Source organism: Dermochelys coriacea, chromosome 1 (assembly GCF_009764565.3).
Source record: "Dermochelys coriacea isolate rDerCor1 chromosome 1, rDerCor1.pri.v4, whole genome shotgun sequence".
In the NCBI taxonomy this organism is placed as follows: domain Eukaryota; kingdom Metazoa; phylum Chordata; order Testudines; family Dermochelyidae; genus Dermochelys; species Dermochelys coriacea.
Window position 1 is genome coordinate 125,205,031 of NC_050068.2, and position 66,963 is coordinate 125,271,993.

A 66,963-nucleotide genomic window follows, 5' to 3' on the forward strand; every position below is an offset into this window, starting at 1 on the left:
GTGCTTTTGAAGTTGTTTTTAAGAGCTGATGTCTTTTTGCTGAGTAATTAATAGCTTGAGTAACTAGTGCTAAGTAGATTTCAGTTTGATAAGTCTGACATGCAGTTGTAAGCTTTAACAGCAACTTCCTTTGCCCATTTTATGGGGCTGATTCTCATTTACACTGAGACCTCTTTACATCACTCTAGCAGTGTAAGGGAGCCATTCACTGGACATAAATGTAATAAAATGGGGATCTGAATGTCTCCCTTTATGTTTAACTTTGTAGAGAATTTGTCCATAATAATGTATAATTCTCGTCTTTTGGTGTGGGGGGGGGCGTATTTAAGCTCCACCCTGGAGACACTGCATTCTGCAGAAATAGCAACAAGTCCCAAGTGATGGACATAATGAGCCTGATCATTGTAGGGAGTTCAAAATTGCACTTCCCTGAGCTCTGGGGATTGTTGCACTCAAAGGGGATTCACTCCCAGAGGAGGACAGGCAGCATTTCCGTCACATCCTCAGGGATTTATGCCAGGGGATGCTGGCTTTAAAATTTCCCATTGGTTACAGAGGAGCCCGGGGCTTTCTGCCCAAGCAGAACAACACCCTTTTTTTAAGACTGAGCTGCCTTCTGCCTCTGCAATCTTAATTTGGTCCATTTGTGCATCTGTATTATGATAAGTCTTTAATGACCTAATCAGATCATATTTATCTCATTCATGGCACAGGATGAACATGCTTTGGGCATGAATCAGGGCTGTGTAGTAATGGAGACTGTTGCAGAAGCTGGAAGCTCTGTGCTATTTGTAGGACTGGGACAGGTGCATCTAGGCCTGCATTAGACTAAAGCGTCCCCCCAACCCTGCCCTCAGGTAAGGGGAAGGAACCACTAAGCCCAGGCCACAGTTGAGTATGTGGGACAATGAAGGAGAAAAGAGGAATGGGAGAGAGGTCAAAGGTTAAAAATGAGGGACCCAGAAAGGGACACTGAGCAGAAAACCTGGACAACTCCCCTGCTCCTAAAAGACAGTGGACACTGCTCAGAGGAACTCTGACTGGAAGCATGATTGGATAAGGGATGAGAAATAGGCTCCACAGCCAGAGAGTTATCCCCACCTCCAGCTTCCTCCTCCTGGAGTGATGGATGGCCATCTTTGCTGGTGGCAGGAGGAGGTCCCGTCTCTTTGTGGGGCTCTTTGTGGGGATGTGCATAGATCAGGAGGCAGGTGGAAAAATGCAGCCAGAACCTCAGTAAGAGGTTCTGGAAGAACTGGAAGAGACATTGCAACCTGGTGCACATCTATGTAGGGTGAAACAGGGCTTTCCTCTCATTGCAGAAGGAACAAGTGTTGGTGGAGTTTGTGAACCACACCAGATACACACCTGTGCTCATGGCTCCATGGAGGAGCTTCCAACTAATATCCCCAGTGGGTTATAGAACAAGAGTAGAGTACAGACAGTCTCACTGGGGTTCCTCAGGCTCCTCAGGTGGCAACCGGTCCCGCCACATGATGTCAGAGTGGGACATGAGGCCATGGAAGTGGATGTGATGTTCTCTGATCCTGGTTCAGAGGTGGACTGGCTGGATGTCATGCAGCTGGTTCAGGTGGCATGTCGGGTAGCCAGGGAGGTTTGTGGGGTAGAGGCCTGATGACGGGGCCAGAGTGAGGGATGGGCAGGGGGCACCCTCCTGCAGGACCTGCTCAAGAAAAGTGAGAGAAGCAGGAGGCAAGGCTGCCTTCATCTCCTCGAGCACGACAGGGAACACACAGGGTGGGCAGCCCCATGAGCTAGCTGAGCATTGCAGGGTCCACCCAATCATTCCAATCGCAGTCCAGGAGATCTCTGGTTCTTGTGGTACCAGCCAGGACCATCCTCCAGTGTACCAAGAGGAACTCTACCACCTGCACACAAAGGTATGAGTTATGTATGAGGGTTCTGTGAGGAGAGCCTCCCCAGCGGGGGCCACTACAGACCTGTTTACTGAAACTAGCTTCCGGGTTTTGAATAGGTCCTGGTAAAAGACCAGCAGCGTAGAGAGGGTCTCATGAGAAACCTCTTTGATGCAGATAAGAGCTGCTTGTTGTATGAGACCAGAGGAAGGCATTTGCCAGCATGCTCCATAGCAGACTACCTACAATGTAAAGGAGTCTGTGCAGGGCTTGAAGGTGGAAGGCAGGTGGAAGTCCCTGCCTATGCCTGCTGCTGCAGCAGTGGGGGCACTGCTGGTGCCAGAAGTGGGGGAGGGGGGCGGGAGAAAACTGAGGTGGGGCAACAAAGGTTCCTCGGTCTGCCACTTTCCATCCATGGATGAAGCCGCCAGAGCAGAAGGCTTGTGTGTGGCCAAGTGGGGCTCTGCCATCGAGGGCAGGTGATGGGACAGATACCAGAGCGGAGGCTAGAAATGATAAAGGGAAAGGTAGGGGTAGGAAAGATGGAGGTCGACTCCTCCTACCCATTAGCCTACATGTGTGGGGGACAGAGTGTAATCAGAAAATGAGGGGTGGGAGGGGGTGAATTAAACAAACAAAGAAGGTTGGGGTCATAGCAGGCAGTTTTGGGACTACTAGCTGCTCTGGGAGAGAGGGGCAGATATAGGTGTGAGAGGGTGCAGTGGAGTGGGGGGGAATCATAAGTGCTGGGAATGTGCAGGTGAATGGGCAGTGGAGGCAGGGAACAAACAATAATGGGCAGAGGCCTAGATAGGAAACAAACAGGGAAGCGGGAGACCTGGGCTGGTCAAGGAAGGAGAGTACCAAACAGTGTGTGCAGGGGGGTAGGGCAGGGTGGTGAAGCTATCGAACAGCAAAGTGAGGGGGAGCTCTGATGGGCTGGGAGTAGCAAACTGCAAGGGGAAGGGTGACCATGCATATGGAGAGGGGAGTGGGCGAGGGGGAGTGGGCGAGGAGGAGGAGGCTCACCAGCCCAATGCAAACTGAGTGGTGTGGAAGAGTCCAAGGGAGCACATGCTCTCATGTGCACTTGTGGTAAGGTGTCTCTGCAGCAGTAATCCAAGGACCGGTGGGTGGAGGCAGTCCAGCTAACAGATGGTCAGTAGAGGAATGGATGGGGGGGGCAAGAGTGTTCCACATGGCTGCCCCTATTCCCACCCGCAGCCCCACCCCCAGCAAGATCAATAGCAAGCTCTACCCTCAGAGTGTCAGTGTGTAGGAAGGAATGGTGCAGGGGATTGCAAGAAGGGAAAGGGAGTTTCATAGGTAGGGCCCTACTGAATTCACAACCGTGAAAAACCCATTTTAGACTGTGAAATCTGGTCTCTACTATGAAATCTGATCTTTTGTGTACTTTTGCCCTATACAGTAAAAGTTCCTATACTATCGGGTAAAAGTATACAAAAGTACACAGTGTTTCTCAAACTGAGGGTTCCTGACCCAAAAGGGGGTTGCAAGGCTATTGTAGGGGGTTTACAGTATTGCCACCCTTACTTATGTCTTGTTGCTGGCAGCAGCGCTACCTTCAGAGTCGGGCACCCTGCCAGCAGCCACTGCCCACCAGCCACCCAGCTCTGAAGGCAGCGCAGAAGTAAGGGTGGCAATACCATGACCCCCCTTTCAGGTTGGGACCCCCAGTTTGAGAAACGTTGAGTCTTAAGGGCTTTACATGTTTATATTTTGCCATTTTTAAATATATATTCATGTTTGTTACAAAGCTGTGAAATTTAATATTTAAATATCTGAAACCATGAAATTCAAGATTTTAAAAATTCTATGACTGTGAAATTTACAAAAATGGACTGTGAATTTGGTAGGGCCCTATTCAGAGGTAAGGCAGTTGAATGCTGCTCTGGGGAATTGGATTCCATCCCTGCCTCGGCCACAGAGTCCCTGTGAGATTCCGGGCAAGTCACTTAAACCAAACTTTTCACAGATGGCCACTAATCATATTCCTCATTTTCTTGAGACACCTGGGATCTGATTTGCTGAATGTCTGAGTGCTCACAGCTGCAAATGAAGTCAATGTGAAGTGCTATCTAATGTGAAGTACAGCTGGTTAACATTTTTCCAATGAAAGTTTTCTATTGGAAAATGACGATTTGAGGGAGTTGAAATATTTCATGGGAATGTGTCAATTCTGTCAGAATGTTCAATGAAAACCAGGCAGGCTCCCCAGGCTCAATGTCTTGTGACTCAGACTGGCTGCCTGGTCTCTGACAAGCAGCTGAGCTCACAAAGGTCGTGGTGTTTGGATCCACAGCTTTCGCACTTTCATGTCATACCCACTCCCGGTGTATCTGACCACAGCCACTCAATTGTACGCAACCCTAGCTATTTTTAAATCTGTGATGCTCTTTGCTGTAGTATCTGAGCACTTCTGATCATCCACAGACTGCTCAAACATTGTGACTTCAGGGCATTGCTTGGGTGTCAGATATTATAAATTTTTTTTTAAAAGGTTTCCCCCCCCCTTTTTCAATAAATGACCTACTTGTTTCTTACTACTCATTTATTGAGAAAGTGTATCAGGAAGGAAGTACCCACCCAGTCTCATGCTATCTTGCACCATCTCTTAAAGGTGTTATTATCACAAATTAGACTGCAAATGGTTTTGTAAAAAAAAAATGAAATGTGCAGTATCTTAGTACACATTTTAGCACATATGTACAATAACGCTTTTGATTTTAGCACATACGTACAATAACGCTTTTGATTTTTTTCAAAGTGCTGTAAAATACATTTACAGATTAACCTTCTCAAAACCCTTCAAAGGTACCGAAAATGTATTATCCTCATTTTACTGATGGGGAAATGGAGACAGAGAGGTTAGGTGATTTGCCTGATAATGTCAATGCACTTGGATTAGAACCCTCGCTCCCAGTTGCATGCTCTAAACACTAGGCAACAGTTCCTTTTGTTATAACTATTCCCTGAGATCATAAAGTAACAACTGGATTTGATGTCAAAGGGGCCTCAAACTGTGGCTGAATTCTGCTCTTGGTTATGCTGGTGTAAAATTAGAATAATACCTTTGAAGTCTGTGGAATTATTCCATATTTACTGCAATGTAAATGAGAGCAACACTTGGCTCTCGGTCTCCAAATGTTTATGGATCTATAAGTTTGCGTGCACAAGTGTACATGCAAAATTCTAAATTTGTACTTACCAATCAGATAGTTACATGTCTAATCAGTGAGACCCTAGTTCATATGCCGCTTCCAAGTCGATGGCCTGTGGAATGTAATACTGCAGGAAGCAGGCTAGGAATGAGCATAAGAGCTGAGGGGAACAGAAAGGCTTCTGCAGAGGACACTGGGTCAGGGAAAAGACACAACTGATATGTTGAGCATGTGTTAAACAGCTTTATTTTTGAAGAAATAAAACCAAAGCCCAGGAGAAAAAGGACCAAAATCCTGTGAATGGAAAGTATTCTTTGGTCCACGGGACAGTGCATTAGCCCACAGGGTTACACTGCTGCATAGTTTCCTTTTTGTACAATTTATATGGACAGCCAGCAAGCCTGATGGAATAGTTTGGGGGGAGGGGGCAGAAAACAAGTGAGGAAATAAAATAAAATATATGGAGAAGTGGTAGGAGCAGGAGGCACTCAGCCTTTCAGGGCAGAGATGCTGCATAGGAGGAGCTCAGGAACTCTGCATGACAGGTGCCTTCCTCAGCTGCAGAGCTTCTAAGGAGAGAAGTCTCACTTGCAAATCTGCTTCCTTTGAATTTTAACAGCACTTCAGCTGCAGATCACTGCTCAGAACTCCCCTGAGACAAGCTCTGCCTGACAAGAGACCTTCCCCACCCTGACCCTGAGCTGCTCTTGTTGCTGCTGCATAACATCAAGGGAAGGGGAATTTAGGATATGTCTACACTGCAATTAAAAATCCACAGCTGGCCTGTTACTCAGGCTATGGGGTAGTTTAATTGTAGTGGTGATGTTCAGGTTCAGGCTGTAGCCCGCGCTCTGGGACCATCTAACCTCGCAGAGTCCTGGAGTCTGGGCTGCAACCTGAGCCGGAATGTCTATACCACAATTAAATAGCCCCTTAGCCTGAGCCCAGCAAACCTGAATCAGCTGGCATCGGCCAGTCACAGGGGTCTAACTGCAGTGTAGACATATCCTTACAGCCAATCCATGACAGCAGCATGGGTATGGGTTTGGGTTTGGGTTAGGTTATACAAGACCAGTCTCTGAAACCAGAAAGGTTTGTAGCAGTAGGCTGCTGGGGGTGGGTTCTCTTCTTTGCTGGGTCTCGCCACATAAGTGAGGTATAATACATTGCATAGTAAAATGTCTATAAATGGCCTGTCAAAGCAGTGTCAGTGAAAAAGGAGCATAAGCTTTATGCTTTAAGACTGAATATGCCAGTCAAGTAAATACTGATAAAGAGGAAATAAAATTTGCATGACCAGATTAATCCTTGTATTCATGTCTTTTGGCTTTTCCCCTATTACAGATGCTAATCACCAGTCTTTGCTTACTCCTAAGTCAAGGGATGTGCATCATTTTAGGTTCAGCTATTCCTCTGCCCCTCACAAACGTGGTGTTTATTTTATTGCTGTCAATTATTTACTTTAGAAATGCTGAACTGGGAAACAGGTTTTAGAAAATGTTCCAGAAACACATTCCAAGGGAGTGCAGGTACCTGGCACTGACACATTTCTTGTGTTCCTAATTTATAGTAGTTTACGTCCCATAATGCATTGTTCTGAGCAAGCTAAGAGAGATGCCTTTTTTCATGCATGTTGAGCCTTCCTGAGTGCCTGGTTTGTTTCCAGAATAAGTTGTGGCAATATATTGCCTGGTGTACTTTTCTGTATCTCTTGACATTCTGTGTTCTAAAATAGAACAATTTCTAAACTCTCTGGATGATGATTCGGTGCAATGACTAATATAATCTGTTCCAGAACAAATACATTTTTTAATTATGTGGCGCATGTTCTCTGGATGTTATTGGCACATCTTGTTCTGAAAAGATGGTGACAGTTTCACTGAATATATCAGGCATGCATCTGCAGAGTTTCTTCTGTATCTTTCGTCGAAACTCTTTGGAACCAAAAAAATAAACAAATGGATCGAAGCAACAATTAAGGCTATTCAAAGCCAGAGACAGCTTATATTCCACATAAGCAGTCTTATTTTGGGTACTATAGATGAAATGGATGATTGATATCACAATATTGGGCATGTAACACACTATAAAGACTGTAAGCAACACTATTATCAGATAAATTGTCTGCTTCTTAATTTCCCTTAGTTGTGTGGGAGGGGAGTTAAGAAGAGTTCGAATAACTAAGGTGTAGCAGAATGCCATTATTAGCAAAGGTAGGAAAAAGCACAGAAGAACTTGAGAGCCAAAATAAGCAATGAAATGATTTCTTGAAGGAAACATAGCTTTGGGCAATATATCAAAACAAGTGGTTATCTGCAGCTCCTCTACCTGGAAGGTTAGCTCTGTCTTCATGAGTGGGAAGTGCAGCAGTAAAACAAATATCCAAACGATGATGCAGGTCAGCAGAGCTGTTCTAATGGGTCTCATGGCCCTGTGCTTCAGCGGGTGAACAATTCCCAGGTAGCGCTCTATGCTGATGCTCGTCATGGTTAAAACGGAACAGTGCATGTTTGCATAGAATAGCACAGTTACGATGCGGCACAGAACCTGTCCAAAGGGCCAGTCATTTCCCCGTAAGTGGTAGACAACTTGAAAAGGGAGGAGTATGCTGTATAGCAAGTCCGTGATTGTCAGGTTAATGGAAAACATGATGGTGGGAGTCCAAGGCCTTGAATGGCGGCAAAGGAACCATAAGGAGATAGAATTGAGGGGAATGCTGAGGATGAAGATGAACAAGTAGAGGGCAGGCAAAGTGGTCTGCAGCATTTGGTTCTTAAGCATCTCTATGGTGCCATTTGGCAGTTTTCCCATGATAGTGAGATAGATTCAGTGATCTTTCCTGGATTGGGACAAATGGAAAAGCTTCAGGCACCTTTTCCCACAAAAGAAGACTCTCGAGATGGTAGAGATTAGACCTGGTTAAAAAATGTATTTCTGGTGAATTTTTTTTAAAGAACAAGTTAATCTAACACATGATAAAACTCTTAGTTTGTTCATTCCCTCCACATTAAATCATATTCACTCTGCCCTTTGGACCAAAAAATAGTTTTAGCTATTTTCTAAAGTGCTTAATGAGTTTTGTTTCTAGTTGCAATAGCAAGATGCAAGATCCAGCCACCTGAGCATACATCACCAAGAATGGCTGCTATATCTTAAATAGGCTTAAAGCTTTTTCCTCCAAAGATGTTTTACCAGGCCCATTCTTGATCCATTTATTATCTTCTCCACCTCCTCCTCCACTCCACATTCCCACCCCACCCTCCTTTATGCAGGCCCTTTCAATTGGTTTTAATAGTTAACATTTTTAGAGGGAGGTGTGACACTGGCAGACAAGGTGCTAGCTCATGCCAAGGCCCAGAGCCTCACTGAACGCAGACAGATGAAAGCTGGAAATCAGTCTGGCTCACCTGTGGGTTAGTTAAAATAGATATTAGTATTATAAGAATGTGTTTAGTGTTTAGAGTCATGGAATGCTTCTAGGATGCTGCATGTATTAATCCTACTTATAATATCTGTGTCCCATGGTACAAAGTAATATTGAGTGTTTGCGTTGTAAACTTCTGTCACCAAACAGGAAAAGAAGCATTAATTAAGATAAAGTTTCAGAGTAGCAGCCGTGTTAGGCTGTATCCTCAAAAAGAACGGGAGTACTTGTGGCACCTTAGAGACAAATAAATTTATTTGAGCATAAGCTTTTGTGAGCTACATCTCACTTCATCGGATGCATAGAATGGAACATATAGTAAGAAGATATTTATATATACAAAGAACATGAAAAGGTGGAAGTACCCATACCAACTGTAAGAGGCTAATTAATTAAGAGGAGCTATTATCAGCAGGGGGGAAAAAATTTTTGAAGTGATAATCAAGATGGCCTATTTCGGACAGTTGACAAGAAGGTGTGAGGATATCTTGGTATATATAAATATCTTCTGACTATATGTTCCATTCTATGCGTCCGATGAAGTGAGCTGTAGCTCACGAAAGCTTATGCTCAAATAAATTTGTTTGTCTCTAAGGTGCCACAAGTACTCCTTTTCTTTTTAAGGTAAAGTGTTTGTCCTATGGGCCACTGAAGGCAAAGGAGGCACTGTGCAGCAGCAAAAGACAGAGATTTCATCCATTACTCCCTCCAGGAAGGGGAGGTCTGTACATGATCTCATCACATCAACTTGGATTTGGGGTGAAGGGAATAAAAATCCCGGACAAGGAGGAACTGGGTCTCTGTATGCTGTCTGGACTCTGAGAGGCAAAGATTCCTAAACATAAGCAAGAGATCCCCATGCTGCTTGGCATGGGTCAGCCCTAAAGGACATACACCGCTGCTTTTAATAGAAGCTTGTATTACCTTTTTAAATCTAGGTCTGTAATTCATTTGTGTGTATGCTTATTTGTTGTAATCTTGTAAATAACTCCCATTTCTTTTCTTAACTCTTTAGTTAGTTTATTACAGAATTGACTACAGGTGTTGTCTTTGGTTTGAGATCTGAGTACAATTGTCAGGTAAGTGACTGGTCCTTTGGCACTAGGAGTAACCTGAATATTGTTAGAGACTAACAAATTTATTTGAGCATAAGCTTTCATGAGCTACAGTCCACTTCATCGGATGCATAGAATGGAACATATAGTCAGAAGATATTTATATATACCAAGATATCCTCACACCTTCATGTCAACTGTCTGAAATAGGCCACCTTGATTATCACTTCAAAAGTTTTTTTCCCCCTGCTGATAATAGCTCCTCTTAATTAATTAGCCTCTTACAGTTGGTATGGGTACTTCCACCTTTTCATGTTCTTTGTATATATAAATATCTTCTTACTATATGTTCCATTCTATGCATCCGATGAAGTGGGCTGTAGCCCATGAAAGCTTATGCTCAGATAAATTTGTTAGTCTCTAAGGTGCCACAAGTACTCCTATTCTTTTTGCTGATACAGACTAACACAGCTGCTATTCTGAAACCTGGATATTGTTGTGATGTTTGGTGTCAAGTGACCATCTATCACAAAGTCCAGCTTGCCTGGGTGGCAAGATAGACTGGAATGCCCAAAGGGACTGTCTGTGACTCCATAGTAAGTCTGTTGTTGTGCTTTAGGGGGTCATGCTTGTTACCAGGTTGGTGAAATCTAATGATAGGACATACAACCAGTTTGGGTTGTCTGCCCTGCCTTTTGACAGTCTGCCTTTAGGTCGGCACTCACGGTTCTGAGCCACTCCAGACATTGTGACAGGTGGTTTCTTACCTTACTGTATTGATGAGTATTTTACGTTATTTTTCATATTATGGGGTGTTTGATAAGGGGTGCTTTATACATTTTGGGGGATTAACTTCAACAAACTTGTGCTCAAAGTTAAGTATTTGCTTAAGTGCCATCTTGAACATTGGATACTATTCTGAACTGGGGTCTAAATCTGTGGTGATTCAAACGCAAAAGGTTGACTCCCAAGGGGCTAAGTACTTGTAACTCCCATGTTGGTGTCCTCATTGACTGTATGCAATGTAGTAACTAGAGCTGTGTGCATAACGGATATTCTTTGGTTTGCTGGCAATTCTGAAAAATTGAAAAACAATTGTTTTGGGTTGAACCAAAATGATTTTTAAATATTTTTTTCAGTGAATCAAAAAGTCAAAAAGAGTTTGTTTAAGGGCAAGCTCATTGTTTTGTTTTGACAAAACTGAAATATTTCATTTTGATTTTGACCATTTAAAAACTTTTTCATTGTTTTAAAAATAAAATTAAAGGTAATTTTGAAATGCAGTTCACTTCAAACCAAAAAATCAAAACATTTTGTTTTGAAAATATCAGAGCAAAATGTTTTGAAATTTGTTGGAATTTTTTTGGGGTGGGGGAGATTATTTTCAACCAAAACAATTGGTTGAAACCAACATGAATTTAGCAAATGTTTTAGTGTCACCAGATATGCATTTTTTCACCAAAAGTATTTCTGCCGAAAAATTTTGCCCTGTTCTTGTAGAAACATGAATGAGGGCATGATCCTGAGAGGTGGTATGTATCCTCAACTCATATTGAAGTCAATGGATTTGAAAGTGCTCAGCACCTTACAGAGTCAGGCCCCTCTGTTGCCCCTCTGCCTAGTGGTAAAAGATTCTAGAGAAGAGGTGGGCAAACATTTTTGGCACGAGAGCCATCATCGGGGTGTGAAACGATATGGAGGGCTGGGTAGGGAAGGCTGTACCCCCCAAACAGCCTGGCCCCCACCCCCTATTCGCCCCTTCCACTTCCCACCCCCGACTGTCCCCTTCAGAACTCCTGACCCATCCAATCCCCCCTGCTCCTTGTCCCTTGACCACCCCCGCTGGGATCCCACCCCCATCCAACCCCCCTCCGCTCCCTACCCCCCGACTGCCCGCCGGGACCCCTGCACCACCCCGCGCAAGTGCTCCACCATCGCCGCCCCCCCTTTCCATGCTGCTCAGAGCAGCAGGAGCTCGCAGCCCCACTGCCTGCACTGAATCATGGCTATGGGGGAGGGGAGATAACAGGGGAGGGGCCAGGGGCTAGCCTCCCAGGCCAGGAGCTCAGGGGCCGGGCAGGATGGTCCCATGGGCCGGATGTGGCCCGCAGGCCATAGTCTGCCCACCTCTGTTCTACAGTCTTGTAGGTCAACTTCCTGTTGGAAAACAAGTCAGTGACATAGAGGCTGGGTATATTCTTAGTGCAGCTTTATTTATTTAACACTAGCTACACCTGTCTTGGAATAGAGGTGGATAAACAGCATGCAGGTAATCCCCTCTTTTAGGAATCTCAGGACAAAAACCAATTCCTTGTTTCCAGGAAGCAACTGTGCCTCAAGAATTGACCTTGATTAGCGAGATTAAGGAAGAAAGAAAATTTGCCTGCCATTCACCTCAGATCCCGCGTGAAAAAACTACATCACTAAGTAACACAATAAAAACATTTCTTCCAAGGCTGAACCATGCTCCAATGTTATATAAAATAATTTGTGAGGTTGTGTAACAGCACCACCTGCTGATTTCTGCAATAACAACATTAAACTGGGTCTCAGATATCTTTTTAGTAAATATAGAGTTTTGAGAAATTAACATCTTCTTAAAGGCTGTTGCAATTGTCATGTGACTCCTATACAATTATATATTCATAGATTCATAGATACTAAGGTCAGAAGGGACCATTCTGATCATCTAGTCCGACCTCCTGCACAGCGCAGGCCACAGAATCTCACCCACCCACTCCTATGAAAAACCTCACCCATGTCTGAGCTATTGAAGTCCTTAAATCATGGTTCAAAGACTTCAAGGAGCAGAGAAGCCTCCCTCAAGTCAACCATGCCCCATGCTACAGAGGAAGGCAAAAAACCTCCAGGGCCTCTCCAATCTGCCCTGGAGGAAAATTCCTTCCCAACCCCAAATATGGCAATCAGCTAAACCCTGAGCATATGGGCAAGATTCACCAGCCAGATACCCAGGAAAGAATTTTCTATAGTAACTCAGATCCCATCCATCTAATATCCCATCTCAGGGGATTTGGCCTATTTACCCTGAATATTTAAAGATCAATTACTTACCAAAATCCCATTATCCCATCATACCATCTCCTCCATAAACTTATCGAGTAGAATCTTAAAACCAGATAGATCTTTTGCCCCCACTGCTTCCCTTGGAAGGCTATTCCAAAACTTCACTCCTCTGATGGTTAAAAACCTTCGTCTGATTTCAAGTCTAAACTTCCTGGTGGCCAGTTTATACCCATTTGTTCTTGTGTCCACATTGGTGCAGAGCTTAAATAATTCCTCTCCCTCTCCTATATTTATCCCTCTGATATATTTATAGAGAGCAATCATATCTCCCCTCAACCTTCTTTTAGTTAGGCTAAACAAGCCAAGCTCCTTAAGTCTCCTTTCATAAGACCAGTTTTCCATTCCTCGGATCATCCTAGTAGCCCTTCTCTGTACCTGCTCCAGTTTGAATTCATCCTTTTTAAACATGGGAGACCAGAACTGCACACAATATTCCAGGTGAGGTCTCACCAGTGCCTTGTATAACGGTACTAAAACCTCCTTATCCCTACTGGAAATGCCTCTCCTGATGCATCCCAAAACCGCATTAGCTTTTTTCACAGCCATATCACATTGGCAGCTCATAGTCATCCTATGATCAACCAATACTCCAAGGTTCTTCTCCTCTTCATTTACTTCTAATTGATGCGTCCCCAACTTATAGCTAAAATTCTTGTTATTAATCCCTAAATGCATAACCTTACACTTCTCACTATTAAATTTCATCCTATTACTATTACTCCAGTTTAAAAGGTAATCCAGATCCTCCTGTATAATATCCCGATCCTTCTCTGAATTGGCAATACCTCCCAGCTTTGTATCATCTGCAAACTTTATTAGCACACTCCCACTTTTTGTGCCAAGGTCAGTAATAAAAAAGATTAAATAAGTTTGGTCCCAAAACCGATCCCTGAGGAACTCCACTGGTAACCTCCCTCCAACCTGACAGTTCGCCTTTCAGTAGGACCCGTTGTAGTCTCCCCTTTAACCAATTTCTTATCCACCTTTTGATGTTCATATTGATCCCCATCTTCTCCAATTTAACTAATAATTCCCCATGTGGCACGGTATCAAATGCCTTACTGAAATCTAGGTAAATTAGATCCACTGCATTTCCTTTATCTAAAAAATCTGTTACCTTTTCAAAAAAGGAGATTAGGTTGGTTTGGCACGATCTACCTTTTGTAAAACCATGTTGTATTTTGTCCCATTTACCATTAACTTCAATGTCCTTAACTAATTTCTCCTTCAAAATTTTTTCTAGGACCTTGCATTCTACAGATGTCAAACTAACTGGCCTGTAGTTACCCGGATCACTTTTTTTTCCTTTCTTAAAAATAGGAACTATATTAGCAATTCTCCAATCATTCGGTACTATTCCTGAGTTTACAGATTCATTAAAAATTCTTGTAATGGGCTTGCAATTTCAGGTGCCAATTCCTTTAATATTCTTGGATGAAGATCATCTGGGCCCCCCGATTTAGTCCCATTAAGCTGTTTCAGTTTCGCTTCTACCTCTGATATGGTAATATCTACCTCTATATCCTCCTTCCCATTTGTCATGCTACCATTATCCCCAAGATCCTCTTTAGCCTTATTAAAGACTGAGGCAAAGTATTTGTTTAGATATTGGGCCACGCCTAGATTATCTTTAACCTCCATTCCATCCTCAGTGTTAAGCGGCCCCACTTCTTCCTTCTTAGTTTTCTTCTTATTTATATGGCTATAGAACCTTTTACTATTGGTTTTAATTCCCTTTGCAAGGTCCAACTCTACTCGACTTTTAGCCTCTCTCACTTTATCCCTACATCTTCTGACCTCAATTAGGTAGCTTTCCTTGCTGATCCCTCCCATCTTCCACTCCCTGTATGCTTTCTGCTTCTTCTTAATCACCTCTCTAAGATGCTTGCTCATCCAACTTGGTCTACAACTCCTTCCTATGAATTTTTTCCCCTTTCTTGGGATACAGGCTTCCGATAGCTTCTGCAGTTTTGATTTAAAGTAATCCCAGGCCTCCTCTACCTTTAGATCCACAAGTTCTTCAGTCCCATCCACTTCCCTAACTAATTTCCTTAATTTTTGAAAGTCAGCCCTTTTGAAATCAAAAACCCTAGTTGCAGATTTATTTTTGTTAATCCTTCCATTTAGTTTGAACTGAATTAGCTCATGATCACTTGAGCCAAGATTGTCCCCTACAACCATTTCTTCTATGAGGTCCTCGCTACTCACCAAAATTAAATCTAAAATGGCATCCCCTCTAGTCGGTTCAGCAACTACTTGATGAAGGAATCCATCAGCTATCGCATCTAGGAAAATCTGAGCCCTATTATTATTACTAGCACTGGTCCTCCAATCTATATCTGGGAAGTTAAAGTCTCCCATGATCGCAGTTTCCATTAGTATTTACTTTATTAAAGACATTAAAAAGGGCTCTATCCATATCCAAATTAGATCCCGGAGGTCTATAGCACACCCCAAGCACTATCGCAGGAGAGGCTTTACTAGTTTTCTTCCCCAATGTAATTTTTGCCCAGACGGATTCTGTCTTATCCATTGCATCGCTTCTTATTTCTTTACATTCTACCTCATCATTGATATACAATGCTACTCCACCCCCTTTACCTTTGTTTCTGTCTTTCCTAAAGAGCACATACCCTTCAATACCTGTAGTCCAGTCATGACTACTATTCCATCATGTTTCTGTTATCCCTATAATATCTGGTTTCACTTCCTGCACCAGTAGCTCTAGTTCCTCCATTTTGTTACCTAGACTCCTCGCATTGGTGTACAAACATCTTAATTTTTGCTGTTTGGACTCTCTCACATTTTGTACCCTATTAGGCACAGTCATTCTACAGCCAGTATAACCTATTAGACTAGTATCCACACTGCCCTCGCTCCTTGTATACATTCTCCTACCCACGGCTGTATCCTTTCTTACTTCATCTTTTTCCCTCTCAATGCTAAAATCTGGCATGGAGATTTTCTGGACATCTCCCATCCATCTCCCCCCAATTCCTAGTTTAAAGCTCTCTTTATCAGTTGTGCCAGCCTCGATCCTAGAAGTCTATTTCCTTCCCTACATTATCCTCAAATGTTGTAGCCCAGGCTTCATCGTTCAAATGACAATATGATTAATGACTAATTCTGCTCCTCCTAAAGTCAGTGGAAGCAGGAACAGGTCTTGTATATAGAACTCTTGATATTTTGGAATCTGGGAATAGACTGACTGAAAATTATAGTGCTTAATATATCCTTAGTAAAATGCATGAATGAGTGAGCACATGAATGTCAAAGGATTTGGGAAAAGATCCTCCGCTAGTATATATTATTATAGTTCAGGTGAAGTCATTGAAGCTTTGACAGTTTACATCAGATGAGGATTTTCCCCTTGGTTCTTTTTGGGTCCTGTTCTTCTTCCAAATGGCATGGAATGAATTAGAACAGAACAGAGCACATTGATGGAGGAACAACAAGGCTCAATACTACAAATCTGTTTTGTTGATTGACACCAACCAAATTACGTGCAGTGCATCACATGCAGAGTCTTGGTGCTTATTGAATATAAGTGACTCAGATAATATTGAATGAAAGTGGGATGGAATGAAAAAATACTGGGAGCCAAATATTATTAATAATAATGAATAATAAATGGATTTCTTCACAGGGCCCCAAGTCAAGAGAGGATTCTGCACTTTTGATTTAGTCTAGGAAGTGCTGCTTCCTAAATTGATGCCACTGAAGTCAGTCTATCAGTGTTTCAGTTAACCACTCTGTCGTTACCAGGGGTAACTTTGGAATAGTATTTCTAAAAGTGATAACCTCGGCAATCATGATGTTCATACGCTTGTATGTAGGTGGGGAGGCTCCTGAATTTCCTCATATTCTTAAGCATTTTACACCTCACCTGGAGTATTTTTCTAAGTACACCCACATCAAATGTATTTCATATTTTCCCTTGTTATGTTTACCCCATTGCTGAAATGTCTCCTGAATTAACCACAGTGTTGTATAGCATTGTATCTTTCTCAATGCTACCCTGGTTAGGCAGCCTTCAATTCTGTCTTCTTTCCTAATATTAACTACTACCGTTGTTTGAAGAAGCCCAAACCAGTGAGGGCCACAAGCCCTCAGGAGACAGTGAAATTAAAAGGTGGGAAATTGTGAACCAATGCAAGGAATCCTTTTTCACACAAGATTCCAAAAGGGTTTGGTCATTTATATAATATACCAATATTCAGAGTTATCACACTTACTGTCAACACAAATTTTGAAAGGGGTATTAAACCTTTTGCTTTAGGGCTTAAACTAGTCAATAACTATTAGATACCAGCATAAGACCTACGTGGGGAGCAGATTACTCCACATCTGTCTTCTGTGGGGTTCCCACACCTTCCTCTGAGGCATCTAGTAGTAACCACTGTCTGCGACAGGTTGCTGGACTAGATGGACCTTAGGTCTGATCCAGTTTGGAAGTTCCTGTGTTCTCTGAATAGTTGTATTACCCCGGAACAGACCAGAGACCATATTATGACTCAGAGATGAATAAGCTGGTTCATGGTTTCCCCTCTTCCAGGATGGGGAATCATTTGCACCAGCCCTGTACCTGGCACAGATTACTTTCCCCTTCATGCCAGCTCTCTGTGCTGGCCAGAACATTGGGAGGGCAGAATTCCTGCCTGTCTGCCCATTCCCCATGCACCAGCACAGGAGTGGGTGTTGTGGATAGCTGTGATATAGGTAGCACTCATAGGGTTGCCACCTTTCTAATTGCTGGTAACTAGACCCCCCGAAGCCCTGCCCCCTGCCTTGCTTCTTCCCTCCAAGGCCCCATCCCTGCTCCACCTCTTCCCTCGAGGCCCCACCCCTTTTCTGGCTCTTCCCACAGGTCTTGCCCCCTTTTCTGCCTCTTTCCCCAAGGCCCCACCCCTGCTCTGTTTTTCCCCCTCAAAGGCTCTGTCCCTGTTGCTCGCTGCTTTCCATCCCACCCCCGTTACTTGCTGGTGTCTCAAGGAGCCTGCCTGAAGGTAGGAGGCGGCCCCGGCTGAGCAGAGGCTGGTGTGGGTTAATGACCTGACGCCTCCCCCAGCCCCACGGTAACCAGACTTTTGGTTTGGGTGCCATTTAGGATTGCCAGGTCCCCTTTTTGCCCAGACTTTCCAGTTGAAAAATGGACACCTGGCAGAGAAGCCAAAAACTGGACTGCCAGGGTAAAACCCAGACAGGTGGTAACCCTAAGCCCACACAGGATGTGGAGGGGATGTGACACTTATTATAATGCAACAAGCTGGGCAGGAACTTCTGACTTTAGAAAAATAAATCAAAAGTTAAAAACTACAGCACATACAATCTTACCATTTCCATTTCCTTCCAAAGTGGGATTAATTAAAAAGTCAGCTTTTAACTCACTGTACTGGTTTCTACTAAATTAAATAGATAGCATATGAATCAATATACAGATACAATGACATACAAAAATCACATTTGTTTAAGATATATCATTTTTTTTCGAAACCAGCAATTTCCCCATCCCACTAATAACAAAAAGTTAGAACCTCACTACCTGGCATTAAGGGTTTGTGAACAAGCATTTTAACAAACATGAATTTTAAAAAATGAAGGCTAGTACATCACTGAATGTACCTTGTTCACTTATGTGGTGCCCCTTGCCCCTGTTTGCCAGAAGCTGGGAATGAGTGACAGGAAATGGATCACTTGATGATTACATGTTCTGTTGTTTCCCTCTGGGGAACCTGGCACTGGCCACTGTCAGAAGACAGGACACTGGGCTAGATGCACAGGTGCCAACTTCTCTTGGCTCCAGTGGGTGCTCGACCCCACCTGACTCCATCCCTGCCCTACCCCCATTCCAGCCGCTTCCCCAAAAGTCCCTGCCCCAACTCTGCCCTCTCCCTGCCCCTATTGGACTCCTTCCCCAAATCCCCGCTCCGGTCCCACCTCTTCCCCACCTCCTCCCCTGAGCGTGCTGCATTCCCGCTCTTCTCCCCTCCTTCCCACAGCTTGTTATGCTGCAAAACAGCTGTTTTGTGGTGGCAAGCACTGGGAGGAGTAGCGGGGATGCGGTGCACTCAGGGGAGGAGGCGGAAGTGAGCTGGGGCGGAGGGGCAGGGCCGGGAGCTTGGCTGCCAGTGGGTGCAGAGCACCCACCAATTTTTCCCCCTGGAGCACCCACAGAGACAGCGCCTATGGCTAGATGGACCTTTGGTCTGACCCAGTATGGCTGTTCTTATGTTGACAAATGTAATTCAGTTTTAATTCTTCATAATATATTAGCAAAGGTTCTGTGGGATAGGTGTGCAAGTAAGGAAGATTTAATAATATGCCGCCTCCTTGTAGTACTATTCTCTTCATTATTTGCTGAGAAATAAAGTGAGACCACTGGATGTTTCTAGATTAGCAGAGCGAGAATTGCCACATTTCCAGTATACTGACGGTAAATACATAGTAGTGCTATCTAGTTACTTGTGTGGTTCCAATACCCACAGTGTCTGAGCACCTCACAAACATTAATTGGTTGGATCCTCAGGTCTGCTTAGTTCACTTTGTGTTGCATTCTCTGCTGGCATAAATTTATGCCTGGCAGAATTTTATTCTTAAAATAATTTTGATGGATAATACCAGGCATAAATTTAAAACTAGGTATATCAAACAAGTTTATTTTTAAGCATTTTTTTCTGTTTTTATTGATTTAAATTTTCACAGTTGCATGAAATTATGGAGGGAAGGGGTGTCAGACAATTATTGAATGGCAGTAGACTTTCAGATTCAAAATGTTAAAGCTGTATAAATCATTAAAACACAAATTGTTTACCTGTGTCAAAATATACAAAAAATATACCTCAATCAACAAATCATACCTGTTTTACTATTCATTTGCTAGTTCATTTGTGACCAGCCTAATTCAGAAGTCTAAATCACTGGAGTTTGACTCTATTAAGTTCTCACATGACATTTTTCTTACTCTGTCTATCTGTAAATGTTAATTATTATTGAAGGAAATATTTTTCTGTGGTTTGTGTGTGTACAGTGAAATTGATGTTCACCGACATTTACCAATACAAATCTAATCCTTCCAAGCCTGCATAAATTAAAGCTTCCCCCCTGCAGCTTTTCTTTAGAGCAAAATCAGTAAGCTGACTCAGGGAACTGCAACTGGCATTCCCTCCCCTCACCCCCGCACTGCTCTCAAGCTCTGTACAATGACTAATGCAGCCCTAACAAATAGAGCCTCATAACACTGCTGTGATATTATCTCATTCTACAGATGAGAAAATGATGCACATAGAGGTTAAGAGTGGCAAGACTGTGTCTTGGACTAAACGCTCATGTCGGGAGTGAGAGAGACTGTTCCTTAAGCCCCTACCTCGCCTACCTGGACTTTGAGTAAATGCGGTTACCCACCTGAACAAGGGGATGGGGACGTGTGATAATGGGCAGAATCTTGTCTCCACACACATGCTTCTCCTCCACCATTGGCCAGAGTCTAGGTATATCAAAGCGGCAGATTTACTCTGCTCAGTGGGACAAGGGGGAATTTTACTTGGAAGTGTTCAGAGGTGTTCCGAGGGCTTGTCTTCACTGCAGCACTTATCTCAAGGGATCTGCACTCAGGATTACCCCACGTCAGTTTGCCAAGCTCAAATGAGAGTGGTCACACGGAGAAACAGCGTTTGAGCTACACGGTGCACATGTTAGAGCAGATTTAAAATATGGGCCTGAAGTACTGTTGCCTGTAGCAGCTTGTATTTCAGGAAGACTAGGGCATGGGGGCAATAAGATGGTGACAAGGTAGAACCATTCTGCAGCATTTTTATGAGCACGGTTAGCTGAAGATAGCATTGCCAACCTCAAACACTCAGAAATTCTGAGATAGATGTAAAAACCATAAGATTAGCTTAAAAGTCATGAGATTTTTTTAAATAATACATGTTGCGTTTTTACTTGCCTTATGGGTTTTCACCCATTAGGGTTCATAGTTTCAACTATTCCTCCACAACTATGGGAGCTAGAAACTAAAAAATGAGAGCTGGAATTCTCTGAAAAATCATTTGATCTTTAAGAAGAACACCAAATATCACTAAACTTGCCATAAATGAATCATGAACATAAGCAATACTTTCTCTTTATGCGGTTCTGTTGGGCTTAAATCCATGGAGAAAAGCACTGGGATATTAAACCAATTCTATTTATCATGGAGGAGAAACTTTACTCAGCAGAATCAGACATTAAAAATATAATACGTAATAAGATGGCAGATCCTCAAACAATTACACTGGCTGCAGAGTGAGTGCACTGAGGTGGTGCATGTTTTATATGAAACCTTCCTGGGAGAATGTCACTCTACAGAGGTAGCACAGAATTGTGGGCCACCAACTAACTTGTTTAAAATGAGCAGGAAGAGAAAAGAAAGAGGTCAGGAGTCCATTATATATAAAATTACATTAAAAATTGTGCTAAAACATTAAGTTTGCAAAATCAAACACTCAAATTTAGGAAATGCCATCATGCAAAAATTAAAACAACCAAATTAGTGTTTGGTGATTTTTCCATTCTTATCAATGGGTAGCTGCAATGCTGCATTTCGAATACCAGGTGGTGCTATAAATGTAAATATAGTATACCTGGCAAATACTACTAGCTTCTCCTGGTTGCAAAGAAAACCCATAACAAGCCAAAACCTCTCCTGATATAAGCCTTTTTCTGTTCTTTTTGTAGTAAAGGCAGAAGAAAGGAGGAAACCAGCTTTGCAGGGTGCATCCTCCAGTTTCTCTTTTGCTGTGTTTCCCTTTGGAGCATTGTACTAGTTTTTAAGAAGGGCTTTGGATATCATTAATGTGTCTTTCTGTGTTTACACTTTCATAGCTTTAAAATCCCTTGAATAGCTCTCGCACTTGCTCTCTTGCTCTCAGTGCTGAGATGGAAGTATTGTTTGCACTCCAAGTATTGTTTGTACTGAATGGGTTACACCTATTGGAACAGTGGGTGGATGTGTTTTGGCAATGAAAGGATTACAAGGTTTGCTTGAGGATGAGGGGGATAGTTGCATGTTGGACAGAAAAGTTTACACCAGCTGGGTCATGAATGGGAAGGAGAGGGAGATGGGGCATGAACTCTGCCATTTGATAATATCCCTGTACCTCCACTACTAGTTTCCTTTTTGGGCCATGATTAATTGAAAAGAAGCTCATCTCTGTTCCTTTTCCTTCCAGTCTTTTCCCCCTCTCCGGTCACTCTACCAGTTTATCCTGAGCACTCAGCACTTTCACTCTTGCTCACCTTTCCCAAGATGTCTGATGCACAATGCCTCTCCGCCCTGAGCAGTTATAGCCCATCTGCATTTCTGTCCAGATGAGGGGTGTGTTTATGAGAAGCTGCCAGTGGCTAGGGAACCCAGCAGCTCTTGGGAGCAGGATAAAGGTAAGCAGCGGAATGTTGGGGAGGATTCTCAACACCTAGGCATCTTTTTTGGGGGGGGGGGGGGCGGGAAATATTTGTGAGGTACTTTCTGTCCTAGTGATGACTTTCAAGGATATCTGGGAAATGAAAAGGGCTAAATCGGCCGTTCTCAAACTGTGGGTCGAGACTCCAAAGTGGATCGTGACCCCATTTGAATGGGTTCACCAGGGCCGAAGTCCGAACCCCACAGCCTGGGGCTGAAGCAGAAGGCTGAGTGCTTCAGCCCTAAGTGGCAGGGCTCAGGTTACAGGCCCCCTGCCTGGGGCTGAAGCCCTTGGGCTTTGGCCTCCTGCTTGGGGTGCAGGGGCTCGGGTGGGCTTAGGCTTCGGTCCTCCATCTTGGGGTTGTAATTTTTGTTGTCAGAAGGGAGTCACGGTGCAATGAAGTTTGCAAAGCCCTGGGCTAAATGAAATCTTAAAACCTCCAAAGTATGTAAGCTCTGCTGGGACCTGATAAAGTTTTCAAAGTTCAATGTTTTCATATTGAATAGCCCTAAAATTAACATCAACCAACCTTCTTACAAATACTCAAAAAGCCTTAATTCTCCTCAAGGACAATGGAAATGAAACAAATGTTGAGTTTCCAGACCAAGCCATTTTTGAAATGTTATGTTAAAAACCTCAGACTGAGTAACTTTTAGATCTTCCAAAACAACTTGTGTACCTAATGTCTGGTTAGAGGGAGATTAAACAGAAAACAAGGTTTGGTTTTTAGAAGATGGGTGGATCAAGGGTAGGAAGTGCCTATGATGAGGTGTATGTACCCTGCCTCTAGAAAGATCAATTAAGGATTACTGGGTTTCCTTATATGTGAGCTAAAAAACCTACCCTGCAATGCAGGAAGTGTACAATCTATCAGGCCTACAGGTTGGTGCTGACAATTCAGTCTCCTGTAGAAAGAGACCTTTAAAAGGAAGTGTTTGGGGATACAGGATCCAGGGAAAAACACATCAGCGTGAATTGAGAAGATTTCTGCCCAGGGCTAGTAGTGTCATGAATGGGAGACGATGCTGAATCTGCTTTGGACTCAGGGGACTAATGGAGTGGTGCCTGCTGGAAATCTCTAGGCATTTGTTTTCAGTTAACTTCTGCAGGGGCTGGGAAGGGAATCCTGTTTAGTGGTTATGCCTTTGCTGTGTGAACTGTGCCAACAGTGGGGAACCTGCTGGGTGCAATACTCTGGTCAAAATTGCGCTTTTAGTAGAAAAAAAGTCATAACCCTACCCATGGGTTTACTAAAATGGGTAAATAACAAAGCACTAGAAAATACACTGTAAGGAATAGCCATGGAATAACCCTAGGAAACGGGCTAGAAGGGATCCACACGTGATGGGGCTTTTGGTATTTAATGTCCATGATTTTATGCTGATCCTATGTTCAAACCTTAACTCACTGCCTCAGTTTCCTACCAAGCCTATCAGGTGCTCAGGACTGCAGTGGGGAGAGGCGCCTCTCCCCCTGTGCCAGCCAGGTCCAGAGCTGCTGCGGTGTGGAGAGATGCCTCTCCCCCATCCCGACCCAGAGTTACTGCAGCAGGGAAAGGCACCTCCACGCCACCCCCAGCCCAGGTGCTGCTGTGGGGAGAGAAGGCTGGGGGCAGTCATCTCTCCCCGCTGAAGCCCTGGGGCAGCCTGCACTCCAAACCCCTGATCCCCGGCCCCACCCCAACTCTCTGCCAAAACCGTGAGCCCCCTCCCACACCCTGAAACCCTGATCCCTGGCCCTGCCCCAGAGCCTGCACCCCCAGCCAGGGCCCTCACTCCCTGGCACCCCAACCCTCTGCCCCAGCCCTGAGCCCCCTTCCACACTCCGAACCTCTCAGCCCCACCCTCGCCACATATCACCTCCATATTGGTGTACATAAGAAAATTCATTCCACACATGCCTGGGAAAAATTAAGGGGAACATTGCTCACTGCATTTGGGGAAATGTAGGGCAAAGAGTATAATCTGTCTCCTTTGCCACATGTTCCTTGTTGGCAAGAGCAGAGAGTGGTGGTTCTGCTTTGTACCACCTGACTCTGACATCAAGGAGTTAGGAAATTTCTTTTCTCTGTGTACATTGCCTGCGTAAGATAGTGAAAAGGGGGAACAAGTTTATTGCAAAATACCCTTTATTACAAGAACACCCTCCCCCCATCTCTTCATTGCACTACCTGCCCCCCCAAAACACATTCATCCCCTCCTCTCCACCACCTAGGGTTATTTCATGGCTATTCCTTACAGTGTATTTTCTAGTGCTTTGTTATTGACCCATTTTAGTAAACCCATGGGTAGGGTTTACAATGCTCAAATACATTTGTTAGTCTCTAAGGTGCCACGGGTACTCCTATTCTTTTTGATCTGTGTGCCTGGCTCAACTAAATAAGCTTTAGTTCTATCTTGGGCATAATCAGGCCCGCTGTAGATGGACTTCAATTAGTCATCTAAAATATTTAAAACTGAGTAATTTAAACTGGTGCCAGCCCCTACCACAGCCACCCCTAAAATAGTTTGGCTTGTGTTGAACCATTTCAGTAATGATTAAACAGATTTAAGTATGTCTCACATTAGAGGTTTGCAACAGTTTAACTAGATCAATTTGAAATCAATTTTGTTAAATCAGTTCAACTTTTCTAGTATAGACAAGTCTTTCACACATCACTACAGCACAATGATAGCATTTACACCCCCTATGTAAGATGTAAATAACTGGGTAAGATGCGAGGTGATGGAAAATCAGGTCCATTCACTTCCATACTGTGGTTTGAGTCAAACCCCTCCTCTTCAATCCACAGTTGTCAAGAGGTGTGGTTTCTCAAACATAAAATCTGAGTGGAGACAAGGTGTGATGATGTGGGGAATTTATTTACAATTTAGGAATTCAGGATGGTCCTGGGTACTCTGGAAATGTGTCTGTGTCTGACTACAAATTCCATTTTGAATATGAGGCTTGGTTACCTTATCTGCTGTCTTTTGTCTCCGTATTGAGATAAAACCCACAGGAGGGGCCAGGAGAAATTCTTTCACCTGGCACAGAACTAACAGTATAGGGTTGTTACATTTTGATTAATGCCCATTCTAATGGAGCCCCCTTGGATAAAGAGATGGCTACTGCCCAGGGCAAACCAGGTTTTTCAAGTCTGAACTATTGGGGGATGGTAATTAAGCAAGAGATTATTTGGTAGAGGACTCTGATCGCCTGCTGAGGCTGATCTGTGAGTCACCTGATAAAGAGGTCTGGAGGTTATAAAAGAAAGCCTCTGTCACCAGCTATTTTAGAGCTAGAAATACAGGGAGAAGTGATCAGAAAGATTGCATGTTCCAGAGGAGAAGCCATGGGCAGGAAGGCAGGAGAGAGTAACAGAGGGGCATACTTTCATGTGCAGAAATCATGTGCAGGAGGTGGGATCCTGGAACACTTAGAGGACTCTGACTTCAACCCCAAGAATGCTCAAGAGCAGTAAAGAAAATGAGGCAGGGAAATGCATAGAGGTGTTATTGTTTTACCTGGATTGGTGTATTTCTTATGCTAACCAATGTAAAAAGTGACTGGTTGGAGGAGCCCTTACAAAACCTGTGTATCTGATATGTGCTTCCACTATCAAGTGTCTCTGAAGAGGTAAACTGTAAACCCAGAGCACCCATAAGGTTAGAGCTCTGGGAAAGGGTGTGATTAAGTACTGGGGAGTCTGGGTTCAGCACTGGCCCTGGGGTCCCATTTCCACAAAGGAATAACAGACAGGGAGCCTATGCCTAGAAATTGTGCCAGACAGGCCAAGGGGAGAGAGACAGGGCTGTAGCCTACTTTGGTGGGCTAAGTAGGGCACATGGGTCTTGAGTATTGGGACTCAAACACAGAACCCCAATGAGTATCCAGCTAGGGGGAGCTCTACCTAGGTTGTGTGGCATAAGGCACTGACAATTTTTACCTAGATGTAGCTAGTTGAGGTCAAACCTATACCTCCCACTAGGGGTTGACTTCAACTAGTTACACTGAGATAAAAATTACAGTGAGTTGTATCCACTGGGATTTTATAGCGAGATAGCTAGGAGTTAACTACCAACGTAAAAACACACCTTTTTTGCACTGATGATATAGCCTGAATGTCTAGAATTCTTCCCCTAAAGTTACCTGCAGAGACATTTTAATCTCTGAATAAGCTACACAAAGTTTATCAGCACAATGCAGTATCTCTAATGGGTTATAAAGCTATCCAGCACACTGAACAAAGTGTACAGGATATTAGGATGCCATGCCTAACTGCAGATGTAATCATAATACTATAAAATAACATTTGTGTTGGTATAACTGTGCCGTTATAGGGACAAACTTCACGATGAACTACTTTTATCAGAACCCTGAATGCATTCCATATGGATAGCAATATCTCCAGAGTGTATGAGAGTCTCTGAAATAAATGAAAATAGGTAATATCATTAATATATGTCATTACAACCTGTCCATTTCTAAATTCATTTCAGCTGCTGTTCCTCTTTTTTCTCTTATGAAAATCTCCACTTCTGTGGTTTGATGATGCAAAATGTCAGTATGTCTGTCCTGCCAAGTTCAGCAACGGAAAAGGCATTTTGGGTCATTATAAAAACTAATTTTACCATACTAATTTCCCCCTACTGTTACTCACACCTTCTTGTCAACTGTTTGAAATGGACCATCCTCATTATCACTACAAAATTATTTTTCCTCCCTTGTTATTCTACTGTTAATTGAATTGTCTCGTTAGACTGACCCCCTCTCCCCCACTTGCTAAGGCAACTCCCATCTTTTCATGTACTATGTGTGTATATATAGCTGCTACTGTGTTTTCCACTCCATTCATCTGATGAAGTGGGTTCTAGCCCACGAAAGCTTATGCCCAAACAAATTTGTTAGTCACTAAGGTGCCACAAGGACTCCTTGTTGTTTTTGCTGTATCTCAAAGTAACTTCTTAACTGAAGTGAAACCATTTTTTCATTTTAAAAACAAAACAGCATGATTCAGATAGATTCCGGTCACCCACTCTGGGGCCTCAGTCCTGCCCTTTGACCTGAGACATGTTGCCTAGTATGTTTCATTCCCTGACTTCAGTCACCCATTAGTAATAACACAACTAGGGTTGGGGGTTAAAGTGAAATCTAGACTCCAAGTGAGCTGCATAACAACCCATTTTGGAGTCAGCATGCACATTATTTCTGTTCTGCTCAACATCACACTCAAACACACTTTCCCCCCTTGTTTATCAAGGAAGGGGTTTCCAGGGATTCAGTAGGAATCAAGTTTCAGAGTAGCAGCCGTGTTAGTCTGTATTCGCAAAAAGAAAAGGAGTACTTGTGGCACCTTAGAGACTAACAAATTTATTTGAGCATAAGCTCACGAGTAGGAATCAAGGAACTCTGCACAACCCAATGTACCATGTGCAGAAAGCTACTGCAAACTCTTTGGGATTTCCTGAAAGACTGGGGGCTAGATTCTCCATTGCTGTGAATAGTCATTTACATCTGAGTGAAAGAATTGCAAAGGGAGTGTAATGACAGGTTTCAGAGTAGCAGCCATGTTAGTCTGTATTCGCAAGAGGAAGATGATGTCTGTCTGTATCTGTGCGAGTTTTTTCATGAAGTTGACAGATTTCCACTAAGTGAGCTGTAGCTCACGAAAACTTATGCTCTAATAAATTTGTTAGTCTCTAAGGTGCCACAAGTACTCCTTTTCTTAAAGGGAGTGTAAATTGCTCCTGAATCGGATGGTAGCATTTTATACTCAATTCACACTGGAAAAGTTGACTTCCACCAAGGCTCATGTATATTCAAGACAGCAGCCTCCAGAATAACTAAAGAGGATTAGTAATGCAATAAAGTTATTCAATTTTTTTTCAGACAGAACTGGCAAGGTGGGTGAGAGAACACATCACTGGACATTGGCAATACCAGGAGGGATGAGCTGGAGTGCAGATGAGAAGCTCAGGAGGAAAGTAACAGATATTTTCCTCATGGATTGTACTTTCTAAATGGACAACCAATCTAATTCTCAATTACTAAGGGCTTGTCTACATTGGCACTTTACAGTGCTGCAACTTTCTCCCACAGGGGTGTGAAAAAACACACTCTGAGCGCTGCAAGTTTCAGCGCTGTAAAGTGCCAGTGTAGACAGTGCAACAGTGCTGGGAGCTGCATTCCCCGTGCTGGTAGATAAGCCCTTCATGGAGGTGGGTTTTTTTTAGAATGCTGGGAGACCTCTCTCCCAGCACTGGTGCCGCGACTACACAAGCCACAAGCCGCGGCAGTGCTTTAACGTTGCCAGCGAAGACGTGCCCTGAGGGACAATCTCCACTCATTGATATATTTTGCTTTCCACAACCAAATTTCTGTACAACTTTTCATGAGTGATGTACCCAACTATTCGGATTCTAATATCTAAACTGTATTGTTAAATCTATTCACCTAAATTTGGGTTATTGCTGATTATGTACTCTGTGTGTCATATGACTTTTAAAAAACTAACTTTGTATTTGTAGATAATCTAAGCACTATACCCAGATGTACAGACACTTTTTTCTCAACCTATGTATTATATGATTTTTTTTAACATTAGCTTTAATAACATTTTTATTGGACCAACTTCTGTTGGTGAAAGAGAGAAGCTTTCGAGCCTCATAGAGCTCTCCCTCAGGTCTGGGAAAGGAACTCCCAGCACCACAGCAAAATGCAAGGTGGAACAGATTGTTTAGCATCAGTAGTTGGCACATACTGTAAGTCAGTGGTTCTCAAAGCCGGTCCGCCGTTTGTTCAGGGAAAGTCCCTGGCGGGTCGGACCGGTTTGTTTACCTGCCGCAGTCCCCATTGGCCTGGAGTGGTGAACCGCGGCCAGTGGGAGCCGCGATTGGCCGAACCTGCAGACGCGGCAAGTAAATACACCGGTCCGGCCTGCCAGGGGCTTTCCCTGAACAAGCGACAGACCGGCTTTGAGAACCACTGCTGTAAGGGACCATTCAAGGTTAGTGGGTTACAGATCGTTGTAATACACCAACAAATTATGGATTGAACTGAGAGACTGGATCTATGGCTTATTATTGCAACAATCTGTAACCCTCTAACCCTCTCTTTTTGTTCTATGACTATGCAGAAGTATTAACTGTCCACTCTATCTTGAATGGTTCCTACAATATGTGCTAATGGCTTGTTCTAAACAATCTGTTCCACCTTGCATTTTGTTGTGAGGCTGGGAGTTCCTTTCCAGACAGGAAGAAGAGCTCTGTGTAGCTAGAAAGCTTGTCTCTCTCTCTCTCTCACAGCAGAAGTTGGTCCAATAGATTATATTACCTCACCCACCTTGTCTCTTTCATATTCTGTGACTGACATGGCTACATCTATACTGCATACATCAGATAGAGCTTGTCAATTATACTTAAGCCGAATACATGATTCTATAGGGTGAGAAACTGTTATAAATGAAAAGGAGTACTTGTGGCACCTTAGAGACTAACAAATGTATTTGAGCATAAGCTTTCGTGAGCTACAGCTCACTTCATCGGATGCATTGAAGTGAGCTGTAGCTCACGAAAGCTTATCCTCAAATACATTTGTTAGTCTCTAAGGTGCCACAAGTACTCCTTTTTTTTTGCGAATACAGACTAACATGGCTGCTACTCTGAAACCTGTTATAAATGAATTTCTTCTGCAGACCAGATAGTGCATGAATCCGTTTTCTGGCCTTTTTTCTGCGCTGTTTTCCCTGCATGGGGAATTATGTCCTAATTTAGAATAAATCACAGTAGGCCAATAAAAAATAAAGTATTTTCCTCTGTATCTTTAAAAATGATTAAATTCAAAGTCATACAATATGCCCTAAAACTAACTTGTTTTTAAATGTAACAGAAAAAGACATCACTTTCTAAAGGAACAGGGAGAAGAGACCCAATGCCGATCAGAAATGAGCTGTCTGCTCTTGCTCCCAATCCAGTCAATAGGATTTTTCCCATCAATCAGGGTCAGTGAGAACAGGATCAGGCCCTAGTGTTATACTTTCTCAGATTCTAATAATCTTTGTGTCACTGGGTTTTCTGAGATAGGCCAACAAACAGAACTGCTCAAACTCCCTGACAAAGCTCCAAAGAGGCTGGAAAGTCAAGAAAAACATTTTCACGAATTCACATCAATTTCATCAGTTTGCTTTGAAAAATAAATCAAATAAAAAAGACCCTCTAAAATGTTTTGTTTTGATGTTTTTGAAAAGAAATGTAATGAATTTTCATTTCAAATTGTATTTAAAATATTTTAAAACATTAAAAAACAAACTTTTTTGGATTTTTCAAAATTGCCAGAGAACTTAAAAATCTGTTATTTTCATAACATATTTACCCCATCTTCTCTCCCTCCTACCAGCTCAATTCCTCATTGTAACAGTTCCCACCGGTCCACCTCGCCCAAAATAAAAATATTTTAAAATACCTTAGTGTGTAAAGTTAAAGCAAAAATATACATCTGTGAGTATATAGAGCAAATCTAAGTAACTGTTTGACCTTCTTTTGTAGGTCCTGGTCCTCACCCTATTGTTTGTACCTATCACTTGTGTCTTGTCTAAATTTTAGGTTAGAAGTCCTTTGGAGTGGGACTAGGGGTATTTTTTTAAAAAGTGTTTAAGTGAATTAAGCACCTAAGTAATATAAGTTTTTTTTTAAATTCTACCTCATGTCTTTTAAAACAATGTGTATCTAAATATATACATATGTAAAGGATTTATGTGACTTTTGGGCACAGTAAAATAATTAATAAATTAATACTGACCAATCAAAGCATGGAAATACATAATGGGGTAATATTGCAGCAGAGCTATTTACATTTCTCAGAAATAACTTGCATTTTGTAATTAACTGGGTGAGTGAAATCATGTTTCCACAATGATTTGTTCAGTTAGAAATAGAAAAGAACCAAAGATTGTGCTTTTTTTTTTAGCATAAATCCCACCTTTCATGCATGCACATAAGAAATGGGAATTATTTGCAGACTTATTCAGCAAAATAGACCCTCTGATCTGTAAAGTTAACTAAAAAACCTAAATGCATCCGATGAAGTGAGCTGTAGCTCACGAAAGCTTATGCTCAAATAAATTTGTTAGTCTTTAAGGTGCCACAAGTATTCCTTTTCTTTTTGTGAATACAGACTAACATGGCTGCTACTCTGAAACCTAAAAAACCTTAGACATCCAACAGAATCATAATGCGTTATCTATCACTTGAAATACTGTGAGTACTTATGTCCATGTTACAATACACACTGTAAAATCAAGTGTGTGCATTTACAAGAATTATATTAGAAGAGTAAAAACAACTCCCTTAAATTCAATGGACCAAATGCGAAGGTCCAACATCCTTACTAAGTGTTTACTCAAGCAAACTTCCATTGACTTTGAGGACAGTTTGCCTGATCAAGGACTGAGTAAAAACTGGGCACAAACCCCGAGATTTAGCCTTGCATAGTTAAAAATAAAGCACATAACAAAGCAATAATCTGAACTGTTACAATATATCGCTGCAACTCAGCTGTTCTCAGGATTTGTTGTTTGACTCTAGTAGGAACTCCTTCTTCAGGTGACTTATGTCCAAAAGATTTATATATCTTACCTGATTCCTCATCCACATCCGATAATCTGAAGCTGTGCAGTCTGACTGACCACATATTTTCTGCAAGTGGTTCAATAGTAAACGTGCACACTGTATTGCAACACCTACTTCCTTCTTCATAGTTTTGACTTTTTGACACATAGATCACAACAACTCAATAATATGTCCTAAAAGAATAAACATTGTTTCCTCCCCAGACATAAAATGAAAAATCCTCTTTCTAATCTAAATTTATTCATTACTTTATGGTGCATTGGGATGCCAATAGTAGCCCTGGCAAATATTCACGGTGTATGACAAATGCTTGATTCATTGTGAAAGATATCTTTCCCCACTGTGGATTTTGTAATACCAAGATTCTTTCATTCTTTTTTATCTTGTATGAAACCTATAAACTGTGAATAGGTTTTTAGTGTACTGGGTGTAGTCAAATAAGAAAAGGAACCACATATTTCTGTTTTTGAAATATCTTTCGGAGTTCAGATATGTTTCTATCATTTTCCTAAACTGGCCTTTTTGTGCAGTGAAAAACTCCATGAAAAAATCTGCAAAAAATCTACCATCTTCTCCTTCAAATCCTTCCTCAAGACTCATTTTTACTACAGCACATACAAAGCAATAGCAACTGACAACAACTAGGGAAGTGGAGCGCTAAGTATTGTGCTTGTTATATGTAGAGCTGGTTGGAGAATGGAATGTCTATTCTTCAAAATATGCCAAGACTTTGAATTTTTTTCCTTCAAATCAGAACAAAACCAAAACTTTTCAATTTTTTCTGCAAAACAGAATGTTCTAAAAAGTGATTTTGTTTCAATCAGAATATTTTGTTTTGATAAAACTGAAAGACTTTGTTCTAATTTCTACTTTATAATATATATATTTTTCAAATGACCAAAATGTCATTTCAAAATGAAAACTTGAAATCTGCTGCTCCAATAGCCTCAAAGTGGGACATCTGGTTTTGATTTTTTAAAAACAAAACTTTGCCAAAATTGACACATACCCTCAGAAAATTTTGATTTCAATCAAACAACATTTTCTCCTGGAAAAATGTTCCAGTGGAATATTTACGACTAGCTCTAATTATGACACTGGTTTGCTTCACTGTTTTCTCTTAAAGGATGGGGCAACATGTGCTCCATTTGTGTGACACACAGATCTGGGGATTGTTGTGGGGTACAATTCCTCCAGGAGCTACTGCAGAGGCACTGGAGCAATCACTCTGTCCCTAATGCAGGACAGTGCCCATAAATCATAATCTTGCACCAATGATGCCATTGTTTTATGAGATAAGGGGTTTCTTTTATGTCCTTGGCTAAAAATGTCCCATACCCCCATGGTTGTGTGGTAGTCTGTGTACAAGTTGTCTGCTGCCCTCTGGTTGTCTGCATTGTGTCTTGGTGGTTAGCACACTGGATTTAACTCAGGAGATCTGGGTTCTAATCCCACTTTAATCACTGGCCTGCTGGGAGACCTTAGATCTGTCATTTCATCTCCCATGCCTAAGTTCCCCCATCTGTAAAATGGGGCTAATGATACTGACCTCCTTGGTAGAGCATTTTGAGATCTACTGATGAAAAAGTGCTATATGAGAGCTAGGTATTACTAGTAGAAGTTAGGCACCTGTTATTTGTACCTTTGGAAATCTCCTCTTTAGATTGTATGTATATGCTTTGTAATGTGTTTTTGAATCCTCTATAATGAAAGGATTGACATAAATGTCAAATATTTTAATTTTGTCTAAAACACATTTCACATTGGTCTGTTTGTATTTCCTATATGCTCTTTACCTTTCCACAAACCAGCCTGAATAATCTTACTGACAACAAGGGCTGGTAAAGAACCTGTCCAGACTCAAACGGAGCTAGGGGATACAACTGGGGAAGAAATTCAATCTCATTTAAGCCAGTCATGTTCAAGTCTGCCATACATTGTAAGGTGCAATCAGCTGACATGGTAAACAAACCACCACATTTTAATACATCTGTCCCAAAAGATCCCTCAACTCTACAACCTCAAACTGAACATGCAAGAAAGAACTCATGTTCCACTTCAGATCTCCAAACTGTGTAATGTTTCTAGATTCACTCATCCCTCTTACTGCCAGCACATAAATCTCTTCTTTTTCTAGATGCTGTTACTGTAAAAGTCAGTAGTATTGATTGTCACAGAATAGTAATCCCAATAGTCGTGAGAAAGTTGATAGAAGCTATAGATAGCCTATAACATTTTCACCAACTCCTACACAGCAGGGGTTGGTGTAGAGAGAGATTAGTATCCCCATGAGCACTGTGCCATAATGTGTTATCTTCCTGTTGGTGATTTGAATATCTTTATATGCACTTCTGTGCCTTTCTTTATGATAACTTCTGAGCCTATCACAATCATTAATGGATTTTATCTTCACAACTCCCCTGTTAAGTAGGAAAGTATTTTCTCTGTTGAACAGATAAACGGAGGCACTGGGAGATTATGTGATTTGCCCAAGGTCAGACAGGAAGTCTGCATGAACAAGAGATTATCTGTATGTGTGAATTTATATATACCACGTTATTCAGATTGCTTGACATTTCCCATTATCACACCGTGTTTTCTGTAGGGTATAACTTTGCCAAATTTTAACCATTCGGACTGTAGTTTTCCATATTGGGTGTCTGCCTCAGACTGATTATTTTGTTTGGGTTTGTAGTGTGTGTGTGTTTTAATTTCAGTCAAAACAATTCAGCAATTTCTGAGAATGAGGCTAGGGAAAAATACATCGTTTTCCTCATATTAAATACTCTCTGGCAACTTATTCTTTGAGAACTCTACCACCCCCATGCTCTGGAGTACGGACTTGAAATTTGGCCAGGGGGCGGCCTTTGTGTCAGGGATGTGCCTTTTGCCTTCTGTCATAGAGGGTACAAACCCCACTCAGCAGAGGAAGGGATTAAGCAGCTGCTCTGGGCCTGTGCCTCTCCACCCCACCACAAGTTCTGGGCATGCACAAGCTGGAGGAGAAGCCTAAAGGGGGAGCAGAGCAGTTCACTCCTAGTTCTGCAGCTGGAAACGGAATCCTTGAGAACCCCAGCTCAAGCTAAAAGCTCTGGGGACTTCCCAGCTCCCTACCACAGAGCTGGGAGCCTGAAAACCCTAGGAGCCACATCTGAAGCAGGAGACCTCAGAGCTTGGGCTGCCAAGTTTCAAAACAAAACATTTCTATTATTTCTAACCCTTCCCCCCCTTTTTTCCCCAAATTTTTCCCTTCCTTGGAAGTTTTGATAATTCTACTTTTTGTTTTGAAACTTTTTTTTTCCAGAATTTTGGAATTTGTTGTGGAAGAAAATTTTGGCTTTTGACTGGCTCTAAGGATAACTTTTTAAGACTATTGTATGGTGTGGTGCTAGAGTTATATTGATATGGGTTAAAGGTTGTAGAAGAAGTGGGTTTCAGGAGGGATTTCAATGAAGTGAGGGGTGAAATGGGAAGCTAATATTTACCCATTTCTCTGTTTGGTTAAGCCAGATGGTTTGCCTATTTAGAAAAATTGTAAAAAACTAACTATATCAATTTAGTTAAACTGATAGACTCCTCTAATGGAGATGCACTTAAACCAGTTTAAACCTGGCCTAAATCAATTTGGTTAAATTGGTAATTTACCAATGCAAGCTACACTGGTTTAAGTTGGCTGACATGCATGTTTAACTTTGCTTAAGTGTGTCTGTATTAGAGGCTTGCATTGCTGGCTGACATAAAATCCATTTAGTTAAACTAGTGCTCTTTTAAAAAAGTAGACTATGCCAAAGAAACCCCAGAAAAACATCAAACGAAAGACGGTTTGTCTGACTTCCCCTCCACCCCATTTTCATTATTCATCTTTGCAGGAAGTTCTGTTCCAGCAGTTGCTAATTTTAACTTCACGGAAGAGCTACAGAAGTTGTTTGTTTCTTAGCCTACCTATACCACACACCTTTGTCTAGAGTGACCAAGTGTTAAAATAACAGATTAAACTGAGCTATGCTGATAGCAATTCCTCCTGTAAAAGCGGCTAAGAGATGGTGTTTGTATTCAAGCAAAAATCAAGTACTTCCTGCTGTCTTGTAAAACAGCATTTTAATAACAAAGAACAGGATTTAGTGATGTGCAGGGACAGGTCAGAGCATTATAGATTCATAGTTGAAGGCCAGAAGGAACCTTTATGATCTAGCCAGTATAACATAGCCCATAGAATTTCATGCAGTAATTCCTGCTTTGAGCCGTAACTTCTGGATGAGCTACAGCACGTCTTTTAGAAAGATATTAGTAATGGCTCTTCTCTCTCTATTGACTTCAGCATGGAGTCTCTGTAGAACTGGCTAGGAAAGGTTCCATGCAGCAGTCAGCTTGCAATAGAACAGGTCAATCAGATGCAAAAGCCACTTTACTTTGCCCATCACACTTGTTAGCTTGAACAGTGGTAAATGCCACAACATGTCTGCTACGCAGAACCCAATTAATGTCTCTAAGAAGCAGAACTAGTTACAATGACATTTGTTCAAATGATAGATATATGCAGCTAGCAACAAATGAATCTGACTCTTAGTTATTATTTTTATTATGGTAGCATCTATGAACTCTAGTCATGGACCAGGACCCAGTTGTGCTAGGCACTATACAAACACTGAACAAAAAAGACAGCCACTGTCCTTAAGAATTTATAATCTGACTATAAAACAAGAGACAACAGATGGATACAGACAGAAGGGGGAGGACAAGCAGCCTACCAATTGTCACGTTTTTGTATAGGCAAGTCCTACAATGAGCACCCCATGGGTGCAGAAACCCCTCTCCCCCACAGAGTTCACTGAATCACTGGGGTCTCACTTGCATAATGACAGGTTTCAGAGTAGCAGCCGTGTTAGTCTGTATTCGCAAAAAGAAAAGGAGAACTTGTGGCACCTTAGAGACTAACAAATTTATTAGAGCATAAGCTTTCGTGAGCTACAGCTCACTTCATCGGATGCATTGATGAAGTGAGCTGTAGCTCACGAAAGCTTATGCTCTAATAAATTTGTTAGTCTCTAAGGTGCCACAAGTTCTCCTTTTCTTTTTGGGGTCTCACTGTGTCACTTATTGTTAAAGTGTGACCTGTTTCTCTTTTTATGATTTTATTCTTTGTACTCAGTTCCATTCTGATGCTTTCTATTAGTAAGTACAGTACTTAGAGGATGCTTTTCATGAAAATTACTCCATGTCATTTATTTTTTGTTGCACTTGCCTCAGACTGGAGAGTTTTGGTCAGTAAAAAAAAAAAAAGCCAAGGCTCAAATTTGATTATTTAAAATATGTGTACTGGTGGGCCCTAGGGATGGATCAGCATTTGTATGTCCCTGCAATGGGCATGTATGAGAGAAAGCCAATACTGATACAACCATTCTGTGAATCATCATTCTAGTTTTGGATAATTTTCACTGGTGGGTGAAACTGAGTAGCTTCTATTTCCTACCTTTTGGTTGAAGCTCCAAATATGTCTTCAGTTTTAATTTGATCATATTCACTCTTCTCAAAAACAGAGGGGTACCCTAAACTTTTTGACAGCTTGTCATATACCTCTGTGTGTGCTTATTTGAATGGTAAGCATTTTTCTTCCTACATAAGTGTCTGGCATTGTTGTTGTTTTAAATTACGTTTGTTCTAGCTCATTAAAGACTCTTCCTCTCAAGAAACAGAAGGAAATAAGTTTGTAGAAGCAGAAGAAAGAAGGTCCTGAGTCTGTAGTGGCTTGTTTAAAATGGTTATATAATTCCATAAAGGAAAATCAGCAGAAAAATCAGCATTGCTATAAGAGACAGCAAGAGATAAACTACTGATCTGACATACTTAAATTAATGATAATTAATGAGTTTTGGTCCCAATGTAGTATACAAGGAAAACTCACCTGTACTCAGAATACACACTGGAAGCCATTTATGGGGAGTCACATTCCAAGTACTCATTGTTTGCAATACAAGTGGAATTTGCATGTCATGTAAAAGTGTAATGGGCTTCAAAATGTTCCCTTACAACATATATTGCTGTTCCCTTGGAAGAGCAGCATATGAGCAATAAGATCTGCTGTGTGGATCTAAAAGCAAAATTTTGCCTATTGATAGCTGTAGCCCAGCCAGGTTATTATCTTTAAGAGCATGTGAAACAAAAATTCTGGTCCATATATTTGCCCCGTAACAATACACTGTCTTGATTAGATGAAGAGGATACATTAGTGTTCTAAAAAGAAACAACAACCTTCTAAAAGAAATGGGTGCTAAGAGACATCTGGATGGAAGGTGCAATCAGCACAAAGAAAACAGAGAGGAACTGATTGTGGCCTATTGCCATCAGACTACAGTGTGTGTGTGTGTGTGTGTGTGTGTGTGTGTGTGTGTAAATGCATGCTGTCAACTAGGTCTCCAGGATGCATTGTACCTCAAGCAAACATAATACCTTTGCAAAAAGAAAAGGAGTACTTGTGGCACCTTAGAGACTAACAAATTTATTAGAGCATAAGCTTTCGTGATCTACAGCTCACTTCATTGGATGCATTTGGTGGAAAAAACAAAGGGGAGATTGATATACACACACAGAGAACATGAAACAATGGGTTTATCATACACACTGTAAGGAGAGTGATCACTTAAGATAAGCCATCACCAGCAGCAGGAGGGGGAAAGGAGGAAAACCTTTCATGGTGACAAGCAAGGTAGGCTATTTCCAGCAGTTAACAAGAATATCTGACAGGTTTCAGAGTAGCAGCCATGTTAGTCTGTATTCGCAAAAAGAAAAGCAGTACTTGTGGCACCTTAGAGACTAACAAATTTATTAGAGCATAAGCTTTCGTGAGCTACAGCTTACTTCATCGGATGCATCCGATGAAGTGAGCTGTAGCTCACGAAAGCTTATGCTCTAATAAATTTGTAAGAATATCTGAGGAACAGTGGGGGGTGGGGTGGGGTGGGGGGAGAAATAACATGGGGAAATAGTTTTACTTTGTGTAATGACTCATCCATTCCCAGTCTCTATTCAAGCCTAAGTTAATTGTATCCAGTTTGCAAATTAATTCCAATTCAGCAGTCTCTCGTTGGAGTCTGTTTTTGAAGCTTTTTTGTTGAAGGATAGCCACTCTTAGGTCTGTAATCGAGTGACCAGAGAGATTGAAGTGTTCTCCAACTGGTTTTTGAATGTTATAATTCTTGATGTCTGATTTGTGTCCATTCATTCTTTTACGTAGAGACTGTCCAGTTTGACCAATGTACATGGCAGAGAGGCATTATGGATCTTGGATAGCAGATAGAATACCCCAGGTCGGGGTTCTAGGGGTGTGTCTGTGCGGATTTGTTCTTGTGCTTTTTCAGGGAGTTTCTTGAGCAAATGCTGTAGTTTCTCTTGGTAACTCTCAGTGGGATCAGAGGGTAATGGCTTGTAGAAAGTGGTGTTGGAGAGCTGCCTAGTAGCCTCTTGTTCATACTCCGACCTATTCATGATGACGACAGCACCTCCTTTGTCAGCCTTTTTGATTACCCTCTGATCCCACTGAGAGTTACCAAAAGAAACTACAGCATTTGCTCAAGAAACTCCCTGAAAAAGCACAAGAACAAATCCGCACAGACACACCCCTAGAATCCCGACTTGGGGTATTCTATGTGCTACCCAAGATCCATAAACCTGGAAATCCTGGACGCCCCATCATCTCAGGCATTGGCACCCTGACAGCAGGATTGTCTGGCTATGTAGACTCCCTCCTCAGGCCCTATGTTACCAGCACTCCCAGCTATCTTCGAGACACCACCGATTTCCTGAGGAAACTACAGTCCATTGGTGATCTTCCTAAAAACACCATCCTAGCCACTATGGATGTAGAAGCCCTCTACACCAACATTCCACACAAAGATGGACTACAAGCCGTCAGGAACAGTATCCCCGATAATGTCATGGCTAACCTGGTGGCTGAACTTTGTGACTTTGTCCTCACCCATAACTATTTCACATTTGGGGACAATGTATACCTTCAAATCAGCGGCACTGCGATGGGTACCCACATGGCGCCACAGTATGCCAACATTTTTATGGCTGACTTAGAACAACGCTTCCTCAGCTCTTGTCCCCTAATGCCCCTACTCTACTTGCGCTACATTGATGACATCTTCATCATCTGGACCCATGGAAAAGAAGCTCTTGAGGAATTCCACCATGATTTCAACAATTTCCATCCCACCATCAACCTCAGCCTGGACCACTCCACACAAGAGATCCACTTTCTGGACAATATGGTGGAAGCGATGGTCACATAAACACCACCCTATATTGGAAACCTACTGACCGCTATTCCTACCTACATGCCTCTAGCTTTCATCCAGATCATACCACACGATCCATTGTCTACAGCCAAGCTCTATGATATAACCGCATTTGCTCCAACCCCTAAGACAGAGACAAACACCTACAAGATCTCTATCATGCATTCCTACAACTACAATACCCACCTGCTGAAGTGAAGAAACAGATTGACAGAGCCAGAAGAGTACCCAGAAGTCACCTACTACAGGACAGGCCCAACAAAGAAAATAACAGAACACCACTAGCCATCACCTTCAGCCCCCAACTAAAACCTCTCCAACGCATCATCAAGGATCTACAACCTATCCTGAAGGATGACCCATCACTCTCACAGATCTTGGGAGACAGGCCAGTCCTTGCTTACAGACAGCTCCCCAATCTGAAGCAAATACTCACCAGCAACCACACACCACACAACAGAACCACTAACCCAGGAACCTATCCTTGCAACAAAGCCCGTTGCCAACTCTGTCCACATATCTATTCAGGGGACACCATCATAGGGCCTAATCACATCAGCCACACTATCAGAGGCTCGTTCACCTGCGCATCTACCAATGTGATATATGCCATCATGTGCCAGCAATGCCCCTCTGCCATGTACATTGGTCAAACTGGACAGTCTCTACGTAAAAGAGTGAATGGACACAAATCAGACATCAAGAATTATAACATTCAAAAACCAGTTGGAGAACACTTCAATCTCTCTGGTCACTCGATTACAAACCTAAGAGTGGCTATCCTTCAACAAAAAAGCTTCAAAAACAGACTCCAACGAGAGACTGCTGAATTGGAATTAATTTGCAAACTGGATACAATTAACTTAGGCTTGAATAGAGACTGGGAATGGATGAGTCATTACACAAAGTAAAACTATTTCCCCATGTTATTTCTCCTCCCACCCCACCCACCCCCCACTGTTCCTCAGATATTCTTGTTAACTGCTGGAAATAGCCTACCTTGCTTGTCACCATGAAAGGTTTTCCTCCTCCCCCCGCCCCCCCCCCCCCGCTGCTGGTGATGGCTTATCTTAAGTGATCACTCTGTATGATAAACCCATTGTTTCATGTTCTCTGTGTGTGTATATCAGTCTCCCCTCTGTTTTTTCCACCAAATGCATCCGATGAAGTAAGCTGTAGCTCACGAAAGCTTATGCTCTAATAAAGTTGTTAGTCTCTAAGGTGCCACAAGTACTCCTTTTCTTCTCTCAGAGAGGATATAGTCTGCACCCACACAGCTCTGCTGGTCATTGTGGAGCATAGCCCCACCTTTAGCTGCTCCCTCCGAAGAGGCTATAAACAGCAGAAGCCCTAGCCTGGCTGGGGCTTTGGTTTCTGAGAACAAGGACTCTAGGGGGTATGTCTAAATTGCAATTAGACACCTGTGTATGGCCTGTGCCACCTGGCTCAGGCTTGCAGGGCTCAGGCTGTGGGGCTGTTAACTGCAGTGTAGACATTTGGGCTCAGACTGGAGCCTATGCTCTGGGACCTTCCCACCCCACAGGGTCCTAAAGCCTAGGTTTCAACCCCAGCCGTAACACCTAGACCACAGTTAAAGAGCCCCTGAGTCTGAATCCTGTGAGCCTGAGTCAGCTGGCACGGGCCAGTCACAGGTGTCTAACTGCAGTGTAGCCATACCTAGTGTGTGCTCTCCTTCTAAGCAAGGATCTGAGGAGGGGAAAGAGCCTTCTTGTGCCCTGTGCATCCATGTAGAATTAAGGCACAGCCTGGTCCAGAATGTTTTCTATAATGGTCACATGTTCGACCACTACTACACAGAAGTACTTCATTAGTCTTTATAGAGCTTTGCACCTGATGTTACAGACGTATAAGTCAAATGTTTAATGTTGCCTCTAATTTTGGATGCTTAAGTCAAGACGCCTTGATTTTTCAGAGGAATTGAGAACACACAATTCCAATCAAAGTCACTAGAAGCTGTGGTACTCAGCACCATGAAAATCAGACACTGTATATCTTCAGTTAGGGGGCTCCATTTTGGAGTACCCCAAAATAGTGTACAGCTGAGATTTTCTGTTGTATAAAAATATATAGTGAGAGCACATATGTGTTCACAATAACTATACATTTGAGGTACTTAATCAATAGTAACAATAATTCCTCACTCTTACATAGTACTTTACATCAGCAGATCTCAAATCTTTTTACAAAGCAGGTTACAAAACAATAAAAACAATAAAAAGTGAACAGCACAAAACAAATATCTAATTAAGGCACTCTCCCCATTACAAAAGTAGCTGAGCACCTTACAATCTTTAATATATTCATCTTCACAACACCCTCCTGAGATAGAAAAGTACTACTATCCCCATTTTGCAGATGGGGAACTGAGGCACAGAGAGACTTAGTATCTTCCTCAAGGTCACATGGGAAGTCTTTGGCAGAGTAGGGACTCGAACATGGGTCTCAGACTAGCACCCTAACTACTGGATGTGGCTGACCCTTCTACTGTGTGGAGTGCGGTGGTGTAGAGGACTTTTTCACCCTTTAATTGTGTGATGATTGGTGTGTGTTATCTTCAGTTAAAGCAAAAGTCTGTAGTCACACGACAGCATGAGTTTGTTAATATTATGTAATACATCAATGTAGTTGTCATTATTTGTAGAATGGACTGATCTGAGAAAAGTTGTTCTATCTGCTATTTGTATGAAGTTATGCAGATAACAAGGCCCCCTACCCCTAATTATAAACTGTTTTTAATATTATCTGCTCAGCAGAAGACATAAGTCTAAGCACACATCATACAACTGTAAATATCTTCTTACTATCACTGAATTCACTGACAATACACGTAAGGTATTTATAACTGTAGTGACTCTTAGTAGGAGGGCCGTAGAATGTCTTGTATGAATATATTGTGTGAATAACGAATTACAGGCATGTACTCTCATGTAACCCCTACATATAATTATGAATTAATGAATTTCTAATGCAGCTCCCCTTTGAGCTATATTGCAGAAAAACAGTCACGGTATTTAGCAGATAGTTGAAACATTTCTACTCCCCCTCAGAATCTGTGTCTGATGTGTTCAATATGCTGTTGCTACATTCCTGACTGGCGCATGCATCACAACACACTAAATCTTCCCTGTGGCATTTGAATCTCTTTGTTGCACAGGTACTCTCACAGCCACTCTGCACAAATGTGAGGATGGCTTCTGGAGCAGGTGACAGCAACATTGTTTTAGGAACAAGCTATCCTATCACCCATCCATTACTGGCAGAGGGTACTTGAAGATACTGGCTTGTTGCATGAGTCCATATGGGTAACTGATAATTTTCAGGTTTTGGGAGCTGCCTGAAGGAGGCCATTGTTGGTGGAAGTTTCTCACTTGTTTTGTTCTTCTTAGCAAACAACTCATAGCACACATTTATCCAGAGGTTCTTGCTTCTTACCACAGTACAAGAAAGTTACCAGTGAGTCAAGGGCTGTTGATTCTGAAAAAGCTGCAGTTGTGTGGGGCTGCAGTTACCTATCTTCAAACCTTGCTAGTGATATGTTAGGGTCTGGAGTGTCGTGAGTCTGAGTACCACATGGAGATACCAGCGAGATATCTTGCCTACTGGGAGAGGAAGAGAGAGGGAAGAGGACAGTCTTTCTGCATATGATGATGTCATGTGGCTAATTGGGAACTTTGTGCCACAGCAACATCATCCACCTCCTGAGCTGAATCAGAGGCAGAACCGACAGTCCCAGGATCACCAGGTGCCCCTGATAAAATACCACTGAACTTTTGGGGAAAAGAGAAGGAAATTGTGATGACTGGTATGTGTTGCTTTCCTGCTTCCTCTGCTTATTGCTTCCTGCTTCCTGTTCCTGTTCGTTTCCTGGGCCTTGCTCCCTGAACTCAGTGTTCCAGTTCCTGTGTGTATGTGCACATAGTGCTAGGTGGGTGCAGTTACTCAGGACCTGCTGCTACACACCTGCCATTTGGACTATGATGATGTTTTATTCAGACTGTTGCTGACTTAACTGGTTCATGGTTGTTACATGTGTTGATTCCACCTGTCTTCACGTTTTGCTCAATATCCTTGTATTTTGGCATTGCTGATCTGGGGTGCATCAGAGTGTAACTAATTGGAAATACCTGCATAACTTATTCCTACAAGGGTCCAACCTTGCTCTCAGGCAGTCAGTGAGAAAACTCAGAGACATCTCCATATTCATCTCAAGACTTTAGTGTTGCCTGCCATCCTAGATTTTCTTCCAATGCTAATAGGAAATTCCTGGACCCGGGAATGACTCTTGGGGTCTATCACACTATGAACTTGTGTTTCAGGGTAATGACTTCTTAATGCCATGTGTTTTTGTTGTGTGATGCTCCAATCCCTCAGACAGAGACAAACACCTATACGATCTCTCTCATGCATTCCTACAACTACAATACCCACCTGCTGAAGTGAAGAAACAGATTGACAGAGCCAGAAGAGTACCCAGAAGTCACCTACTACAGGACAAAGAAAATAACAGAACGCCAATAGCTGTCACCTTCAGCCCCCAACTAAAACCTCTCCAGCACATCATCAAAGATTTACAACCTATCCTGAAAAATGATCCCTCACTCTCACAGATCTTGGGAGGCAGACCAGTCCTCACGTACAGACAGTCCCCCAACCTGAAGCAAATACTGTCCAGCACCCACACAACACACAACAAAAACACTAACCCAGGAACCTATCCTTGCAACTAAGCCCAATGCCAACTCTGTCCACATATTTATTCAAGTGACACCATCATAGGATCCAATCACATTAGCCACGCCATCAGGGGCTCGTTCACCTGCACATCTACCAATGTGATATATGCCATCATGTGCCAGCAATGCCCCTCTGCCATGTACATTGGCCAAACCGGACAGTCTCTACATAAAAGAATAAATGGACACAAATCTGACATCAGAATCATAACATTCAAAAACCGGTAGGAGAACACTTTAACCTCTCTGGCCACTCAGTAGAAGATTTAATTTTGCAACAGAAAAGCTTCAAAAACAGACTCCAACTAGAAACTGCTGAGCTTGAATTAATAAGCAAACTATTTACCATTAACTTGGGTTTGAATAGAGACTGGGAGTGGATGGGTCATTACATATATTGAATCTATTTCCCCATGTTAAGTATCCTCACACCTTCTGTCAACTGTCTACATGGGCCATCTTGATTATCACTACAAAAGTTTTTTTCTCCTGCTGATAATAGCTCATCTTAATTATTTAGCCTCTCACAGTTTGTATGGCAACTTCCAACTTATCTGTATGTATATATATATCTTCTTACTATATGTTCCATTCTATGCATCTGATGAAGTGGGCTTGTAGCCCATGAAAGCTTATGCTCTAATAAATTTGTTAGTCTCTAAGGTGCCACAAGTACTCCTGTTCTTTTTGCGGATACAGACTAACAGGGCTGCTACTCTGAAACCTGTCAGTATAGAGCTTTGGTGGTCCAACAGCTGTGAAGGATTTTTTTTATAGATGAGCCAAGAATATAAGCAGTTCATTTAGGTTAATACATTTTTGTGTATTCTTTTTTTGCTTTTTCTCACTTTGCCCACAATAGCATTAAAGGTCACAAAAGATCACACTTTCCAGTTACAAAGTAACACTACAAAATAATGTTATCTGGCTCATATATAGGGTGTTAATTACCTATTTGTTTGTCTAAGTAACTTTTGGCTACAGGGTACACCACAAGCTAACTTTAATAAGAAAATCATTCCCACAGACGGGTGTTAAAGAGGCACATAACACATGTTGTTTTTGCTCATCTGAACTTTGAGTACTGCAGTATAACAACTCTGAGCTCACACAAGTTCAGTTTTCTTTCTGTCTATCTAGGTTATTCTACTGCACTTATCACATTGGTATTTGAGTGCCTATTTAAATGCATCCTTTAGAGGAGAGATATATTACTTTCTTTTCCCATAATTATTTTATCAATGAATATGTCTAGTGCCTGGATAAATGATATAATGTAGCTGATTTAGATTGATGAAAAGATATCCGTTCATATGTTCCAGTCTTTGCTATGCAGAACCGAAGCAGTGGATACAATGGGCCATACTGTAACCTCTGTTTTAGGCTGAACTCCATTGATCTTTATGTGATGGAGTGGGCATATTCACTAGGCATGGTAATGACACATATGCATTTATTGACTTAGCATATTCTTGTAACTGGAGGTGGTCACTAAATGAATAGAAAAGTATAGTTTAGTTGGTGGTTTCTCTGAGTGTTTTAGAGGGAAACCCATTGATGGAGTCAAAAAAGTTGAAAGTTTCAGTATATAGGAGTTTAAAGTAAGAATTGAGAAGAAACCTACCATCTCTTTTTTCACCATAAGCAAATTATTTTGCAATGTCTGCTATCTACAAAAAATCAGGGGTTAGATTTTCTGGGCTGTTAAGGCAGCTTTGTACTGGTCTTCCACACAAAGCATCCCCAAAGCCTGCAGTTGCAGTAAGTGGAGCATTTTCCCCACACAGTGGAATTTTCTGGTGGCAATGAACCATTGTACTAGCTTCTGCACCCCCTCTTGGCCTCCAAGTATATCTAGGGGAAAACAGGTATGGCCAGGTAGCCCAATGCCATAGGAATCCCCAGTTACTGGAATGGTGCCTGAGAGTCACCAGTTGCTGGCACCATTGAGACAACCCTCATGTTGCTCTAAACTATCTGGGGAGTATAGCTTGTGATGATCTGACTGATGCTCAGGGGCACTACAAAGATTGCTTAAAGCCACCCTTTCTCCCTCATCCACTGGGCTTGTGCTCAGCACAGCTTGAAAACCAGACAATATGGCCCCTGATGTTTTGGTGAATCTATAGGAATAATGTCTGTCCTTCCAGAGGAGAACTAGTAGACCATAGAACCATCAGGGGGTGAGTCAGAGAATTCAGCTATAACAATATGTGAAGAGCTGTAGCTCCTCAGTTGTCTTTTAGTTCCACTATACAGACAAAAGTATCTGTAGCTACTCTGGAGCTATACTCCCTGAAGACTTTAATAAATTGTCACAATGAAGTAAATATGAAAAATAAATCTTCTTGGCAAGCAAACACCTTTTTAAAAAGAGATATAAAGCCTACTGAGTATGTGAAGTCTGGGAGAGCTCATCAAAAGCTAAAAGAGATGTTAAGGGCTAACTTTTCAACATGTTACATACCATCTCCATTTATCTGCACAAGCTCTCATGGAACAATAGAAATCACAGACAGAATAGACCTAATAAGCAGGGCTGGCCAGAAACCTAGAATTATGTTTGGAAACATTTTGAGGTTTTATGAGACCTTTAGAAATATTTTGTGGGGGGAAAAAAAGCCATGAGGCAGAGAGTGTGAGTGTCCTACTCTAGAATAGCCTATAGCTTGGTAGTTAGGATGCTCACATAGGCTGTAGGGTCTCTGTTCTGAATCAGGCAGAGTGCCCTAATCTTTGGAGTATTGGCTATTCTGGTATCTCTCTCTCTCACCTCACCAGAAGTTCTATCCTGGAACTGAGAAACTCTTCTGATGAAAAAGTATTTTGTCAAAATACATTCCAAACCAGCTTTACTTAGGATTCCCCTGCCAGTTAGCTTTGGTCCCACAATACATTTTGTTTATTGTTTCATCCAATCTAGCTTTAACTGGTTCAAGCAATGTGGCATCCATTACTTCCCTTGGAAGAGACTGTTCCAGTCCAAGGGATCTTGCTGATGTAAAGGTTTTTTTTTTTTTGATACTCAGCCCAGGTTCTCCCTTTCTGAATTATGTCCATTTCTCATAGTTATGTCCCCTTGAACCAACTTAAATTATTATTCTCATTCCTTGGCATAAGGGATGTCTTACATGTTCAGGGCATTGTCATGATAGACAGAAATAGGTAAGCACAGTTTTAAAATAAAAACTGCAGATAAGTTCCATTCCAAACATGCAACTTCTGACAATTGAAACCCTTGACTAGGAAAAATCAGATCTCCCAGTGATTCTAGAGGTTTTCAGCATGAATACCACTAAGGGCCAGGGCTTATGTGGGCCTCCAGGTGGTAGCAGGGAAAATGTGCCCTGGGATTGGCTCAGAGGGGAGATCTGACTTCAGAAAAGGTCAGCTTTTTCCCCTGGTGCAAGTCAATTATTACCCTTATTTTCCCATGGCTCTGTCTTTTCCGTCACATGCCCACAGCAATGTGTTGTTCACTGTTCAGGCTGGTTCTCACAGCACAATCTTGTCTCTCTTCCTGGCTCATATCAGATCTAATAAAGTCACTGGTGCTGTGGTTTTCAGAAGATTCCTCTCTGCTGCAGAAATAAGTATCGTTATGCACAGCTATTGGTTTCCTTTGTACTTCATCGAGTGTGATTCTGTGCTGAACAGCCTAGATCTCACTCTGCCATCTGGATTTGCTTTGCTTTCTCCCCAGGATATGGACAATAAATTTTATTTGTTTTGAAATAAACCAGACACCTATGCCTACTACTACTTTGTAGTGCCCCCACACAAGTGAGGCTGGGGAAAAAACTGCTTTATCTGCAGAGAGTAGCCTCCAACTAATCTGCAAGTATCTCCCGCCTCATTCTATACAAATACTAACTTACTTAGTTCTTTGCCTTAGTTTCCAGCTGTACCATTAAATGCTTTGGTTCATAGAAAAGCAGGAGATATTGGCCAATGGGTCTTTGCTGGTGAAGCTGAATTTATCTTAGTTATTGCTGATTGAAATTATTTACACAAGGTACAAAATCACAATCCAGGTGAAGTACTTGCAATGACTTTATCATAAAAGACATTTGAGTTATATCAGCAGAATGTAATGCGAGATAATAAAGCACATATTTGTTTGGGTATGGGGAAGAACTAAATTAATTTTTGCTCCTTTGCTGTTTTATTAGGTTGTGCAAGGAGACATAGAATGGCTGGAAACAGAATTTGACCTTAAAGCAAGCAAAAGATCATAAGTGAAAACAAAACACTGAGCTCTTGAGATGTTAGGTGAATATTCAGATTGTATGACCCAAATATAACATTAACTTTCTTTCTAGGTCTTTTTATAATAACAGTTCTTTGCATTATATATAGTGCCTTTCTTCTGAGGCTCTCTGACTACTTTAAAAAATAATACTTTACCACATTCCTGAGAAGAAAGCAAGCATTACATGACTTCTTTGCAAACAGGACAACGGAGGTACAGACTGGTTAGATAATTTGCCCAAGATCAGAAAGGAACTCTGTGAGAGGGTCAAGATTAGGACCCAGCCTAGTGCTTTAACCATAAGAGTGTAACTGTATGTTACAATGCAGCTTCTATTTATCAGTCATCACTGAATATTGAAAAGGCTTGAATCAGAAGTAGCAACAGAAGAAACTGAAAGTATGATCGAGCTAGGGTGACCAGATGTACTGATTTTATAGGGACTGTCCTGATATTAGGGGCTTTGTCTTACATAAGACCCTATAACCGCCCTACCCCATCCCAATTTTTCACATGAGCTATCTGGTCACCCTAGATCAGGGTTAGGCAAACTTTTTGGCCCAAGGGCCACATCTGGGTGGGGAAATTGTATGCAGGGCCATGAATGTAGGGCTGGGGCAGGAGGTTGGGGTGTGGGAGGGGGTGCGGTGTCCAAGAAGGGGCTCAGAGCAAGGGGTTGAGGTGCAGGAGGGGTGTGGCGGGGGCTCAAGGCAGGGGGTTGGAGTGTGGGGTGCAGGAGGGTTTAGGGTGCCGGCTATAGCCCGACACTGCTTACCTCAAGCGGCTCTGGGGTCGCAACAGCACGCAGTGAGGCTAAGGCAGGCTTCTGCCTGCCCTGGCCCCACGCCGCTCCCAGAAGTGGCCAGCATGTCTGGCAGTGGCTCCTAGGGGTGGGGTGGGGCAGGGAGCTCTGCTGCGTGCTGCCCTTGCCTGTGGGTATCACCCCCAAAGCTCCCATTGGCCGTGGCTCCCCATTCCCTCCCAATGGGAGCTACGGGGGGCAGTGCCTGCAGGCGAGGGCAGCACACGGAGCCCTCTGCCCCCTCCCTACAGAGGCTGCAATGGCGTGGTGCCGGCTGCTTCTGGGAGCGGTGTGCGACAAGGGCAGGCAGGAAGCCTGCCTTAGCCCCTGGCAATCCTGTGGGCCTGATTGAAAGCCCTGATGGGCCGGTTCTGGCCCGTGGGTCGTAGTTTGCCGTCCCCTGCCCTGGTCCAGCTAAGGATAATTAAGAAATCAGCCCTTGGCCTTCAGTAATATTTATGGGCTATGTTTCAGCACTAAGGAATTTTTACTTCCTAAGTTATCAGACCCTGAAAATAAGGATTTATTAAGAAGTTCTGGCAGATTTTAAGTATGTTAAATGAGGTCTTCTATGTAAACTTACTGGATATCTTTTACATGAGGTTGATAGATGAGACACTTTTTTTTGTTCTTGATTAAGGATCAGCCATAGAAAGAGGGAAAGAAGTTTGAAGATTCAGAAAAGGAACTGAAGATGATTCCATTTTCTAGAAGAAAATAAGTAAGGCTGAAAAGAGAATAGGACTAGGTGTAAGAGTGGAATCAGCAAAATATGTTAAAATGATGTTCAGTTTTAGTCTTCTCTGCAGACCCTTGAAATTTTCACGTAAATGCACTCCACATGAATAAATGTGGCAGAATTGGGCCCACAATTTACAGCAGCATCTGTAATCAATCTGCTGTAAATAACTTATAATGAATATATACTGTGCCAAGTATTACTTGAAATGCTTCACCAGTACCGACAATTCAGATCTATGTAAATTCCTAAGCAAAGCTGTCACACCTGACTGTAAGAATTAATCCAGAAAAAGGAATACTTGAATCTTTCTTGTTGAAACCAAAGTCAATTCAATGTCCCACTAAGCTGGAACATTTATTCTTGGAGTGCTTTGGCAGCAATCTCTTTGGTGTCCTGGGATGGTTTTTTCCAGTGGCTGATATGATGTTCCAATATAATAGTATGCTGCAAGTCTGGCATTATTCCACTCTTTTATTGAAACAATAATTTATTTATTTTGTTTCAGGATAAGAAGAAATAGGGCCCATATTGAGAAATTTTAGAAATAGCTGGTTATGGCCATGCTATGAAATATTTTCATAATTTGCTGAGTTCTTGTGTAAGAGCTTGAGCTTGAAGACCAAAGTTTCAACACTTCTATTCAAAGCCTTCATCACAACATTGGCCACATTTTTAATTGACAAAGGGAAATGCTGACAAATTCACGTGAAGAAATACACCCATTATAAACATAAAAAAATATGCAAGAAGACTTCCTGGGCATAGCATTAGTCACTTTTTCTATTAGCAGAGAGTTAGTTTATGCTGACTGTTGTGAACTGTATAAAAACATACTCTTAATAAAGGGAAAAAATCTTACTTACCATACTAACAGATAATTCCCTGCATTGGACTGATCCTTTACCAGTGAAGCCAGTGGGAGTGTTTCCACTGATGTCAATGAGACAAGATTAGAGTTTAGGTGACATGCACATCCTCAGCACATGAGCTTGGAATTTTCTTGCTAGCAATGTCAAATGGGATGATATGAACTCCCTAGTTATCTCTCTGTGCCCTACCCTGAAAATATATATGGGGCCAAAGCCCCAGTGACCACTCAGTTCCTTCCTCTAATCTAATGTAAAATTCCAAAATATTTGGGATGGCAATCACTGCCTAGCAGCAGATTTATTATCCTTACTTCGTGTTTTGCCTTCATAGACCCACACTCCTACAGTCACATTCACAAGCATGTAACGGCAGTCTCTGAAAACAAAGGAAGTAGGCTCCAGGAGTCTGAATTGAACAATCATTGCAGGATTGCGCTCCTGAACTGATTTCAGAGTAGCAGCCGTGTTAGTCTGTATTCGCGAAAAGAAAAGGAGTACTTGTGGCACCTTAGAGACTAACAAATTTATCTGAGCATAAGCTTTCGTAAGCTACAGCTCACTTCAAATGCATCCGATGAAGTGAGCTATAGCTCACGAAAGCTTATGCTCAAATAAATTTGTTAGTCTCTAAGGTGCCACAAGTGCTCCTGAACTGAGTGACTGTTCAAGAAGCTAAATCCAGGGAATAATGCTGCATGATGAAGTATGGAGAGAACTCTAGGTTGCACCGTGCACATATTGCTCCGATGGAAATATTTCTGAGACAGGTAGTAAAGGTTGCTTTGTATCTTGTGGAATGTGCTCCAGGGATGGTATTGAAATCTCCAATGATGCCTAGCAAGAGAGTGTAATTCATCTGGATAAGGTCTGGATGGAAATTGACTGTCCCCCTAATATTATTCCCATGTGCAATGAACAACCTAGATGAGTTAGAAAACATCTTAATTCTGTTTAGATAGCAACTAAGTGCCCTTTTCACATCTAAATGATGCAGGCTAGTCTGTCTAGCAGTGAATAGCTCTTGGGAGACAGCAGGGGAAACAGCGGTAAGTGGATTGGTTGGTTTAGATGTAAACCAGAGATCACCTTTAATAAGAATCTGGGGTAAGTGTGACACTCTGCACCACATATTCACCATAGCGGTATTATTATAATGTAATTATGACATAATTATGGTGCACTTTGTACAGAACAAAGAATGAGGAGTACTTGTGGCACCTTAGAGACTAACAAATTTATTTGAACATAAGCTTTTGTAGGCTAAAACCCACTTCTGAGGTATCATTGGAAAAGTTATGATTTACTGGATATGATTATCCAATTTGTATGCATGTATCATATTTGTATCTGGAGTTATGAATATTGATTATGTCTCTGTATTTCAAATGTGGTTGCACCTGGGTGACACCCACTAAGCAAGATGCTTCAGCCTAGACAGCTGATTGTGAAGGGACTATTCAAGATGAAGGGGCATTAAGGGAAACAATAGGCCTTAGGAGAAGCTTATCCCCCACTTTGTGAGCCTTCCTGGGAATGCTTCAGCCAGACTATGAATAATGGCTGCTATGACTCAGCAAGACATGCAAGGGCACGTGACCAGACCACATGACACTGAACTCCATTTTGGTATCTGTGTTTTTCCACAAACTGGGCTGTGAACTTAGCTTGGAACAAAGGGTTCCCGCCATTTGGAGAAACTATATTATGTGGGAATGAGATCATCTCTTGGCCTCACTCGCCACACAAGAGAAAACCTGGAAACACCTGAGGAACAAAGACTGAACTGGGGGAAGTGCTGGTCCCAGGTTAAGAGATTTCTAGCCTATATATGGAAGCTTGATGAACTGCTTGTATCATCAGTCAGGGTGAGATATTGCTAATTCAGATCTTATCTATCTAGTATATTAGGCTTAGTTTGTGGTTTTGTTTATTTTCTAGATAATCTGCTTTGATCTGTTTGCTATCACTTATAATCACTTAAAATCTATCTTTCTGTAGTTAATAAACTCATTTGATGTTTTATCTTAACCATTGTGTTTTTGAGTGAAGTGTTTGGGAAAATCTCAGCTTGGTTACACAGGCTTGTTGCATATCTTTCCCACATTGAGAGGGGAGCGAATTAATTTATGAGCTTGCATCATACAGATCCCTGTGCAGTACAAGACGGTATAATAATTCTGAGCTTATACTCCAGTAGGGGTGCAAGGCTGGGGAGTGGCTGGTGCTTGCATAGTTGATCCTTGAGTGCTTGCATAGTTGATCCTTGAGTGGCTCAGCTAAAGCACTCAGGTAACTCAGTTGGGTGTGTGGTGCTACCTGCTGTCGTGTTCGGTAATAACAGGGCATGGGAGTGGCTGGGTCATTACACATATTGAATCTATTTCCTTAAGTTAAGTATCCTCACACCTTCTTGTCAACTGTCTAAATGGGCCATCTTGATTTTCACTACAAAAGTTTTTTTTTCTCCTGCTGATAATAGCTCATCTTAACTAATTAGCCTCTCACAGTTTCTATGGCAACTTCCAATTTATCTCTCTCTCTCTCTCTGTGTATATATATATATATATATATATATATCTTACTATATGTTCCATTCTATGCATCCGATGAAGTTAGCTGTAGCTCACGAAAGCTTATACTCTAATAAATTTGTTAGTCTCTAAGGTGCCACAAGTACTAAGGTTCTTTTAATAGGGCATGGAGAGCCTGGCTGTAAGTCACCATCAGAGCAGTGTGAGAGAGCTAACTCAGCAGAATTGTTAGGCGGCACAGCGGTTCCAGCGGCTCCCAGACTGCATCCCAGGGGATACAACCCATCACAGAGAGAATCATCTTATTGCTATGGCACAATATAACATTTCTGAGCTGATGTGATCAGCACTAGGAATGCAGCCTTCAATGAGAGATGATGCAAAAAGCATTCAGAAAATGATTCAGGTAGTGATTGTATAAATTTGGCATATTTAAGGAAGGCTTCTGAGCAGGGGAAAATATTAATTAAGCCTTTTCAATATCTCATCTCCGTAGGATGAGAGAACACAGAGTCCTGCCTGGTGAGTGAGAGGTCAAAATAACAGCCAGGTGCACTTGTACAGGGATGAGGGAAAGACTGAAATTTTTGAGCTCACTGACTTATAGACTTTAAGGCCAGAAGGGACCATCATGATCATCTAGTTTGACCTCCTGCATATTGCACTCCTGTAATAAACTCCTAATCTCTGGTTGAGTTATTGAAATTCTCAAATCATGATTTAAAGACTTCAAGACTTCAACAGAATCCACCATTTACACTAGTTTAAATCTTCAAGTAACCTGTACCTCAAGCTGCAGAGGAAGGTGAAAACCCCCAGCATCTCTGTCAGTCTGACCTGGGGAGAAATTCCTTCCTTACCCCAAATATGGCGATCCAGGTGAACCCTGAGCATATGGGCAAGACCCATCAGCCAGATATCTGGGGAATAATTCTCTGTAGTAAGTCAGAGCCCTCCCCATCTAGTGTCCCATCACTAATTGTTGGACATATTTGCAGCTAACAGTTGCCATTTGGCTACATACCATTGTACGGAGTCTCATCATACCATCTCCTCCGTAAACTTACCAAGATCAGCCTTGAAGCCAGTTAGATCTTCCCCCCACCACCACTGGTTCCCTTGGGTGGCTGTTCCAGAACTTCACTCCTCTGATGGTTAGAAACCTTCACCTAATTTCAAACCTAAACTTGTTGATGGCCAGTTTATATCCATTTGTTCTTGTGTTAACATTGGTGCTTAACTTAAATAACTCCTCTTCCCTCCCTGGTATTTATCCCTCTGATGTATTTATAGAGAGCAATCATATCTCCCCTCAGCCTTCATTTGGTTGGGCTAAACAAGCCAAGCTCTTTGAGTCTCTTCTCATAAGGTAAGTTTTCCATTCCTTGATCATCTAGTAGCCCTTCTTTGCCCTTGTTCCAGTTTGAATTCATCTTTCTTAAGGGGAGACCAGAATTACACACAGCATTCCAGATCAGGTCTCACCAGTGCCTTGTATAATGGTACTAACACTTCTCTATCTCTACTGGAAATAGGTCACCTGAAGCATCCTAGGATTGCATTAGCCTTTTTTCACAGCCGCATCACATTGGCGGCTCATAATCATCCAATACACCCAGGTCTTTCTCCTGCTCTGTAGCTTCCAACTGATAAATCCCCAGGTTATGGCAAAAAAAAATGTTCTTAGTCCCTAAATGCATGACCTTTCACTTTACACTATTAAATTTCATCCCATTTCCATTACTCCAGTTTACAAGGTCATCCAGATCTTCCTATATGATATTCTGGTCCTCCTCAGTATTGGCAATACCTCCCAACTTTGTGTCAGCTACAAATGTTATTAGCACATTCCCACTGTTTGTGCCAATATCAGTAATAAAAATGTTAAGTAAAGTTGGCCCCCGACTGATCCCTGAGGAACTCCACTAGTAACCTCTCTCCAGCCTGACAGTTCACCTTTCAGTATGACCCTTTGTAGTCTTCCCCTTAACCAGTTTCTTATTCATCTTTCAATCTTCTTATTAATCTCCATCTTCTCCAGTTTAACTAATAATTTCCCACGTGGAACTCTATCAAATGGCTTACTGAAATCCAGGTAAATTAGATCTACTTCATTTCCTTTGTCTAAAAAATTAGTTAAGAAAGAGATCAAGTTGGTCTGTAAAACCATGTTGTATTTTATCCCAATTACCGTTTACCCCTATGTCTTTAACTACTTTCTCTTTCAAAATTTGTTCAAGAGCGTGCATTCAATTGAGGTCAAACTAACAGGCCTGTAGTTTCCTGGCAATTCTCCAGTCATAGGGTAGGACCTCTGAATTTATGGATTCATTAAAAATCCTTGCTATTGGGCTTGCAATTTCTTAGATTCATAGATACTAAGGTCAGAAGAGACCATTCTGATCATCTAGTCCAACATCCTGCACAACGCAGGCCACAGAATCTCACCCACCCACTCCTACGAAAAACCTCACCTATGTCTGAGCTATTGAAGTCCTCAAATCACGGTTTAAAGACTTCAAGGAGCAGAGAATCCTCCCTCAAGTGACCTGTGCCCCATGCTACAGAGGAAAGAGAAAAACCTGCAGGGCCTCTTCCAATCTGCCCTGGAGGAAAATTTCTTCCCGACCCCAAATATGGCGATCAGCTAAACCCTGAGCATATGGGCAAGATTCACCAGCCAGATACTACAGAAAATTCTTTCCTGGGTAACTCAGATCCCACCCATCTAATATCCCATCTCAGGGGATTAGGCCTATTTACCCTGAATATTTAAAGATCAATTACTTACCAAAATCACATTATCCCATCATACCATCTCCTCCATAAACTTATCAAGTAGAATTTTAAAGCCAGATAGATCTTTTGCCCCCACTGCTTCCCTTGGAAGGCTATTCCAAAACTTCACTCCTCTGATGGTTAGAAACCTTCGTCTAATTTCAAGTCTAAACTTCCTGGTGGCCAGTTTATACCAATTTGTTCTTGTGTCCACATTGGTGCTGAGCTTAAATAATTCCTCTCCCTCTCCGGTATTTATCCCTCTGATATATTTATAGAGGGCAATCATATCTCCCCTCAACCTTCTTTTAGTTAGGCTAAACAAGCCAAGCTCCTTAAATCTCCTTTCATAAGACAAGTTTTTCATTCCTCGGATCATCCTAGTAGCTCTTCTCTGTACCTGCTCCAGTTTGAATTCATCCTTCTTAAATATGGGAGACCAGAACTGCACACAGTATTCCAGGTGAGTTCTCACCAGTGCTTTGTATAATGGTACTAAACCCTCCTTATCCCTACTGGAAATACCTCTCCTGATGCATCCCAAAACCGCATTAGCTTTTTTCACAGCCATATCACATTGGCAGCTCATAGTCATCCTATGATCAACCAATACTCCAAAGTCTTTCTCCTCTTCCGTTGCTTCTAATTGATGTGTCCCCAACTTATAACTAAAATTTTTGTTATTAATCCCTAAATGCATAACCTTACACTTCTCACTATTAAATTTCATCCTATTATTATTACTCCAGTTTACAAGGTCATTCAGATCATCCTGTATAATATCCCGATCCTTCTCTGAATTGGCAATACCTCCCAGCTTTGTATCATCTGCAAACTTTATTAGCACACTCCCACTTTTTGTGCCGAGGTCAGTAATAAAAAGATTAAATAAGATTGGTCCCAAAACTGATCCCTGAGGAACTCCACTGGTAACCTCCCTCCAGCCTGGCAGTTCGCCTTTCAGTAGGACCCGTTGTAGTCTCCCCTTTAACCAATTTCTTATCCACCTTTTGATGTTCATATTGATCCCCATCTTTTCTAATTTAACTAATAATTCCCCATGTGGCACAGTATCAAACGCCTTACTGAAATCTAGGTAAATTAGATCCACTTTGTTCGTTTGTCTAAAAAATCTGTTACTTTCTCAAAGAAGGAGATCAGGTTGGTTTGGCACGATCTACCTTTTGTAAAACCATGTTGTATTTTGTTCCATTTAGCATTGACTTCAATGTCCTTAATTAATTTCTCCTTCAAAATTTTTTCCAGGACCTTGCATACTATAAATGTCAAATTAACTGGCCTGTAGTTATCCAGATCACTTTTTTTTCCTTTCTTAAAAATAGAAACTATATTAGCAATTCTCCAATCATTTGGTACAACTCCTGAGTTTACAGATTCATTAAAAATTCTTGCTAATGGGCTTGCAATTTCAGGTGCCAATTCCTTTAATATTCTTGGATGAAGATTATCTGGGCCCCCCAATTTAGTCCCATTAAGCTGTTTGAGTTTCGCTTCTACCTCAAATATGGTAATATCTATCTCCATATCTTCATTCCCATTTGTCATGCTACCATTATCCGTAATATCCTCTTTAGCCTTATTAAAGACTGAGGCAAAGTATTTGTTTAGATATTGGGCCATGCCTAGATTATCCTTAACCTCCACTCCATCCTCAGTGTTTAGTGGCCCCACTTCTTCTTTCTTAGTTTTCTTCTTATTTATATGGCTATAGAACCTTTACTATTTGTTTTAATTCCCTTTGCAAGGTCCAACTCTACTCGACTTTTATCCTGTCTCACTTTATCCCTACATGTTCTGATCTCAATTAGGTAGCTTTCATTGCTGATCTCTCCCATCTTCCACTCCCTGTATGCTTTCTGCTTCTTCTTAATCACCTCTCTAAGATGCTTGCTCATCCAGCTTGGTCTACAGCTGGTAGACCTCTGAATTTATGGATTCATTAAAAATCCTTGCTATTGGACTTGCAATTTCTTGTGCCAGTTCCTTTAATATTCTTGGATGGAGATTACCTGGACCCCTCAGTTTGGTCCCATTAAGCTGTTGAGTTTGATTTCCATCTCGGATGTGGTAATTTCTACTTCCATATCCTCATTTCCATTAGCCACCCTTCCACTGCTACTAAGCTCTTCATTAGCCTTATTAAAAACTGAAGCAAATTATTCATGTAGGTGTTGGGCAATGCCTAGATTATCTTTAATCTCCCCCATCCTCAGTGCTTAGTGGTCCCACTTCTTTTTTCCTTGTTTTCTTTTTCTTTATATGGCTATAAAATATTTTACTATGGGTTTTAATTTCCTTTGCAATGTCCAACTCTGCTTGAATTTTAGCAGTTCTCACTTTCCCCCTACACATTCTGACCTCCAAGAAGTAGCTTTCCTTCCTTGCTCATCCAGTTTGGTCTGCAACGCTTCCCTACAATTTTTTCTCCATTGCTAGGGGTGCAGGCTTCAGATAGCTTCTGCAACTCAGATTTAAAGTATTTTCAAGCCTCCTCCACATTTAGATCCCTGAGTTCTTCAGTCCAGTGCACTTCCCTAACTAATTATCTTAATTTTTTAAAGTCTGCCCTTTTGAAATCAAGGACCTTAGCTGCGGACCTATTTTTGTTAATCCTTCCATTTAGTTTAAATTGAATTAGCTCACGATCACTCGAACCAAAGTTGTCCCCTACAACCAGTTCTTCTGTGAGGTCCTCACTGCTTGCCAACACTAAATCTAAAATTACATCACCTCTTGTTTGTTCATTTAGTCTTTGGAGAAGCAAGCTGTCAGCTATCACATCCAGGAAAATCTGTGCCCTACCATTATTAGTAGCATTTGTTCTCCATAAAATTAAAGTCTCTCATGATCACAAAATTCTCAGTAATATTTATTTAATTAAAATATTAAAGAGGTCTCTATTCATATCCACATCGGATTCTGGGAGTGTATAATATAAACCATGTGCTATCCCAGGGGAGCCTCTGGTAGCTTTCTTCCCCAGAGTGATTATGTCCCAAACAGACTCTGTCTTATCCATTCCTATTCCTATTCCCATTATCTAATTTCTTTACAATCTACCTCATTCATAATATACAATGCTACTTCACCATCTTTATTTCTGTCTCTCCTGAACAGCATATTTCCTTCAATCCCTGTACTCCGGTCATGACTACAATTCAACCATGTTTCTATTATCCCTATAACATCTTTTATACAACATTCCTGCACCATGAGTTCTAGTTCCTCCATTTCGTTACCCAGGCTCCTTGCATTGATGTAAAAACATCTCAGTTGTTTCTGCTTGTCTATGCTCAGATTCCTCACCTGATTAGGTACAGTCATTCTAGTGCCAGTATTGCCTACCTGTTAGTGTAATTGCTATTGGAACTATCTTTCTTCTTGATATCCATTTCCTACCCTCTGTTGTTGCTTTCTCCATTACTGTATCCTCTCTTATTTAATATTCCTCCAGCTCAATATTAGCTGAAGTGGGTAGTCCACTGAAAGATGGCAATGATCAGATAGAAAAGCATTTCCTTTTCATAGAGCAGTGGTTCCCAAACTTGTTCCGCCGCTTGTGCAGGGAAAGCCCCTGGTGGGCCGGGCCGGTTTGTTTACCTGCTGAGTCTACAGGTTTGGCCAATCGCGGCTCCCACTGGCCGCGGTTCACTGCTCCAGGCCAATGGGAGCTGCTGGAAGCGGCGGCCAGTACGTCCCTCGGCCCACGCCGCTCCCAGCAGCTCCCATTGACTGGAGCAGCGAACCACAGCCACTGGGAGCTGCAATCAGCCAAACCTGCGGACGTGGCAGTAAACAAACCGGCCCGGCCCACCAGGGGCTTTCCCTGCACAAGCGGTGGAACAAGTTTGGGAACCACTGTCATAGAGATAACTGGTGGAAAGTTTTCTGAGGGAATATCTACACTGCAATAAACCCCACATAGCAACCAGTCTCAGAGCCTGGGTCAACTGACTCAAACTTGCTGGGCTCATACTACCAGGCTAAAAACAAGCAGTGTAGACATTCCCGTTCAGACTGGAGTCTGGGCTTTGATACTGACACCCTTTTCCTGGTTCAAACCTCAACACCAGGGAGCAATTAAGCATTCAGAGGCTTCAAATGGCAGAGCAGATCAAAGTTCCAAGGGTCAGAGTCTTGAGACCCCTAGCAAAGCACCAACAAACAGACTTGTCTCAGCTGCTTACTCTTGGGACCATGATCCAGCTACGCCCATGCACAGAGAACAAACATTTAAACAAGCAATCCACAGACCAATCAAATGTATCACTCATCAAGTCCAGCTATCTCCAAGCACAGAGTCTGCAGACTCTGAAACAATGCCCTCTGAAACTCCTGTTAGCTGCTGCTCTTCACAGTGGTAAAGCTATAAAGTTTCCTTAAAAGCACCTATGTTCGTAAATAAAGTGTCATATAGTGTAACTCTGAAGTCTATTTTATCAGATTTCACAAGCTAAGCTGATGTGGACTTCTGGGAAATGCAGAAGGACAGGGACCATCGGAAGGAAAATAGCATTCTACAGGAAGCATTGTTGATTCACTTAATAGTCCTCTTTCGTGAAAGTCTGTATTGAACCAATGTTCTTGCATAGTGTTAGGAAACTGTGCTGCTGGAGGGTGTGTCTTTTTGCTGCAACATGAAACTGATGTCCTGGCCATTTAGATCCACTGAACTGTTTCTGCTTATTATAGATTACATGAAAGAGAAGGGATATTTACCTTCGTGTCCTGGCCAAATTTCTAGTGGGAATTTGGCCTACCTAAACCTCCCTTGTAGATTTTAAGTTCAGAAGGAACCATTGTGATCCTCTACTATGATCTCCTGCATAACACATTCATAGTTTCAGCTGGTTGTGGTATTACTGAATATATTATTATTATATTATCCTCTTCCTTTTCTGAATTGTTGTGGAGTGCTACAATCAGCTGTTAAACTGTTGTCATATTCTACTCCAGAAGTGACTGCATTTCAGGATGTATGAATGATTTTTGCATATTAGTTTATAAACTGCTAAAAAAAACCCCTCTGGGATAAAAAGTACTACATAAGTATAAGATTGTTTTATTAACTGAAAGAATATCTAATATTTTGTAGAAAAGAAAACACTTGCTGTGACCCATAATCGACTATATTCCACTAAATGAATAGAGCAACATAATTGAAGCTATAGCCACAGAAGTCTGAAGTAATAGTATGTGGAAATGTTTTAAGTCACTCTTTGTGTAAGAATGAAGATAATTAGTCTATGATCTACTTGACTCCCTAATAGAAGAACTTTTGAAAACACATACTTTGCTAAAGAATCTAACACAGTGACTGCTTGTACTTAATTATAATGTTTTATGGGATGAATACTATATACTTCAGCCAGACAGTTCATAACTATATTCAGCTGCAAGTGGTAAGAAAGATATATTCGTCACAACAAGCAGAAAGCAGAAGTGGGTAACTAATGGACAATGTATTGCAGGTGGCAAAAAGCATAGTGCGTGGAGTGTGATAGTCTTATTAGTAATGGCCCAGTGTGCCTTGGGGGTACCCAAGGACACATAGCAGGTTGTGCTAACAAACTGAACCCACAGATTTAAGAATGGACAGGGGGAGATCCTCAGCTGGTCTAAACCATCATAGTTCCATTAACTCCAAAGAGTTACAACAATTTACACCCGCAGGGATCTGCCTTACGGAATGCAGCCAATAAATTGAAATTTGCACTTATACTGGCCACGCCCTCACTCCTGCCAGTTGCTCTTCCTGCATATCCATAATTTCCCATTGTACCCGCTATATTCATGGACACAGAATGTGCAATTAGATAAATATATCTAGCAGAATGTTAATAAAAGGCCTGATTAAAACAAATAAAACTTCTCGTTGCCAAAAAGCAAAATAGTCCATAGGAAATAAACTGTAGTCCACATGGCACATTCCTATCTACAGATGCCTACTTTAGAACTCTGGTTTCAGTTTGTTAGTAGAAACCATCTGTGGAGCTAGGTAAAAACCAATTTGCAACTCAAATTTCAATTATGGTGAAATCTATGTATTTAGGGATTTTGTACTGTTGCATACCTCTTTAGTATCTGAGCACCTTCCACATAAAATAGACTGGCATGGTGAAATATTTTGTCAAGCAGTTTCTTTGTTTTGTGTGAGTGAAAGAATTAAAGAATGAAGTGGGTGAACTGGAAATAGGAAAAAAAGTCTCACTGAAATCAGCTACTATACAGGAGAACTTGGGGGCAGCAAATGTTGTATCCGGATCTGGTTCTAGTCAATACCTTCATAAATGACTGGATAATGACTGGTATAGAGAGCAAATTTACAAAGTATGCAGACAATACCAAGCTGGGAGAGGTTGCAAACACTTTGGAGGACAGGATTAGAATTCAAAATGATCTTGACCAAATGAAGACATGGTCTGAAATAAACAGGAAGAAATTCAATAAGGACAAATGCAAAGTTCTTCACTTAGACTGGAATAATCAATTTCACAATACAAAATGGGAAACGACTGCCTAGGAAGGAGTACTGCAGAAAAGGATCCGGGGGTTATAATGAACACAAACTAACTATAAGTCAGCAATGTAATACTATTGCAAACAAGGCAAACATCATTTCTGGGATGTATTAGCATGAGTGTTGTAAGCAAAACATAAGAAATAATTCTTCCACTCTACTCAGCACTAGTAAGACATCAACTGGAGTACTGTGTCCAGTTCTGGGTACCACATTTTAGGAAACTGGAGAAAATCCAGAGGAGAGCAACAAAAAGTGATTAAAGGTCTAGTAACCATGACCTACAAGGAAAGATTGAAAAAACTGGGTTTGTTTAGTCTGGAAAAGAGGAGACTGAGTGGGGCATGATAATAGTCTTCAGTTATGTAAAAGTTTGTTATAAAGAGGAAGGTGATAAATTGTTCTCCTTATCCACTGACAACAGGACAAGAAATAATGGACTTAATTATGGGAGCTTTAGGTTAGACATTAGAAAAAATGTCCTAACTGTAAGGGTAGCTAAGCTCTAGAACAAATTACCTCGGGAGGTTATGGAATCTCCATATTAAGGTTTTTAAGAACAGGTTAGAGAAACACCTGTCAGGGATGCTCTAGACTGCAATGGTTTTCAACCTCGGGTCCGTGGATCCCTGCGGTTCTGCAGACTATGTCTAAGATTTACAAAGGGGTCCGCTCCTTCATTCAAAATTCTTTAGAGGCCCTCAAATGAAAAAGGTTTGAAAGCCACTGGTCTAGAGAATACTTAGTCCTGCCTCAGAAGAGTGGACTGGACTAGATGACCTATCAAGATTCCTTCCAGTCCTACATTTCTATGATTCTATCTTTAATAAGATAGTAGCCTTATTTTTTGGTAAATTGGGTGAAACAATAATTAATGGTAGATGTAGATAAATAAAAAAACAAGCATGAGTGTTTTTTAATATAGTACATATTTAATTTCTTGCCGAAAGACATCTTTAAGATTAAGAGCTTAGTAGGATTCAGAAAAAAGAACTTATACATGCAAATTAGTCTCTGCCCATTTTGATGCATCCGATGAAGTGAGCTGTAGCTCACGAAAGCTTATGCTCTAATAAATTTGTTAGTCTCTAAGGTGCCACAAGTACTCCTTTTCTTTATATAGAGAGAGATATACAGTTGCAAAAGATAAAACAAACCCTCATACTTTAGGGCAGAAGCTAATCAATAGCTAATGGGGGTTCAGAAGAAATATCTCCAATGCTGGCAAATGTTTCCATGATTGGCCAGTACAGGGCTTATTGCACCTTTCTCTGAAGAATACCACCACTGTTATTATGATGGGGTATATAAAACCCTCTGAGGCCCCTTGCTGGAGGCCTTGTGGCCCTGCCACATCCTGCCCTAGAAGGGCAGCGGAGGGGGACCTCCAAACTGCCTAGAGTGGCTGTGTGGGACACAGCCAATCAGGGCTCAGGAGGTCTTTATAAGAAGAGCTGCAGCAGGGCTAAAGTAAGTTGCAGTTCTTTGCTGGAGCTTGGGTAGCAGGGCTGTTGTGTGGCTGGCTGATGGAGCTGCAGAATCTCAGACAGGGCAGCGCTGCTAGAAGCCGGGGAGGACCAGAAGGAGCCCTGAGTGGGTTGCTGGGACTCCATTAGGACAAGACCCTGAGGTAAGGGTGAAGACAGTGTGGGGCTGTGGGGAAGCGGACCAGGGAATTAGAGAAGCAGTGTGACATAGAAAAAGGACACAGCAGCTGGCTGCTTTCTACAGGATCCCTGGGCTGGGACCTGGAGAAGGGGTGGGCCTGGGTCTCCTTCTCCCCACATTTAGCCACTGGAAGAAGTGGCATGGTCATTGAGGCACCTCAGAGTGGGAATTGAACTGTGGTGGCCCAGCTGGAGAGCTGAGACCAGAAAGGACCCAACAGGCTGAAGACATTGTCTCCAGGGAGGGAGCCCTGAGGCACTGCTCTAGTCCAGAGCAGGGACAAACAGAGAGAGAGAATGGAGGCACATGCACTCGGCCAAGGCAGGCACTTGTGAGAGGTGAGTGTTCACTGTTACAGACAGGATAATGAACTAGAGCAGCACTAGTCTGATCTGGCATGGCAGTTCCTACATTCCTAGTCAAGTTCTATTGCCTAGTTCTACTGGCTGCTCTTGGACTTTGGGAAAGGAAGAGAAAAGAGATAACAGGTCTAATTCTAATCTCAGACCTATGTAAATCAGACTAAAATTAAAATCCCTTATCAAGCCCCTTGCATGCTCTGGAACTTTGGAAAAAGGAATAGTCAAAAGAAAGGACTGGACAGAAACTGACTGAAATTAGTTTTGCTCCAACCCCACCTCCTGGGGTAGACTCAACAGGCACCAGCTGGTACAGTGTGTCTGGCGCATGTATCTGAGGCAGGGACATGAGAGAGGGATGGAAATAAGTGAGTGATAAAATTGAGTAATGTAAGAATGTTGCCCAGTTCTATGAAAATGTCAATGCATATTGTGATGCTCTGCAACTAATTCCACTTCCTGTATAAAAGAGGACAAAATGTCTCATTTCCCCCTTCCCATCCCCCCACCCACATGCTGACTTCCTATACCAAACTATGTGACCTGTCAGGGTTCTGATCAGGGGCTGAGAGTTAGAAGAAGACTTCTCTCTCTGCAAGACTCCTAGTGGCTGGGCCTCATGTCACAAATATCTCACAAAATGCAGAATTATCTGTGCTACCACATGTTCAAGTATTAACACAACCTTCACACCTGCTGTTTATAACTCATGTCCTATATAAAAAGGATTAAAATCACATGAGAAAATTCTGTTTGTCATGTAATTGCTTGAAGTCAGCTTTACCGTTCTCAAACTGAATATGATCATGTGAGTGTGACATTCCAGGGTGTAACTCAGGCCAGTGAGGGGTTGTCAACACTAGCCATGCACCTCAAGGTGCCTCCCAATGCTTTCCTGCTGTAGCGTCAAACCTGGGATTCTCCCAAACAGCACGCAGGTCATGCCCTGAGTGTCTGTGTGTATAGCCACAGCCCTGGTCCAACAGCTCTGACCCCAGCAGCCTGTCATCAAATACCAGCCACACTCTGGCTTCCAGAAATCTTGGTTATTACTTGCAGGGTGACCCCAACACACTCCCAGTTCTGGATTTTCCCCAAAAAACATGTATTCTGCATTGTCCAGCCCTCTCCTGAACAATCCAGATATAACTGGCCCATTGCCCCACTACAGGGTTCAACATACAGCAGTCTGCTACTTTAAATGGAATTACCCAAACAATTCCCAATTCCTAATCCAACTGGTTTCAGAGTAGCAGCCTTGTTAGTCTGTATTCGCAAAAAAAAAAAAAGAGTACTTGTGGCACCTTAGAGACTAACAAATTTATTTGACCATAAGCTTTCGTGAGCTACAGCTCAAATGGATTAGTTTTAATTAAAGAATAAAACAAGCTTGTACCGTTAGCTAACTATTGTAAAGCACTTTGGATAAAAGCAATATAAAAAAAAAATTTTGTTCTACAAATAAATGCACACAACTCATATTTTAATATCAGTAGTCTTAACTTTCTAATGCGATGGATGTGCCTCTCTCCCCCGCCATATCAGCCACAGAGCTGAGGCTGGGAAGGAGTGGGGCCTCTCCACAGCAGCTGCAGCCCTGGAGCTGGGGAAAGTTGCCTCTTTCTCTGGCCGCTGCAGCCCTGCACATCCCCAATTTCCCCCTCCCACCTATCTCTTGTTCCCCCCCAAGGCCACCACCTCAC

General features: G+C 42.0%; 1 protein-coding gene across 4 annotated transcripts; it reads right to left on the reverse strand.

The window, feature by feature from the left end:
• Nucleotides 1-5,282: 5,282 nt before the first annotated feature.
• LOC119849637 (P2Y purinoceptor 8-like) lies at nucleotides 5,283-32,024 on the reverse strand. Of its 4 annotated transcripts, none has more exons than XR_006275744.1 (3): nucleotides 31,674-32,024; nucleotides 17,957-18,024; nucleotides 5,283-7,974 (listed from the first exon to the last, which is right to left on the reverse strand). XR_006275744.1 is itself a non-coding variant. In XM_043497433.1 (3 exons), the coding sequence occupies exon 3, from the start codon at nucleotides 7,868-7,870 to the stop codon at nucleotides 6,869-6,871; it is 1,002 nt and encodes a 333-aa protein (XP_043353368.1). In that variant the 5' UTR covers nucleotides 7,871-7,974; nucleotides 17,957-18,021; nucleotides 31,674-31,709; the 3' UTR covers nucleotides 5,283-6,868. The 4 variants fall into 4 exon arrangements, 3 of the variants coding, with proteins under 3 accessions (XP_043353368.1, XP_038242550.1, XP_043353402.1); XM_043497433.1 differs by having other exon boundaries at nucleotides 17,957-18,021; nucleotides 31,674-31,709; XM_038386622.2 differs by lacking the exon at nucleotides 17,957-18,024 and having other exon boundaries at nucleotides 31,674-31,808.
• Nucleotides 32,025-66,963: the final 34,939 nt, after the last annotated feature.

Bases quoted from the DNA above. Each gene is read 5' to 3' on its own strand.
- LOC119849637 (XM_038386622.2), bottom strand. From the start codon at position 7,870: ATGGGAAAACTGCCAAATGGCACCATAGAGATGCTTAAGAACCAAATG.